This window comes from Lynx rufus, unplaced genomic scaffold (genome assembly GCF_022079265.1).
Source record: "Lynx rufus isolate CCGP_SWC_20201006 ecotype Redwood Valley unplaced genomic scaffold, mLynRuf1.p SCAF_5, whole genome shotgun sequence".
Lineage (NCBI taxonomy): Eukaryota > Metazoa > Chordata > Mammalia > Carnivora > Felidae > Lynx > Lynx rufus.
The window spans coordinates 78,054,137-78,108,697 of record NW_025814867.1 but is presented as its reverse complement, the minus strand read 5'-3'; the positions used below and the strand labels follow the sequence as shown (position 1 = coordinate 78,108,697).

Below are 54,561 nucleotides of genomic sequence, written 5' to 3'. Positions count from 1 at the left end.
AGCTAAGAAAAACAATAATCAGTGTGAAGTCTCAAAATGGTTAATATTTCTTTCAAAGAAAAAATAATATTTACCTGAGCATGCAATTTTTGCATGTTTCGTGACAAAGCTTGTTTCACGCTGAAAGAAAAAAAATCACTCAGAATGAAGCCAGTTTTAATTTACACACACACAAATTTAGGTAAGCAAGTATTAAAGGAATAAGGCCACCACACACATAAAGCACTGTATCTATTTATGTGTATATAAATGTTTGTTGTGATCTTTTTTTTCCTCTCATATATCCAGAAAATGTTTCTGTAGTTCTGACTCATTTGGCCCTGGCGTCCTCTCCCACTTACCCACCTACCATGCTATGTTCCCTGTGTGCCTTGATTCTGGGTCCACCCAGCTAGCTCTGTTCCTACGGAAGTAAGGAATGGCAGTGAGCCCACCATTCTCCATTCTTCCCCGTGTGCACCAAAAGAGAATGGAAATGAGCCCAAACTATAGAAGCTGGTGGGGAAACACACGTCTTGTTCAGGTGTTGTCCCAGCTACGAGAGTAACACCAGGTCTCGGCCTCCAGTGGCTCCCCACTGCCTGCACCTGCAGAAAAGCCCAACTCCTCAGCCTAATTTTTTTTTCAATGTATGAAGTTTATTGTCACATTGGTTTCCATACAACACCCAGTGCTCATCCCAAAAGGTGCCCTCCTCAATACCCATCACCCACCCTCCCCTCCCTCCCACCTGCCATCAATCCTCAGTTCTCAGTTTTTAAGAGTCTCTTATGCTTTGTCCTCAGCCTAATATTTGAGGATACCTCCCTCCTCCTCCTCATGTCCTTCCACTCCATCCATGAATCTTTCAAGCAGGGCTCCAAATCACCACTGAACTTGCTCATTTAGAGGCAGCTCAATGATTTTCAGAGGTTCCTGGGTCCACTCTTCATTCCCCATGCAGCTGGCACAGCTTACTCAGCTGCTGCAGTGGGCCTGTGGCCTTCACTTTCTGGCCTCATGCTCAGACTGTGTCAGAACTGGCTCCTTGCCTCCTATCCTGCACACCGTGCTGCCCCTACTAAGCTGTCTGCCGCCATAGCCCTTCCTTGGTGGGCCTAAGCTTTCCCCCAGTTTCTTGAGACCTCCCAAGTCGTAGGTGGTCAGGCCACAAGTGAAGAGTTATCCCAAACCACAGTGCCTGCCTCCTTCCTTGATTTGTCATGCTGCCGTGTCCCACCCATCAAGCTACACTGCGCTTCCCCACCCAAGCCCCATCTGCGTCCATAACTCCCTCTGGGCCCAAGGCGCCTTCCTCCTGGCTGTCTCCAGAGGCCCTGTCTCCACATCCCTCAGCGGCTGCCAGTGTCCTTGTCACTGGGTGTCCCTGTGTGCCTTGCCCAGAGTGTACAAAGTTACGCCCAGCAATCCCGGGGGTTAACAGTGGTATAGGAATGAACTGGGGTGATAATGTCCCATGTGTCAGAGCTTTCTAAAGTGCTAGGCAGACATAAGATCCTGGTATTCCTGATCCTGGAACCTCCCTCTCCGTCCCCCATTGCCTGATGCCCCTGAGTCTGCGTTCTGTCCAGGAGTCTCCTGTCCTCTCAGGGACCAGCCCACAGCCCAGCTCCCACTCCTGCACACAGTGCACCGAAGCCCCTCTGAGTTCCTAGAGCCCTCACTGTTGGCGTCATTCTCAGTGGCATTTCATCAGACCCTGTTTGGTGAGCCACACTCAGGACATCTGGCTCTACTGCGAAAGAGTTGGGTGAAACTGACCCCTTGTTTGCCAGACTGTAAAAGAAGGGGCCAGACAATACCTCTGGACCTGTCTTTCGGTTCTGATGTTTTATGTGTGTAGACTTTTTCCTTCTCTAAACTTTATGCTTTTAATCCCCATCACAACCTAGAGCACAGTGCCAGGCTCACAGACACCCTATAAATGTATTTCTGGGTTGGTAACTGAATAACGGGTTTGTCCTACTGATGAGTTTATTGTCAAATTTTCACTTTGTGCTTTTTCACTTTGTGCTTTTTTTTAATTAAAAAAATTTTAATTTCTTTACTGTTTTCATCATGATAACTGTAGTCGTTAATCCCTATCAACTATTTCACCCATCCCCCCACCAGCCTCCCCTCTGGTAAACCATAGGTTTGTTAAAGAATCTGTTTCTTGGGGTGCCTGGGTGGCACAGTCGGTTAAGCGTCCGACTTCAGCCAGGTCACGATCTCCCGGTCCGTGAGTTCGAGCCCCGCGTCAGGCTCTGGGCTGATGGCTCGGAGCCTGGAGCCTGTTTCCGATTCTGTGTCTCCCTCTCTCTCTGCCCCTCCCCCGTTCATGCTCTGTCTCTCTCTGTCCCAAAAAAAATAAATAAACGTTGAAAAAAAAATTAAAAAAAAAAAGAATCTGTTTCTTGGTTCTCTCTCTCTCTCTCTCTCTCTTTAATTTCTTAAATTCCACATATGAATGAGATCATATGGTATTTGTCTTTTTCTGACTTGCCTCACTTAGCATTATACTCTCTAGCTCTATCCATGTTGTCGTAAATGGCAAGATTTCATTCTTTTTTTAAAAAATGTTTATTTATTTTTGAGAGAGAGAGAGACAGAGCATGAGTGGGGGAGGGCAGAGAGAGAGGGAGACACAGAATCTGAAGCAGGCTCCAGGCTCCAAGCCGTCAGCACAGAGCCTGATGTGGGGTCAAACTCATGAACCTTGATCGTGACCTGAGCCAAAGTTGGATGCTTAACTGACTGAGCCACCCAGACGCCCCTAGATTTCATTCTTTTTTATAGCTGAATAATATTCCACTGTATACACATAAACCACCTCTTCTTTATCCATTCATCTATTGATGGACACTTGGACTGCTTCCATAGTTTGGCTATTTGTAAATAATGCTGCAAGAAATGTAGGGATGCACGTATCCCTTTGAATTAGCGATTTTGCATTTGGGGGGCAAATACCCAGCAGTGCAATCACTGGATTGTGGGGTCCTTCTATTTTTAATTTTTTGAGGAACTTCCATCCTGTTTTATATAGTGGCCACACCAGTTTGCATTCCCACCAACAGTGCACAAGGTTTCCTTTCTCTCCACGTCCTTGCCAACACTTGTTTCTTGTGTTTCTGATTTGAGCCATTCTGACAGATGTGAAGTGATCTCTCATTGTAGTTTTCATTTACTTTTCCCTAATGATGAGTGATGTTGGGCATCCTTTCCTATGTCCATTGGCCATCTGTATGTCTTCTGTGGAGAAACGTCTGTTAATGTCTTCTGCCCAGTTTTTTTATTGGATTATTTGTGTTCTGGGTGCTGAGTTGTATCAGTTCCATATATGTTTCACTTTGGACACCCCTAAGTTTATATTTTCTTTCCCCTTCCCGTAACTGGAATAAATGTAGTTAGAATATTGAAGTGTAGTCAAAGGCCAGTTAGAATATTGAAGTGTAGTCAAAGGCCATATTCTACAAATACAGATTCTTGGGCACCAAATTAGAGATTCTGACTCACTAGGTTGGGTGGAAATCTGCGCTTGCAACAAGCCCCTCAAGTGATTCTGAAGCTATAGCCTCTGAGAAATATTACTCTAAGAAGTAAGGATTTTTAGGACAATGCGAAGAGTAGAAATTTCTTCTTTTTGGTGGCAGCAAGTGATGTTTTCTTTCTTTGTGGGAAGAAGGTTGGGAAGTCGTCTTGAAAGATGGAGCCTCGAAGGGAGAGGAGTGCCCACCACTGGCCTGTCTGTGGCAGTTTGAACTTTCAGCAGTGTAGTAGCTTGAACAGCCCCTGTGGCCGCCATCTCTGCCACCATGGCTACTCTTTTCATGACTTTATTGTGCCAACACTAGAGCTGAGGGAAGAGGGTGGCTGAGGACAACTGGAAGAGTCATTCTGTTTGGTTGATTCGTGCCTGTCCTATGGGAGATGCTTTCTGCTGGGCATTAACGTAGGTTATGAAGATGTTCACATTCCATGCCCACTCCATGCTCTTGGTCCACTAACCACATGCCTCTTTCCCATGCACCTTCATCCCCAATCTTCCAATGTTTTCTCTTTTCAAGTCCCTGACCAACTGGCCAAGCTATTCACCATGACCCACAAGCCTCTGTGCATCCTTGCCTCAGGCCATTTCTCTCTCTTCACAAAGCAGATGCCTTGATGCACTGCCTGATACCAGCGTGAGGAGGGGATTTTCACTGCAGTCCCTGAGGTTCTCCTAAGTGAGGATGCATTACAGTAGCTGCCCATTTTTCTCTTGCACCCACATACCAACTGACCTGTCCATGAACCAAGCTTAGCCTTTTCCCTCCTCTGTCAGCTAGAAATAGGAGCCTTCCAGGTAGTCTGTAGAGGGCTGATGCTAAGATGGCCTCCAGGGGCTCACTGTCTTGGGTAATCCCCTTCCCTTCAGTGTAGGCAAGTCCAGTGACTTGCTTCTAATCAATGGGAATATGGCAAAGATGATGGGAAGTACATGAGCATGTGTACTTAATACACTGTAGAAGGTTGTAACACCCATCTTGCAAGGACACTCCCTGTGCCTTGTTTGCTGTGAAGAAGCAAGTGGTCATGTTATGAGCTGCCACATGGGAAGGAACATGTGACAGGGCGCTGAAGGGGGCCTCTGGGTAACAGCCAATTAGAAGCTAAACCCCTGAGTGTGGCAGTCTGCAAGGACTCTGACAATAACCATACGGGGTTGGAAGCGAATCTCTCCTCAGTTGGTGCTCAGGTAATGATCACAGCCCCAGATAATGCCTTGATTGCAGCTTTGTGAAAACCTGAAGAATAGGACCCAGGTAAGTCATGCCCCAAATGCTGACCCACAAAAACTGAAATAATAAATATGTATTGTCTTAAGCTGCTAAGTTTGTGGTAATACTGTTAACGCAGCAATAGAAAACTAATACACAGCCGGCAATGTGAGCTGAGAGGCACTGGTACAGAATGGTAGGTGACAAGGGAGCCTGGGTCACTTGCTCATGCAGGCTTCCTGTATTGTCTGGTGCCGCACATGGCTGTTCCCAGACTTAACCACTTCCAGCTTGTGATGGAACGCTGCTGGTTCCTCCCAACCTCGGTGAATTTGACAGAATGCAGCTCCTGATGGATAAATCTGGATACTTGGTCATTTCATGTCCCATGGTTAGGTGCTTAATCTATACCAGGGCTCACTAGTACATGGGAATCTCTTTTCCAAACGATTCTCTGCTGCAGATGGCGCAGGCTTGTATCAGGACCCTGGGCTTTACGTTGTCATTCTGCTCTTCTCCACATGACCTGTTTTCTCACCACAGATAATTCGGACACCACGGGGTCTATGTGGCTTATAGCCCACTGATTGTACTACCCCGGCGGCAGGGATGCTTGCACCTCAGCCTGGATCTGCTGCAAAACCCTTTCCTGCTGGCAAGTTTCCTTGTCACTGAGTAAATGAGAGCAGTTATTTCTAAATATGGAATATGCTGCCTCCAGAAGCCAAGAGGACTGCCAGGCATTGTGCTTTCTTTTTAGTTGCATGAGATGTGAGGTACTAATTTGTCCTAATTTGATGGGGATGGGAGAATATGGCCCAGCTTGCACCAAACCGCTGGGTCCCTAAGAACTTCGCCGACGGGGTGATACCCTGAATCTTCATTTAGCTTTTTTTTCTGTCCTCTGGCTTGCATAGGTCTTACCCCGTCCTCCAGTATATTGGCCACTTCTTGCTCATCTGATCATTAATATAATAGATGAATGTGGTCTTTGCAGAATGTCCAGGTGGTCCAGGTCCTTAAGGCTATATTATGCGAGAGGGCAGACTTAACATACATCAAAGGCAACACTGTGAATTTATACCATGTCCTGTGCCATGTGAATGTGAACTGCTCTGATCATCCTTCTTAATGAGGATTGAAAAGAATACATGTATGAGATTGATGGCTGTTTACTATGTATCCAAGGCCATTTAAATCTGATCTAGCAAAGATACCCTATCTGGCTCAAAGCTGCAATGGGAGGCTACTACTTGGTTGAGTTTATGGTAACCCACCGTTATCCTCCAGAATACATTTAGTGTTTGTGGGGGACATACTCATGAATGGAAAAGGCCTATGATAAGGACCATTCCTGCCTACTTCATGTATTTAAGGGTAGCACTAGTATTTGCTGTATCCCTTCATATGGTATGGGTTTTGATTTACTGTCTTGGCTGGGAAGGGTGCACTTGTCTCCTGGGGTTCTACTTGGCATTCTTCACTATGATAGCCCTTACATCACAGTCCAAGGAGCCAGTGTGGGTTCTGCCAATTCCTAAGCATGGCCATTCCATTGTTTGGGGAACCAGGGAAATTACCAGCAGATGAGTGTGTGGAGTGGGTGGACCTACCATGAACCAGACCTGGGTAAGAACTCCATTTATTATGCTACCCCTTATGCACCCTACTCCAACAGGGGAATTTCAAGGATGGTTTGGGTTCCTGGATCTCTCAACTCAAACCATGCATCCAGTAGACCTGAAAGGCTTTGTATTCCTATGTCTTTCAGGGTAGTTATATGAGTAAATGGGTTTGGAGAAGGGCTAAGGAAATCATTATATTTTTGCCATGGTGTTTGCAGGGTCCTCTTTTGTGAGCTTCTGTCAGTTAGTGGGATTTAGGTTGGAAAACTGGCCAGGTCTGGAAACAGAGAAAGTGACCAAGACTTTTGATGGTCATGACTGTGGTTCGCCTCCTGATCATACGTTGGATTTATTTTGGTTCTATAGGTTGAGCAATACTCTCATTTGCTATTCATCTATCACGTCTCTCAGGATGCTATGCTGTGTTAACCACCTCCCCAGCTCTCTGTGACTCAGACCTCTCTGACTGCCTCTGACATTGTCACTCATGATAACTTGCTTTTGAGAGTTAAGTATTGCCATCTGGCTTCTATTTTGGAATTCTGTTGTCCCCATTGCTATCAGAAAACCCCGTTCTGTCCCCACATTTCCTACCAGTGGTCTTGGCCTACAGGGGACAGTCCACCATCAAGCTTCTTAACAATACTGAAGCCCCCTCAATCAGCACATCCCTTGTCACTTTGAAGAACACTTTATCCTAAGAACAGAGGAGGCTAATCGCTTTTTGGCCTTACATAGTATATCCCAATCAAGTGTCTTGACTTCTTTCCCCACTGCTTGCCACTGCAGGCCAGCATTCCTACTTAGTGTGAGTGATTGCTTTTTCCAAGTTTCCAAGGGACAACCAAATGCTGTCACCTGGATTCTTTGCCTAGCTATTAAATACTATGCCACAGGTTTTTCTCCCTTTTCCATCCAGTGCAGCCCCATATATTCTCTCCTGCTTGCTCAGCTGGATTGTGTCACCCATCCAGCCAGCTTTTTCAGTAGGTAGTCCTTTTCTACCATTAGCTGGCCCAGCATTCTTCATCCTGGCTATAGCTCTGGTGGTCAGGAGTGGAGAGTGGGGTAGACCATTGAGGGGTAAGGGAAGATATGTGTTGTGTTACAAGGTAGAAACCTCTATCTCATCAAGCTTCAGCCTTTAACTGAAGAATGCGCTACCTCTGTTATCAACAGCATTCAAGGGAATATGGAAATTTAAGACTTTCAAATGCATCAACCCAGATGACCCCATTTCAAGTCTCAGCATCCCATTTTTTCCCAATCAGGACCTTGACCTTGATGTGGGAGACTAGATGGAGTTGGAAACTTAACCTCCTCTGGAACTCCTACTCCTATAATTTAGTTTTGGGGTCTGGCCCACAGAACTTTTGTGTGTGCGTGTGTGAGAGAGCCCAAGTGAGTGGGGGAGGGGCAGAGAGAGAGAATCCCCAGCAGGCTCTGCGTTGTAAGTATAGAGCCCAACTCAGGGTTCCACCTCACAAATCATGAGATCATGGCCTGAGCTGAAATCAAGATTCAGACACTTAACCCCTTAACCACCTGAGCCACCCAGATACCCCGCCACAGATTTTTAATTTTATTTTTTGCCCTCTGGCTGTAGGATATGTGATCACTTTATGTTGCGGATTAGACCCTCTGGCTTTCACACCTGGTCTGGTACTAGCAACGAATCACCCTCAGCCTTTGTCTTGTTTTAATTAATAAGCCCTCCCTTCCCCAAATGGCCATCCAATTCCAAAATTCATATAATTACTATTTCCTAAAATCCCTAAGATATTGCATCTGTCGGTGTACTCGTTTCCAAAGGCATCCCATTCCAGTTTGCCACCGGTGAAAGTTTTAACAATTGCCATAGCATTCCAGGGGCTATCGGTGCTCCATTATCACCAAGGATGGGTTCTCATTACCAGCAGGCTGGCAGGTGACCCAACTACAAAATTACATCTTAAGAGTTTTTTGTAGGACTACTTCTTATACGCGCCATCATGAGTTGAATTTATAGGAAACAGATTCTGAGATCTGAATGGAGGTTTTTTATTGGTTGGTACTCTTGGGACAATACCTGAGAGGGCTCAGGGAAGCAGGACTGGGCAAAAATACTGTGGTGCAAGTGCAATAGAGATCTGGAGCTGGGACAGCCCATGAGCTGTGCCACCCCAAGGCAAAGAGGTTAAGTTTCTCTCCTCCTCCTAGACTAGTCCCTGAAGGTGGGCTACCCCCAAGGAAATGTGATTTTGGCCGCAGTGGCTCTGGTGGCTGAGCACAATTTCTAGAAAGGACTCAGCCGAGAGCTGTCAGCTCTCGACAGTCCCAACAGCTGGGGAAGTGAGTGTCTCAGCCCTAAAAGGTAGCACACCAGAGCACCCACTACACCTACATTTCCTGTTTTCAAAATTGACATTGTCATTCACTATTTAATCCTTCCCACTCTTAACAGCAATCTTCTTTTATTTTCCACCCCAGTCATCTTTTTCTAGAGGGCCCATAAAACATAATCCTTGTCTGTTTCAAAAGGCAACACACTAAGTAGAGTTGTACTCAACTTTTAAAAGCCCTCTTTTGGGGAGCCTGAGTGGCTCAGTTGGTTGAGCCTCCGACTTTGGCTCAAGTCATGATCTCATGGCTCATTAGTTCGAGCCCCACGTTGGGCTCTGTGCTGACAGCTCAGAACCCGGAGCCCGCTTTGGATTCTGTGTCTCTCTCTGTCTCTCTCTGCCCTCCCCCGTTTGCACTGTCTATCTCAAACATAACTACACATTTTTTAAAAAGCCCTCTTTTAACATTAAAAACTTCACAAATCTCCACATAATACCATAATGGTAAATGAATGGCTATGTTTAAAAAAGCAAAAGCTATTATAAATTTATTAACTGGTTTAATCACATGAACACCCATGTATACTACAAACAAAGTAGTATGTAATTATATAAAGACTTTTCTTGTTCTAGTGACAGAGACTGTGCATGGCGGCCACATAAAATTATGAAATGCTAGGGACACCTGGGTGGCTCAGTCAGTTAAGCGTCTGACTCGGTTTTGGCTCAGGTCATGATTTCACAGTTGGTGGGTTCAAGCCCCATGTTGGACTCTGCACTGACAGTGTAGAGCCTGCTTGGGATTCTCTTTCTCCCCCTCCCTCTCTGCCCCTCCTGAACATACTCTCTCTAAATATAAATAAATAAATAAACTTGAAAAAATCCGTCTTTTTTTTTTTTCAACGTTTATTTATTTTTGGGACAGAGAGAGACAGAGCATGAACGGGGGAGGGGCAGAGAGAGAGGGAGACACAGAATCGGAAACGGGCTCCAGGCTCTGAGCCATCAGCCCAGAGCCTGACGCGGGGCTCGAACTCATGGACCGCGAGATCGTGACCTGGCTGAAGTTGGACGCTTAACCGACTGCGCCACCCAGGCGCCCCAAAATCCGTCTATTCTTAAAAAAAAAAAAAAAAAAAAAAGATTATGAAATACCTAGGTTAGGATGCTACCTATAGCTGTGTTCAGGAATGAAATGGTTGCTTAAGAAGGCAAGTGAGGTTGAAATCTGGCCCAGCCTCTAATCACCAAGTTTTTCACTCCATTAAGGGGCTGAATATACCAGAGGAATGTGGTACAGTTTTTAAAACCAGCTGCCCAAGCATGCTATCATTCAGGTCTCTTTTTTCTACTTATGATAATGGCATCTCTGTGCCAGCCCTGACCCTGCCCAGTAACTAATTATAAGTCTTAACTCTGGAGTCAGTCCTAGATGTGGATTCTGGCTTTCTTATTTGCTGTTAACCTTATCCGTCTAAGCCTTGGTTTTCTTATCTATAAAATGGGGGTATATCTCCCTCTGTGTGGTTGTGGTGTTTGTTCAGGTAGCAACTGAATACCACCTACCTTTAGAGATCTTTAGCAACTTTATTATAGAGGCATAATTTACATACAGTAAAATGCACATACATTAAGTATACATTTTCATGGGTCCTGACATTGTAAACCAGTGACCAGAGAGGTAACCTGTGTGTTTTTTATACTCTCCAGGAAGTGTACCAGGCCCTGTGAGAGTTAGAAAGTAGTATAAAGGATAGTTAATCTGGTTAGCCCCTTGATTAGGTTAGGCTTGGGATATATGTACTCAGAGCCCCATACTTCCTCTTCCTAACACACATCATACTGTCACCCTCCTAGGCTGTAAAGCTACTTGAAGGCAAAGACCTTCTACCTTGTTTCCTGATGTACCCCCACCACCTAGAAATGTCTAGGCACTTTGTAAGCACTAGTTAAAATACAAATGAATAAACGCGTAAAATTAACAATGAATATCATGTTGAGCTTGTATCAAACAAAATTTATACTCATTTATTTAGAGAAGACCCAGATCAACCTTATGAGTTAGGGGAAAGCCCTGCAGCAAAGGTTGCATTTAAAAGGGGTCAGATTTCAGTAAGATGTAGGAAAAATTCAGAGCTAAGAAATGAGTAAAGATAAAGACTTGCCTAGGGCCCATAGGGCATGTGTCATGGTAGGGTTAAACATTATTATCAATCTTCTGATTTTCATTGAGCATCTGCACCACCAGATTTCTGGGCAGGGCTCTGGGATTAGAAGATGACCACAGCAGCTGCATGGAAAAGCGCTCCCTCTCACCAACAGCCAGTTACTAATAGAGGTATAAGCCACATGCATTCAAAAGGGCAAAGACCTCGACTTCAGACTACTTATGTCTCTCCCTTTAATTTTTTTTTTCTTTTTAATGTTTATTTTTGAGAGAGAGAGAGAGACAGAGTGCAAGCTGGGAAGGGGCAGAGAGAGAGGGACACACGGAAACTGAAGCAGGCTCCAGGCTCTGAGCTGTCAGCATAGAGACCCACTCTGGGTCCGAACCCACGAATGGTGAGATCATGACCTGAATCTAAGTACATGCTTAACCGACTGAGCCACCCAGGCGCCCCTCTCCCTTTTTTTTTTTTTTTTTTAAGTTTATTTATTTTGAGAGAGAGAGCGCTCAAATAGGGGAGGAGCAGAGAGGGGAGAGAGAAAATCCCAAGCAGGCTACACACTCAGCTTGCAGCCCACTGTGGGGCTCCACAGTTCTCACGAACTGAGATCATGATTTGAGCTGAAACCAAGAGTCCCGGAGGCTTAACGGACTGAGCCGCCCAGGCGTCCCGCTGTCTCCCTTTTAAGCACAAAGTTTGCCAGGCAACCACCAAGGTGGAATTACAGGGCAGGATAATCAGGGTGCCCTCTTCTGGCCAGGGACCGACTCCACCCTCCCCAACCCCCCTCTTTCCTTGGGGTGAAGTAGGTTGCAGGCCAAATTGTGTCCAGGCAGAAACGTCAGTGAGACGCCCCAGGACTACCGATCAAGTCCACGGTGCGGTAGAGGAAAACGGGACTCCCGAGGCCCTCCGCGGACCGCAGGCTCCGGACAGACCCACGCCCCGTCCGGCCCCTCGTGGGAGCCGTCGCAGACCCCTCCCCGCCCACGTTCGCAGAGCATGCCGGGGCCGCCGTGCCCGCGGCTCCTCCCCCTGGGTCGCTGTGAGTGTCCCTTGCCCTGCAGCCTCCAGTCCGAGGAATGCACGGGGACGGCGTGGAACTTTACCTACACCTCTTTGTCACTCTTGCCCCAGTCTGTGCGACCCCCAAAGCTTGTCACCTGTGCAAATAAAACGGGGTAGAAGTTAAGGGGCCCGTGGGCGCGGAGCGCGCGCGGCGAGCCGGAAGTGACGCGCACCGTGCCCGCGTATTCCCGCCCTGCCCTTCGCCGGCCGTTCCGTGGCGGGAACCCGGGCGACCGTGCTGACGGCGGCTACTGTAAGTGTCACCCGGTCTGGCGGCTCCGGGCCTCCGAGGCCTGATGGTCTCACATTGGGGAACGGAGCTAGAATTTCGCGGCCACCTCGCCCCTTCCTATCCCCGGGAGCCCCGGGGATGACCCTGCGGCATCCTCCGGAGACGAGCGGCTGAGAGGCCCAGGCAGTGCCCAGGAGCAGGCGAGCCAGGGATAACGGGCGACCGGCCGGAGAAATTGCAAGGGTGGCCTTCGCTCTCCTCACCTCCTGCGCCCTTGATGCCCCTGTGATGTCTTCCCCCTTCGCTCCCGTTCGCAGAATGGTAGCTCAGTACAGCATCTTTCAGAGCCCTGCTTTGGCTTGTAGTACAGTTTAGTAATTGCTGCAACCTGTGGCAGGGATGGAGGGAATAATCCAGTAACGCTAAAAAGCTAGGCTGTTTACAGGTTTCAACCATTTTTTACCGAGTATTTACTCATATGCCAAGCATAGAGGTATGTGTACACAGAAGTATGCTTTTTCTGTGTATTTCTTTAAAAAAAAAAAAAGATTAAATTGACATACGATATTAGTTTCAGGTGTACCACAGTGCTTAAACGTTTGTATACATTGCGAAACTATTGACTACATTCCCTGTGCTGTAGGTTACATCCCGTGGTTCAATTTATTTTATAACTGGAAGTTTGTGCTTCTTAATCCCCTTCATTCATTCTGCCCTCTCCCTTCTGACAAGCACCAGTCTGTTCGCTGAGTCTGGGTTTTGTTTTGTTTTGTTTAGATTCCTCATGTAAGTGAAATCATGCAGTATTTGGCTTTCTTTTGTCTTTGATTAGTGGAACATCCGCAAGGTCTGTCCGTGTTGCCACAAATGGCAAGATTTTTTTTCTTGTTTATGGCTGAGTAACATCATGTGTGTGTATCACATCATCTTTATCCATTTATCCACTGATGAACACTTGAATTGTTTCCATATCTTGGCTGTTAGAAATAATGCTGCATTGAACATAGGGGCGCATAGATCTTTTTGAATACCCAATAGTGGAATTGCTGGATCATATGATACCTCTGTTTTCTTTTTTTTTTTTTTTTTTAATGTTTATTTATTTTGGGGACAGAGAGAGACACAGCATGAATGGGGGAGGGGCAGAGAGAGAGGGAGACACAGAATCGGAAGCAGGCTCCAGGCTCTGAGCCATCAGCCCAGAGCCTGACGCGGGGCTCGAACTCACGGACCGCGAGATCGTGACCTGGCTGAAGTCGGACGCTTAACCGACTGCGCCACCCAGGCGCCCCGATACCTCTGTTTTCTAATACTTTGAGGAAACCCCATACTGGTTTTCATAGTGTCTGCACCAATTTAATTCCCGCCAACAGGGCATGAGGGCTGGCACAATTCTTTTATTTACCTTTTATTCTATTATTGACTGCCTTATGGAGTCGGCCTTAGCTCCTTTTACAGAAGGGGAAGCTGAGTCTCATAAATGGTAATTCAGTCACCAAATACTATGGAGCATCTATCATGTACTAGTTACTGCTCTAGGCCCTGAGCGAGAGCAGTGAAAAAAACAGAATTTTCGGGCAAGCTAACAATGCTCTCTTAACCCTAAAACAGCCTTCTGCTGCCTGTAAGAAAGTATATCTGAATGTTAATAGTGGTTATCTTCTGGGTGAGATTTTTGCATGACTTTTTAGAACAATTCATGCTTTCCCACTTTGTTTTGATTTCTTCAGATGAGCATGTTACTAAGCAAAAGAACTGTTTCCATTTTAACAACAAATTCCCAGACCCGACCCTCCCCACAAAACAGCCTCTTCAGAGTCAGCGGTAGTCGTTGGCTCTGCCACTAAAACAGACCTTTGAGTAGAGCTCTAGGCGCAAGAAAAGAAATGAAAGTTCTCATTTGTGGTCCCAACTCCTCATTGCTAAGTCTGTCCCTGGGTCTGAGCTAAAGCTAGGCCCCTGACTGAAATGGAAGAGACTGTAGAGGCCCATGCATAGTTTGGCCATTAATGACATCATATTTGTCAAAAAGTGTGGAATTCAGAATTTTTCATTCATAAATTTATCTTTGTTCTGTAACTCTCTCAGTATAAATAAATTCTAAGTGTCCTAAGCACTTCGGCCGGTTTTATGGTCCCTTTAGTTCTCAGCACAGTACATTTAGAGGATGCTAGGTCATGAGGTGATGTCCTTTATTTGGTAAGTAATTATTGGAATATTTTGCACAAGGTTAAGCGTGCTTTCACGCCGTATGTCCTCCTAATGATTTCAAAAGAGCTTTTCCTTTTCTGTCTTGCACCTGGTCAGGGTGAAGTAACCATGCAGGCTTTTCTAAAAGGCACATCTGTCAGTACTAAACCACCACTGAAGGATCGAGTAGCTGCCACAGCTGGAAGCAGTGGAGAGAACAAGAAAGCCAAACCTGTTCCGTGGGTGGAAAAATAGTAAGAATGCTTGTGGTTTTGTTGAAATAGTTAATATATTACGTCTCTAACCAGTTTTGATCACTTTTTATTTTTTTTTAACTTACGGGGAGAGGGATGATTTGCTTTGTTTAGATGTCCTTAAGAATCACCCAGTTAGGTAAGTCATAGAGCCTTGCAGTTGAAACTACTGTAGAATGATCTAGTTTAATTACTTTATAGATGAACTAAGGTCTTGTGTATAACTCAGGTCTGTGGTTTAGGGATTGAGATACAGCAGAAGAAAACAGTTTCTAGAAGGTGACCATAAGGTCTTGTCAGGAGTTCCATTTAAATCCAAATAATCTGTTCCCCCTTTCATTGCTGATAGGTGGACATTGTTGAGTTTTTGCTTATGCATTTTGGCAAAAACGCTTGAGGTGGCGCTTAAATTTAAATCAGCTAAGCGATATTATGACAAGTTGTTATAACCCTTGGTGTTATAATAATATAGCCTCAATTATTACCAAAAGTTTGTGGATTACTTATAGGTCAAATAAGATCCTCCCGTGTTTTATTTGCTACCAACGATGGTTTTTAAAATGGGAGATTTCACATTCGAATCTAGATTTTTAATTTAAAAAATATACCGGAGGGGGGGAAGCCTAGGTTTTCAGCTTCTCAGGGGATTAGACAGCACTAGATGCAGATTCTCACTTGACACCATGAGACCTGAGTACTGCTTCTCGTTCTGGCAAGGTCATATGTTCTTCAATTCGCCATCGTTCTTCTGTTTTCTCTTGCCTTACACTCTGCCTTCTTTACTCTTGCTTTCTCCCTGGCCCCTGCAGGTATTTGCATATGAAACCCTGGTGTATAACATACACTGGTTTCCCTAGAAAGCATTATCTGACATAAAATTCCCACCCAGCATTGACCTGATTAATTAGAAATGTATAAATCAAGGAAGAGCTTTTAGCCAACTAACTAAGTACAGTACCTAATCTTAGGGTTAGGAGTATAACTTTGTTCCAGTTTCTCTTAAAATCACTACTGATGTAAGATGAAAATTATATGTTGTTATACTTCATTTTGGTTAAACTTGTTATTTTGTTAGCCCTCAGTCAAGTGAATAGGTATGTATTTTCTGCACAGTTAGGTGATGGATGAAATTGGTATTAACCAATTAACTATGTTAACTGTGTATTAACTATATTAACCAAAATAGTTGCTTATTCTGGGTTGCTAAGTAGGTCTTTCTTTTCAGCTTAAGTGCATGATCTTATCAAAATACATTATGTTCTAGGCCATTGTTTACTTTAAATTTTTAACCAGTGGACATTTGTGGTGTAATAAAGCAAAATATTTTTACTTAATTGTTGTAAGTACTCTAGATGAAAGCAATGCATGTAAAAGGAAAAGTGATTTCACTCCTTCAGTATATATTAGCTTAAGGTAAATATAAATGGGGCTTCCACCTACTTCCAATTATGAAAGTTTCCCATTTTATCACCAATATATAAGAATTATCATTGGTATTTTAGCAAAAGGAACACTTAAGACATTACTGTGGCTATTATACTAAATAATCTCTGGGGTTTTTTTCCAGTCGCCCAAAATGTGTGGATGAAGTCGCTTTCCAGGAAGAAGTGGTTGCAGTACTGAAAAAGTCTTTAGAAGGAGCTGATGTGAGTAGCAAATGATGTGTCACGTCATTGGGAGATTGAAGATTTAATTTACTTACCCTCTTCCTTCCTTTTATAATTGCCTGCTCCCCTAAAATACTAGCTGTACATACAGTATGCCCTTGATAACTATTTGTACAGTGGATGATTGGTTCAAATATTGATTGAGCATCTCCCATTCTGTCCTGTGGCATTGTTATGTAATACTCAAGTGGAGACCATTGAATGAGACACGCTAGGTTCTTTGGCTCATGAGCTTTTATTTTGGTGGAGAGTGACAGAGAATAAATCTGCAAGCCAAATAAATAAGAGAATTATAGATAATTGTGCTCTGAAGAAGAGTTAGAGATACTTTGAAACTCTAATTGCTCACCTAATGTTAGGATTTGGTTTGAACTACAACATAAAAAACATGAGTATTTCTGCTTATAGCATTGTGTCTCCTGCTGTGATATGTGAGATTTAAAAAAACTCTTTATGGATGTGAGGGTGATCTGGCTGTAACATCTGTCACCCCATTGATGGCCAGGGTTGATTCGGCTGATCTGGCTGGCTAGGCGGGTGTCCCCTTCCTCCCTTACCGCTCCATGTGTGTCCCTCCCGAAGCTGCACGCTCGGTTGAAGAGGACAACCTTCCCCGATAGAGGAGGACCGTTCTTTGGTCAAGGGTGTACGAGTAGCTGCGCTCCCCTGCCGAAACCTCCAAACAAGCTCTCAAGGTCCATTTGTAGGAGAATATAGGGTAGTCAAGTTTCCAAGACTCCAGACACATCCAAATGAGGTGCTGCATGTGGCAGTCTGCCTTTCTTAAAAAACAAAAAAACCCAAAAAACCTTTGAATGACTTGCATCTTAGGTTATTCAGGGGCAAGATAACTCCATAAGAAGAATTAGCAGTTTAAAGTTGTATTATGAAGTGCTTTAAGAACTCAGTAAAAGAAGGGGAAAAGTTGCAGATGAAAGTGGGATGTGGTTTTTACTTTTTTTCCCGAGGAAGAGTTGCTTCCTTCCTCTCTGCCTGACTACTTTGGATTAGAGGTTCTTTTGGCTTTTGCTGCCATTATTCTCTTCCTGGAATTATACTAGAGTAGTACATATTTTGAAAGAAGTTCTATTTCTCAAACTATTTAAAATCTTTGCCAGTTTTTGTTTTGATTTGATCTTGACACAAATGTCTTTACCTTTTAATTTTGGTGTATACAGTTTCTTTTTAATTAAAAAAAATTTTTTTAATGTTTATTCATTTTTGAGAGACAGAGCGTGAGTGGGGGAGGGGCAGAGAGAGAGGGAGACACAGAATCCAAAGCAGGTCCCAGGCTCTGGGCTTGAACCTGCAACTGTGAGATCATGGCCTGAGCTGAAGTCGGATGCTGAACTGACTAAGCCACTCAGATGCCCCTGGTGTATACAATTTTAATTGTATAGTAATAACTACACAGACTGCAGGACAAGATATATTTTAATTGGTAGTATTCTCAACTCTTTAGGCATATGTAGTGGGATTATGATCCAGTTCTTGACTTTATACCATCTATCTTATAAGGCTGAATTGAGAAGTTTCTTTTTTAAACCCTTGTTTAATATTTTATGTTTGTTTTCAGACCAAATTTTAGAAAATATAAAGATGAAATATTTTTTTAATAAATGCTTTTATGTTTATTTATTTTTGAGAGAGAGTGCAAGTGGGAAGGGAAAGAGAGGGAGATACGGAATTCGAAGCAGTCTCCAGACTGAGCTATCAGCACAAGCCCAATGTGGGGCTCGAACTCATGGACCATGAGATTATGACCTGAACTCAAGCCAGACACTTAACACTGAACCACCCAGGTGTCCCAAGATGAAATAATTTTTAAATTCTATAGAGTAAAGAAAAAATCCATACCTTCATTTACTTTAGTGTATGTGCTGCTGAAGTGAGTACTCATTCCTTCATTTAGATTAAAAGTTATTAAAGTAGAAATATAATAGATGTTTTTCAGACTTTTTTTTTTTCAGTTTATGTATTTATTTTGAGAAAGAGTACGCAGGAGAGGGGCAGAGAGATAGAGGGAGAGAGATAATCACAAGCAGGATCCACACCGTTAGCACAGAGCCCCATGTAAAGCTCAGACTCAGAAACTGTGAGATCGTGACCTGAGCCGAAATCAAGAGTCAGTTGCTTAACCGACTATGCCGCCCAGGCACCTCCAGAAATCAATTTTAAGCCCTAATATTCCACATACAGTTCTTGAACGCACCATATATATCACTGTTATGTAATGTAAGGCTTAATAACTTTGCCATGTTTCAAAGAATTTAAGTTATTGTATGTGATAGTTACATGGATGAATTACTATAAATATTGAAGCATGCATGAATCAAAATAATAGTAATGACCTTAAAGGGGCACCTGAGTGGCTCAATTGGTTGAGCATCCAACTCTTGATTTCTGCTCAGGTCATGATCTCATGGTTCATAGGATTGAGTCTTGTGTCAGGCTCTGCACTGACAGCACGGAGTCTGCTTGAGATTCTCTTGCATGAGCGCATGCACTCTCTCTCAAAAATAAGCATTTTAAAAAATAGTTATAATCTTAAAGACGAAGCCCAGGAATATTTTTTTAATAAAATTGACCTACCCAAGTTGACTAGCCCAGAGCTACTAGAAGGAACGCAATAATAAGGATTAGAGTGGAAATAAGTAAAATAGAGACTAAAACAAACAAAAACAGTAGAAAAGATCAGTGAAACCAAGAGCTGGTTCTTTGAAAAGATAAACAAAATTGATAGACCTTTAGCCAGACTCCTCAAGAAAAAGACAAGACTCAAAATCAGAAATGAAAGAATAGAGATACCAAATGACACCACAGAAATACAAAGAATTATAAGAGAACATGATGGAAAAGTATATACCAACAGATTGGACAACCTAGAAGAAATAGATAAATTCTAAAAACATATAATCTTCCAAAACTGAATCAGGAAGAAATAGAAAATCTGAATAAACCAGTTACTAGTAATGAAGTTGAATTGGTAATCCCAAAACTCCCAGCAGACAAAAGTCCAGGACCAGATGACTTCATAGGTGAATTCAACTAAACATTTAAAGAAGAGGTAATACCTATTCTTCTCAAACTAATCAAAAAAGTAGAAGAGGAAGGAAAACTACCAGATTTGTTCTATGAGGCTAGTATTTTCCTGATTCCAAAACCGGTTAAAATGCTTAGAAGGTTTTTGGTGTTTGCGGGGCGCCTGGGTGGCGCAGTCGGTCCGACTTCAGCCAGGTCACGATCTCGCGGTCCGTGAGTTCGAGCCCCGCGTCAGGCTCTGGGCTGATGGCTCAGAGCCTGGAGTCTGTTTCCGATTCTGTGTCTCCCTCTCTCTCTGACCCTCCCCCATTCATGCTCTGTCTCTCTCTGTCCCAAAAATAAATAAACGTTGAAAAAAAAAATTTAAAAAAAAGGTTTTTGGTGTTTGTTTTTAAGTAGTGAAACTCATAGCTTGTGTCTTAAGCTATGTTACTAACATGACAGTAGCACTCTTCAGTCTATACATTTGTACATCGGTTTATTTATTTGACACATGTTGAGTACAGTACAAGATGCTGAGAACACAGATATGAAGAGAACAAATAAAGTTCTTGACCTTCTTACGCTTACCATCTAGTGAGGTAGACCGGTATTTTACAATCAAACCCAATCACTAAGTAACAACTGTAAGTTACTGTATATAAATAAATAATTACAAAGTGTGTTAAGTGCAAAGACTGATGAGAGAGTAACACAAGAGTTCCACTTTAGACTGGGTGGTCAGGGAAGGCTTCTGACTTGTAATGCAGTAAGAGTTGGCTAAACAGAAAAAAACAGACCCTACCTAGCTCATGGGGGAAACGTAGGCCATAAAGTGCTTAGTTGTTAGAATTCACTGTAAGTTGGAGCCTAGAAGGTGAGAGAGTTGGTGAGCAGATCATGGATGTCCTTGTAGGTATAGGTTGATTTTTGTTTGTCTGGTTTTGTTTTTCTAAGTAGAGTGTGAAGTCAGTGAATAGTTTTCAAGTGGCAAGCAGAGTGGCATCTGATTTGGGTGAAGAATGGATGGGAAGGCCGAGGGTTAGACAAGAGTGGAAACACATGAACTGTGCTGCCTAGTTTCCTATGTGCAGTGATTTCTGTATGTGAAAGGACGTACTGAAGAATGCAGTTTTGTAACAGCTCATTAGATTTTTGTAGATTTATCAGTCTGTACCACAGATTGTGTGCTTGATATGAGCCAAGATAATGAGATTTAAGGTATACAAAAAGATAGTGATTTAGTTTAATCCTTTCTTCCTCTAATTAATTCTCCGTGATATATTGGGCATCCCTACACAGTATATAATCGTGGTATAGAGTACTACCTAGCACTTAATAAATGGTTTGTTTTTTTTTTTCTTCTCCTACTCTTGGAACATTATCGAGAGTCCTGATGAGTCTTTTTCATTCCTTTTTCCTCAGTATTAGCCAAATCCAGGTTCTCCTTTGGTCCGTTTCCTCTTTGAAGCAACTGACATGTTTATAAAATATAAAATCTTGCCCAGTCCTGAGCAAAGGGTGGGATAGGGCACTGAAAGAAGCCTGAGATTCCAGTTTTGGGGTGCCTAGCTGGCTCGGTTGGTGGAGTGTGAGACTCTTGATCTCAGGGTTGGTTGTGAGTTTAAGCCCCACGCTGAGTGTAGAGATTACTTAAGAAATTTAATCTTTAAAAAAAAAAAAAAAGTTCCTAATTCCAGCTTTGAAAGCTTCACTTAAGTATATTGGGAATAGAGCAGTCATAAATATGGATTCAGCTTAAGATATTAGACATTTTGGAAGAAAGTACAGTATTACCTGAAAAAAGAAAAAGCAGGATTTACAACTGCTAATACTGTGATATTGGTTATATGAAGAAATATTTGTATTCAGATATGTGCACTATTAGGGAAGTCATAGCACTGTTCCATAGACATTTTCAGTCATCATTTTCATCTGTTTGTGCCAGAATACAGTTTTTAAAAAATAAAATTTAACTTCTACAGCTCCCTAATCTCTTGTTTTATGGGCCACCTGGAACTGGAAAAACATCCACTATTCTGGCAGCAGCTAGAGAGCTTTTTGGGTAAGTTCAAATCTCTCTCTTTGAAAAGGCCTAGACACCAAAAATCTCTGCTTTTCTTTCTCTAAAAGTTTATATTTGGTTTCTCTGCATGGTTATTGGCTTTGTTTTTGTTTCTGTATTTTTTATTAATTCAGCGGGCCCATTTCAAGTTCTTCCCCTCCAATAAATAAGCTTGGCTACATCTTTTGTAATCTTCATTTTGAACCTTATTCAGATGCTGGAATGTACTACAACACAGTAGCGTCATGATTTTTCATCACTTGAACTTTTTCGTTATGATTTTTGGAGCCCAGAGGACCTATCCTATCTTTCTTCAATCATGCCAATACTCACCTCAGTCTGTTAATGGTGTGTTCGCATCTATGTCCTTGTGTGATAGAATCTGCTGTGTCTGATGCTACTGACCCACACCAGCCCTTCCAGAGTTTCTTCTGGCTCGGGCCTTTCCAGCGTTGCCTCTGGAGTAACTAGGCCAGCTCCTTGCCCTCAAGTATCTTGAGTGAGCACAGTATGTGGTAGTTGATGCAGTAGGAGTCCAGGAACACCAGAAAATCTGTGAGCCAGTTTCTTAGATTCTTCTTTCTGGATTGACTGTCTTGGCTTAGCCAACCATTTTAGAGCAGCCCTTGGATTTCTCCACAATTTTTGTATCAAGCATAAGGTCAAAGGGTACATCTGAAATCCTACACGTAAAAATAATCAGATGCCTCTGAAAGCACCAAATATGTAGAGATAATTAGTTCTATGTGAACTAATGTGAAGGAACTATGTGAAATGTGAAGGAAGAAAAATGGGGAAGCTGCTGTGAACCTAATATTTTATTTATTTGACAGCAACTTTTGTTTCTCAAGGAAATTATAAAAGTTCTTTGGATTATTCCACAACTCCAGTCCAAACTGAACCGGCCTTAGCAATGTAGTCATAATGAACTTAAGTACTTTATTAGTTTTTTGAGAGGTCAATCCAAATTATATAACTTTTAAAATATCCTCTTAAAAATAATGTCCTTATAGAACTAAAAGAACTTTAATTATGAATTCCACATTTCATAGTATATGTAGTTTTAAAATAGAAAATATATACACAGAGCTTTGTGTGTTTATGCCCAAAGAAAAATGCCTAGGATCTCATGCTGTTTAGGAAAAATAAAGAGAAGACTAAATCCCAACTCTTTTTTAATTAAAAAATATGTGTATAATGAAAAAGGGGAACCCATTTTCAAAACACTGGTGTGGCAGGGTGTTTTAATTGTTCTTTTAATTTTCTTCTGATTTCTCAGATGGTCCTATGGTGAGCTACTTTTTTTTTAATATTTATTTTCGAGAGAGAGAATTTGAGAGCGAGCACACGTGAGCAGGGGAGGGGCAGGGGACAGAGGATCTGAAGTGCACTTCTGTGCTGACAGCAGAAGCCCAATGCGGGGCTCAAACTCACGAACCAAACCATGAGATCATGACCTGAGCTGAAGTTGGACACTTAACCGACTAAGTCACCCAGGCACCCCTGGTGAACTACCTTTAAGAATTTTTTTAAAAACTTCATGTATTAATTCAGTAATAGCCCTGATAGAAAGCCACCTTATGGAAATAATCAATAATATGCTCTATTGCAGCAGTATTTAAAATTGAACATATTTAAAACTATCTAGATGTCCAACAATAAGCAAATGGTACAGTCATAGGATAGAACATCATAAAGCTTTTAAAATGGTATTTATGGGGCGCCTGGGTGGCTCAGTCAGTTAAGCGTCCGACTTCCTCAGGTCATGATCTTGTGGTCAGTTAGTTCGAGCCCCACGTTGGGCTCTGTGCTGAGAGCTCAGAGCCTGGAGCCTGCTTTGAATTCTATCTCCCTCTCTCTCTGCCCCTCCCCAGCTCACGCTCTATTCTCTGTCTCAAAAGATGAATAAACATTAAAAAAAAATTTTTTTAATGATATTTACGGTGGTTCTGATGACATGGCAAGACGTTCATGATATAATCCTAAGTGAAAAATTGATTTAAAATGTTATAAATTATGTGATACCATCTTTTTTTTTTTTCCCATCTGCTTTTTAAACTGCATGGAAAAAAACCTATGTCTATGCAAAAGAAAAAATACAAAAGTGATTGTGTGCCTTCTATCTATAGTGTTTACTGGGTGGATTTTAAACTACTTCAAAATGTGCCATTTTTAAAATGTAGTTTAGGGGCGCCTGGGTGGCGCAGTCGGTTAAGCGTCCGACTTCAGCCAGGTCACGATCTCGTGGTCCGTGAGTTCGAGCCCCGCGTCAGGCTCTGGGCTGATGGCTCAGAGCCTGGAGCCTGTTTCCGATTCTGTGTCTCCCTCTCTCTGCCCCTCCCCCGTTCACGCTCTGTCTCTCTCTGTCCCAAAAATAAATAAACGTTGAAAAAAAAAAAATTAAAAAAAAAAATGTAGTTTAAACCTTGGTTATTTATATGCTGTATGATGTTTCATATTTGTTTCATTTTGACATAGGCCTGAGTTGTTTCGATTGAGAGTTCTTGAATTAAATGCATCTGATGAACGTGGAATACAGGTTGTTAGAGAAAAAGTGAAGAATTTTGCTCAATTAACTGTGTCAGGAAGTCGTTCAGAGTAAGTAAGCTCACTTTCCCTTCTTCATCCCATGTCATTGCATGTAAAATACTTCTCTGCCAAATGTCCAACTCCTTTTTCTTTTTTAATTTTTTAAAAAATTTTTCTTATGTTTATTTTTGAGACAGAACATGAAAGGGGAGGGTCAGAGAGAGGGAGACACAGAATCTAAAGCAGGCACCAGGCTCCGAGCTGTCAGCACAGAGCCCGACACGGGGCTGGAACTCACGGACCGTGAGATCATGACCTGAGCTGAAGTCGGATGCCTAACCGACTGAGCCACCCAGGTGCCCCTTCTTTTTTAATTTTTTTTAATGTTTATTTTTGAGAGAGAGCACAAGTGGGGGAGGGGCAGAGAGAGAAGGAGACACAAACCCGAAGTAGGCTCCAGGCTCTGAGCTGTCAGCACAAAGCCCAATGTGGGGCTCCAACTCAAGGACCGTGAGATCATGACCTGAGCTGAAGTCGGAAGCTTAACCGACTGAGCCACCCAGGCACCCCTGTCCAACTCCTTGGATCATATCTCTTTTTAAGATTTTATTTTTTTGGGGCGCCTGGGTGGCGCAGTCGGTTAAGCGTCCGACTTCAGCCAGGTCACGATCTCGCGGTCCGTGAGTTCGAGCCCCGCGTCGGGCTCTGGGCTGATGGCTCAGAGCCTGGAGCCTGTTTCCCATTCTGTGTCTCCCTCTCTCTCTGGCCCTCCCCCGTTCATGCTCTGTCTCTCTCTCTGTCCCAAAAGTAAATAAACGTTGAAAAAAAAAAAAAGAAAAAAAAATTAAAAAAAAAAAATTTTTATTTTTTTAAGTAATCTCTACACCCTGTAGGGCTCGAACTTGTAACTCCAAGATTGAGTTATATTCTCTGCTGACTGAGCCAGCCAGGTGCCCAATTATCTAAATTATTTAAACCCCCAAGTGACCTTTCTATTATAATAACTAATTTTAAATTGTTTACTGTCAAGAGTTTTTAACTGATGTTTTGTCTAAGGAGTATTAATCAAATTTGATAGTTTGGTGGTACACTCATAATAAAAAATCCAGATTTTTGTTATTGTGTTATTTGAAAAAAATTTCAGGTATCTTAAGCTTCAGTGTATATTTCATACTTAGGGTGACCATATAAGTTCTTGTCCAAACTCAGACACTTTTAGACTAAAAGAGGAGGTATTATTAGTAATTTAAATAGGACTTCCCTGAGTTAAACAGTGATGTTTAGTCAGCTACTTATACTGCTTAGATGGCAAAGTACCAAGATAAAATTTTTGGAAGCTGGCATATATTTAAATTTGTATCTGAGCATATTTAAGAATTTGTAGAAAGTGATTTTTGATATCTACCTTGGCCTGACAATGCATATAAATCCTGTATTTGATAAGGGACTTAGATCAAAAATATATAAAGAACTCTTACATTTTAATGATAAAAAGAAAACCCAGTTTAAAAGGCAAAGGAACTGAATAGACCTTACACTAAAGAAGATACAGTAGTTCTCCCCCCGCGCCCCCCATTATATATTGTTTCTGTGGTTTCAGTTGCCTGCACTCAGCTGAAGTACAGAAACAAATGATCTACCTTCTGACATAATCCTCAGAAGGTCATTAGTAGCCTGACATCACTTCATCTCATCACATAGGCATTTTACCATCTCACATGATCACAGGAAGGGTTAGTACAGTCTCATAAGATATTCTGAGACCATGTTCACATAAATTTTATTACACTATAGTTGTAATTGTTCTATTTCATTATTAATTACATTATTGTTCATCTTTTCCTATGCCTGATTTATAAATTGAACTTTTTCATAGGTAAGTATATAGGGGGTATGTGTGAATAGGAAAATACATGGTATATATATTTGTATGCCGTTTGGTGTACTATCCCGGGCTTCAGGCATCCAGCGGGGTCTTGGAATGTACTCCCTGTGGATAAGGGGGGACTACTATACAAATGGCCAGTAAGCATGTGGAAACATGCTCATCAACATCATTAGCCACAGAGAAATGCAAATGGAAACCATGATGAGATACCACTTTACACATACTTGCATGGTTGTTATCAAAAAGAAAATAATTCATATTGGTAAGAATGTTAAGAAATTGGAACCCTTATACTTTGCTGACTATAATGTAAAATGGTACAAACATTTTGAAAGTACTTTGGCGGGTCCTTTAAAAGTTAAACACAGAGTTACCAGATGACCCAGCAATTCCAATCCTAGGTATATACCCACAAGAAATGAAAAAATAGGTCTGTTCAAAACATGTACAAAAATGTTCATAGCGGTATTATTTATAATAGTCAAAACATGGAAAAATCCAAATATCCATTAACTTATGAATGACCAAATAAACTGTGGTATATCCCTTTGCCATATTATTTAGCCATAAAAAGGAATGAAGTAATGACGCAACAAAATGAATGAACCTTGAAAGCATGCTAAGTGAAAGAAGCCAATCACAAAAGACAACATATTATTCCATTTATATGAAATGTCTAGAATATGCACATCTGTGGAGAAAGTAGAGATCCATGATTGCCTATGGCTGGGAGAGTTGGGAGAAGTGACTCCTAGTGGGCATGGGGTTTTTTTGGGGGACCATGAGAATATTCTAAAAGTAGATTGTGGTGGTGATATGTGAATTATAACTCCTGTTTCTCTGAATCAGTGGGAAGCCATGTCCACCTTTTAAGATTGTGATTCTGGATGAAGCAGATTCTATGACCTCGGCTGCTCAGGCAGCTTTACGACGTACTATGGAGAAGGAGTCTAAAACCACCCGATTCTGTCTCATCTGTAATTATGTCAGTCGGTATGTGTATTGCCCTGAAGATAGATGCTAGGCAGCCTTATTTTGATAACTCCAATTAGGGAGAAAAAAACTTTAAATGTTTCAAGGCTACAGTAATTTCTCCTCTATCACATCTTGATTTGTTCTTGATAAAAAGGTCTTTGGGGGGAAATTCTTTAGATACTGACTTTCTTTTCCCCAATATTTTACAGAATAATTGAACCTCTGACCTCTAGATGTTCTAAATTCCGCTTCAAACCACTGTCAGATAAAATTCAACAGCAGCGATTACTAGACATTGCTGATAAAGAACATGTCAAAATTAGCAATGAGGTAATTCCTAATTATTGCAATTACTAATTCCTTTGATGAATTCATGTAAAGAGGTCCTGAAAGCATCAAATGTGTTGCTTTAATTTTTGATACCTTTAGGCAAAGTTAAGCTAAAAGAGTGACAGTTGGAATGTCGAGGAATTATATAGCTTCAGCATTCTTGTTACTATTAGAAGTTTATTATATTTCAGAGACCCAGAACTGGGGCAGATTTCATACACCTGATACAAATTCTGCAAAAAATCTCTGCATAATGACAAGATTTTAGTGTCCTACCTAATGTTTCACTTCAGGAGAAATTTGGTGATGAAATTCAGGTACAGAAAGAGACTATAAAGGCCTAATTCATTTTAACAGAATTTAACCATAATTTGAATCGTTTTTGCTTCATGTATTAAATAGAAAGTAGGATTCAAAGTGTGGAACATCTCTGTCTCTGCAAATTTCTTTCAGAGGCAAAAGATCTATATCCTTTTATTGGACTGATGCTGTCTTCATGAATTCTGCCATTTTATAGGACTGATAATATTCCCCTAAAAATGAAAATACATTTTTCCCCATTAACTCTAGGCTAAAATAAAGTGTTTTTCCACTTTCCTTTATTAAAGCCAAAAGTCATAATTGGCTGTCCATCACTGGTTAAAAAAAAAAAAAAAAAAAAAATTTTTTTTTTCCTAGGGAATAGTTTATCTTGTTAAAGTGTCAGAAGGAGACTTAAGAAAAGCTATTACATTTCTTCAAAGTGCTACTCGATTAACAGGTGGAAAGGAGATCACAGAGAAGGTGATCACAGACATTGCTGGGGTAAGATTGAAATTTTTAGTTGGCTTTGTGGCTTTTAGAAAATTTTCGTCAAATATATACAGAATGCTTAATATGTGCTGGTTTATTCCATTTGGGCAGCTTTAACAAAATACCATAGGCTGAGTGGCTTATAAACAGAATTTCACAATTCTGGAGGGAGGCTGGGCAGTCTGAGGTCAAATGTATTGAGTATCTGGTGAGAACTAACTTCTTAGTGCCTAGACTCTAGTTTGTGGACTAGACTCACTGCATCCTCCCCTGGCAGAAAGGTCTTTTATAAGGGCACTAATCCCATTCATGGGGGTTTCACCCTCAGGACCTAATCAACCTCCCAACAGCCTCCTACCTTCTTAACATCACAATAGGGATTTTTAATAGGAGTCTTGGGGTTATTAGGTTATAGCATGTGCCAAGTACTGTGCTAGAAACCGTGTAATAAGGGAACAACCTGGAAGCATCACAACAGTTCAGGGATGTGGCATTAAAATAGATTTAACAACTGTCCCTGTTCTGACAAATCTCTTCTGGCCAAAAGGTCATACATATATAAAGGGGCAATATCCTACTTACAGAAATCATTTGTCAGGGTTCATCTCTATTAGGGTTACTACTGCTACTACTTTTAAAACTTAAGTTCCCAAAGGTATTTTTCAGTGCCGTAATGAAATTGATGGCATTAGTCGCCTTTAATTTTCTGGGTACTTTGGGCCTTCTGAGAGCAGTCTCTTCTTAGTGGCATCTTTGTTTGGAAAGGGGCGGGGGGCACTCTCCTTTAAAGTCCCTTTTTTAAAGTACTTGGCTCATTTGAGCCACTGGGGTATGACAGCAGCCAGTAGGGACAATTTTTAGCTGTTCACCCACTGCCCAGATCAGCTATTCTTGTTTCATCATGGGCTCAAACTTGAAGCTCTCAGGAGCAAAGGAAAGCAAAATGCATCTCCCTGGATATAGAATAGTGACTGGACTAATTTAAGGTGCTCCAACACAGGGTAAAAGGCCAGGGCCATATGGAAAACTCAGCTCCCTAGCTTTCTGGATCATATGTCTGGAGTTCAGGATAGAAGCCATAAAGGGGCTTTCCAGCTCTGCATGGGTTTAGTTAGGGTTAACAGCTCTACATCCCATGCCACAGGACGTCTTTTTGCATACAATGAACTACCCTACCCAGGCTGAGAGAAAAGTGGGTTCAGGCATGTTCAGACCCAGAAACCAAACCTTACAATCTTTTTAGGTAATACCAGCTGAGACCATCGATGGACTATTTGCTGCATGTCAGAGTGGCTCTTTTGACAAACTAGAAGGTGTGGTAAAAGTAAGTCATCACTTCACAGTAACTATGGGGAAGGGAAAACTTAAAAGAATCACCCCAAATGCTGTACTTTCCTGTTGCAGAATTTAATAGATGAGGGCCATGCAGCCACTCAGCTTGTAAATCAACTTCATGATGTGGTTGTAGAAAATGATAACCTTTCCGACAAACAGAAATCCATCATCACAGAAAAACTTGCTGTAAGTAAGCACCTGTTTGCACACTTCAGCAAAATGTAGAACTCCAAGGGAAATTTTACTAACCTTTAATTTTCTTGTAGGAAGTAGACAAGTGCTTAGCGGATGGTGCTGATGAACATCTACAACTGATCAGCCTCTGTGCTACTGTGATGCAGCAGTTAACTCAGAATTGCTGAAATGTTCGTAAGATGTTTAAAACTTAAATAAAATAACCAAAACACCTTTAAAGTGAATATACAATTTATTTAACATTCAAACTTCATTAAGACATGTGCAATATGGCAATTTTAATTACTGGGGGTTTAACCCTACCTAGGATATGATTGCTTGCTGGGGCTTAGCAACAGGGTCCAGTTCACACTTAGCACTAATTAAATACTTTATTGAATAAATACAATACCAAACAAAATGCATTCAAATGCTTTCTAAAAAAAAAAAAATCAATTTTAAAGGCCTTTCTATTCAGGCTAATGACAAACACAATAAAGGCAGATATGCTAGTTTAACATAATTGGCTGATTTTATACAGCACTTATATCTTTTAGTCCACAAGTATATTATTAAATGATAGAGAACATCTAATACAACCATTTCTACAGAACTAGGAAATAAATTTCTAAGAAAGAAAGATTTTACAGACCCCATCTTTTATACCCAACCCCAACAGTCTAACTCTAAAGAGGATAAAGCCAATGCCTTTCTCCTCACAAGAGCTCACGACTAAAGTCGCTTTGCTATCAAAATCTGTATTTCTGATCCGTTATGAGCATTGAGACAAGATTCAAATATTCCCAAAGAAAGAAGCACAATGCACGTTGTGATCGCCTATTCAGCAACAGCGAGCACTGCATTCAAAACTATCTCATCCCAGGAATTAAATAAGGTCAGCCACATTCATTGGCATTTCCTCCACTGTAGTATTGTAGAAAGTCTCAATGTCACGAAGAATCCTCTTGTCTTCTTCAGTAACAAAGTTTATAGCCACACCTTTCCTCCCAAATCGACCCCCTCTGCCAATTCTGTGTAAGAAAAAAAAAAATCAGCAATTAGAATGTTTCTTCTCAAATTCAAATGAACTACTGAACATGATGATCCACTTGTTAACCATCAGCTGCTGTTTACTTAACAAGGTTATAGTTCGTGCTTCTAATTGGAGCACTAGCTGCTAATCAATATCTAGAGAAAAAAATCTTCCTTTGCAGTTAGTGCCAAAAGGATTCAAGGCTTGTCTGGCTGCAAAATGAGATTTTATCAGGTGTCTTGAGCACTACTTTTAAAGCAGATGACAGTATTGTGTTTGGGGTAGTGAAATTAAAGCCCATACCAAAGTGGGCCAGCCAAGAGCAGATGTCAGCCTGGGACAGATGTAAACACCAGGGATAAAACAAAAAGAACAGTTATGTAATCCATTTCGACGCACATCTGGAACTGTAAACTGTAAATACAAATGCTGCAAGGTTAACTACTGCCTAAAACTCACAACTTTTTCCAGTGGGAAAACAAGTATTTGGTATGGTAACCCAAACTTATCACTGCTTTTTTGCTCAGTTTCACACGTTGTAACTCAAATTACTCAAAACGTGTTTACCTCCAAAACAGCTTTCTACCTTCCTGTTAGAAACCAGACAACACAAACCACCTACTAGACTAACATACAAAATGCCTTGGCTGGAGCAACTTAAAATATCAAATAATCATGACAAAAGAAAAACAAATATAAATACCGACTCGCTCTTTATTCAAACAGTGTGCTGTTTCGCTTATGATTCCACGTCCTAAATTACGTCAACGCCGTTTCTGAGCGCCATCTCGTCATCAACTGCTGCTATCGACTCCTGTATTTTTTAAAAAGTCTTTTTTTACATCATATAACAAAGTACAGTTCAATTTACTTAGGGATAAAGCCACTATAACTAAACCAGGGACTGCTCAAATTGCTACCAGACAACACCAAGAAACTCCCAACTACAGAGGAATCATCGAGAAAGCACATGGACACAGGAACTTCACTAAAAACTCAAAAATAAGCTAAGACCAACAGATCTAAACAACCAGATTTGTATGTATTAAGTCCACAATTTGGGCAACATTTACAACTGTTTTCCCACTGTAAGATGACCAATCTTCCCAAGTACAATTTTAGTTACACCTTACCAAGTTACTAAGTCTTTTTACTTCCCTGATTTGAAGTTACCTTTCAAATAAATCAGTCAGTAGAAAAGCCATACATGAATTCCTTTTCCCAATGCAGTCAAGATGCCACCTACTCACCTGTGAATATAGTTTTCACGATTGGTAGGTAGATCATAGTTTATAACCAATGACACTTGTTGCACATCAATCCCACGAGCCTGAAATACAGTAATATAATGTTCAACTCCAAAAAAAAACCCCACACAGCTATGTAATGTAGGCCACAAAATAGTAGTGAACTATGTTAAGTGGTATAGCCCACTGTGGAGTGTGGTCTGTTCTTTATTCTCCCAAAGAGCCCAAGTTGGTAAAGGTTATTAAAAAACCTTCCCCCCAAAACAAACTTTTGGTAGATTAAACAGAACAGTAAGAGACTTACCAACAAGTCAGTAGTGATCAGAACGCGGCTTGACCCTGATCGAAATTCCCTCATGATAACATCTCTTTCCTTCTGGTCCATGTCACCATGCTGCAAATTAACAAACCTTAATTCAAGAATCACCAGTCAAACCAATATTTAACTTTACTGACATGTATGAGACCAAGCGTCCCTGGCTGCTACAGGAGTATAGCAGACAGGTATAGTTAAGAAACAACTTTATTTTGAGCAGGGGGAACGACAACACAGCACTTAACAGCTATATTGTAGTCTAAATCCTGCTTTAATGAAAATACAACACTGTAATTACCACTGCTAGGTTACAACACCTCTTACCAGAGCAGAAACTGTGAAGTCCCTGGCGTGCATTTTCTCAGTGAGCCAGTCCACCTTGCGCCTTGTATTAAGAAAAATAACAGCCTGAGTAATCGTCAGGGTCTCGTACAAGTCACAAAGTGTATCCAACTTCCATTCCTACAATATTTCAAAGTTAACAGTTATTAAAATCTAGTTTCCAACTCCCATGAGAAATTCATTGTTAGGCCTAATACATATAGCACCAAATCTTAAGACAAAGGACACTGGACATTAAGAAAGAGGTCCACCCCAGTCTTGACAATCTAGTGCAGTTATTTTTCTTCTTGTGTGTACTCTGCTAGCATTACTACAGAAACTAAGACAATCTTAGGTTCTGTAATTTTAGCACAGTGCTTATACAAGAAGGTTAAAAAAAAAAGCTACATCTTAATGTCTAGTAATTAGATACATTACCTCTCTTTCAACATTAATATAAAACTGTTTGATTCCTTCAAGGGTCAATTCTTCCTTTTTCACCAGAATTCGAATTGGATCTCTCATGAATTTTTTGGTCACTTCCAACACATCAGTTGGCATTGTGGCAGAAAGCAACACAACCTTAAAAAGACCATGCTTATGTTACTGCACAAATAACACACTTTCACAATACTCAAAAAACAGACCAGCCTCACTATGAAACCGCATTACAGTTCTGCACCAATTGCTTTAAGGGAAAAAACCAACATTTCAGTTGTACTGCAACCTGCATTAACCAAAGTCCCAACTACTATAGGAGAGGGAGTAAAATTAAAGCTCACCTGAATACTCGTATTTAATTTTTGGAAAATCTCATAGATTTGATCCTTAAACCCTCGGCTCAACATTTCATCTGCCTCATCCAAAACAAACATTTTGATCCATTTTGGAGCTGACAAAGACAAAGCCATACATATTATCAGCTCTAGATCGGTAAGAATAGGATTGCAAATTTTAATTTGTAATAGCAAAAACAAATTATATTCAATCAACAATACTTACAAAGGTATCTTCTGTTTAACATATCAAACACTCTTCCTGGTGTACCAACAACAATGTGTGGTGCTTCAGCCTGCAGTTTTTGCATTTCATTCCGAACATTGGTTCCACCAATGCAGGCATGACAAGTTGCTCCCATATAGTCTCCAAGGGCCAGAATTACCTTTTGGATCTAGAAGCCAATACCCTTAGTTATTATGCAGCAGAACTATAGGCTGTGACTAAAATTCCAAAGCACAATGGCAAATATCTGGTCTGCAAATAGCTTCTATGCATGCACAGCACTTAACTACTTCCAAGCTTAAAATGCAGACTGATCTAACAGCTTCCTGATAAAATTCCCTTAAGGTGTCTTCCTTATGCCTTGTCAAACTTGGAATCTTGTTGCCCCAGATACCAGCTATGTTAATTAAAAGATCTGAGTTCAATCATTTCCTACATTGCTCTTCATTGTGTAGGAAGGGGTAAATGGTGGAACAGTGGAATGATCTCTGCAATTACATCTAGGACAACATGTGGATACTTAAGTTTTCCCCGAGTACTGGAATTTGTCATTTTGACCTTAATAAAGCCTAGTTTTATTAGCAAGGTTTTACTTCAAAGCCAATATAGCAGTGAGCTTTGAAAACATAGCATGCAACAGATGCATCACAAACTACTGAGACAGTCAAAGAACATGTCACTGCAGTTTTCATGTTGCACAACTGCATTCAAACTTCAAAATGGGAACAGACCTAGTCCACCCTGAAAAGAACACTTTGGTTTCTCAAACCTCTTACACAACCTTGCAAACCATACCTGCACACCCAGTTCCTATGTTGAACTTTCAACAACTCCCTGCATGCATGGACAATTAAAAGGAGGGCTCTAATAGGACCGATTTACACTAAGTTTTAAATTCTTCACAGTTGTGAAACCTGAAACCTATGCAACACGCAAGCAGTTTTTTTGAACTACACTATCAATACCTGTTGAGCCAGTTCTCTGGTGGGGGCCAATACTAGTGCTTGGGTCTCCTTGAACTCAATCTCCAACTGTTGCAGGATGGAAATAGCAAATGTGGCTGTCTTGCCAGTACCTGACTGAGCTTGAGCAATCACATCATACCCTAAAAAAAGTAGGATACATATTTACCGATCCCACATCAAACCGCCACTTCTAGTTCACACCATGTATTCCGTTTGGAACATTAATTATGCCCAAATCATCAAGTGATCAGCAATGAGCATTCTCTTCATTTCAGGTCAGTCCCGAAAGATGATTGCCATCATTTCACTTTAAGGAATACAAACAGGTGCTAGTCCCCCAGAAGTTATTTTCCCTTTTATGGTCCAGGTCTATGTAGAACAGTTAATTCATTTCTATCAAGTGCTAACTAGTTCTTTTACCTTTAATACAAGGAATAATAGCTCTCTGCTGAATAGCTGAAGGCTTCTCAAAACCGTAAGCATAGATGCCCCGAAGAAGAGACTCCTTTAAATTCATATCGTCAAAGTTATCAACAATCTCATTCCAGTTGCTCTGTAAGTTACATATAAAAAAGACCGAGTAAGTGGGATGAACAAGCTCACCTTTCCACCGTTTCAAAATCCACACACATTCCTTACCTCGATGACACCATCGGGGTCCATTCCCTCTGGGCCTCCATGTTCTCTGCCGACGAGAATACTGCAGTTAGAGAACTTCCCTTTCCCACGTCTTCTCAGGGGCACACCAAGGGACAGCCCTATTCTCGGCGGCCTCCTCGGGCTACCCTCCCCTGCACGTGTACACTCTTTAAAGCACAAGAAGGCCCGTGCGCGCCTGTCCGGAGGCCGAGAATAGGGGACGCCCGGAAAGGCCCCACGGACGGCGGCCCTTCCCCCCCAGGCCCGACCGCCGGGCGCTGCCGTCTCGGCGGCAGACCGTCTCGCGAGAGCTCCACGCGCTGAGCTCCGCCCCTTACACTGCGCAAGCCGGGGTGATTGACGCGGGCCGAGGCCTGGCAAGAGCTGTGCCAACGGTTCGCAGGGACCCCGTTGCCGGCGCGGTCCCAGCCGCCTTGTGGTGGTGACGAGCGGGCGCCGCTGCCACCCTTCCCCCCACCCCACCCAAAGTCGAGCACTACAACTCGCGCCATCCGCCGCCAATAAAGCTTTCGGCCCGTTACAGTGTACCGACTGCGGACTGCGCCAACCCCTTTAAACGTGGCCCCGTGGCAGGGAAACCGGCCGCGGTTTCAAAGCGTCTTCGGGGGGAGAGAGGACACCCTCCAACACCACTCCGTTTTTGTACCCTAGTCACCCCACAACCCAGGCCCTACCCATCATGGAAGCTTCTCGAAGGGCAGGGGGTACTGCACCCCAAGGAAACGCCCATGAACCCAGAGCTCCCTGCCCCACGCCGTCCATTACACTGTCCGCTCGCGTCATATGACCTTCACCACAAACTACCACCACCGAGAAAGCGCCATACCTGTTATAATCCGCAGAGCCACCAGACATGATCCGAAGAAACACTCAGCGCCCGACTGGAAAGACAGCGGTACCGCGCCACCCGTTTTTTATAGGCTCGCGGCCGGAACCCGTTTTCTGCGGAGGAATTTTCTTGTCGCTCTTCGGTCATCCACCAAATTGTGATCCTGGGGTCCTTACCTCAGAAAATATCCTAAGCAAGTGGGTGGGAAAATCCAAAATTAGTGATTTCTGGATCTTACAGGGCCGCTGGAAATCCCAGGACCTTGGGGGAAGGTCGGGACTCTTTGCCTTGCGGCGGAAGAATATTGCAGCAAGGGGTGGCCAAACCAAGCTCCCGGCCCGCCCCGCTCCTACGGGGTTTCCGCGTCCCTGAAGCAGAGACGGCCGGGGGAGCCGAGCGGGACCGGGAGGCGGAAGCCTGGGGCGGTTGCGTGCTGGGCAGCCGGCGTTTCCCCGCGGGCCAGTGGGGCCGAGCTCGCCGTCCGCCGCCGGCGCTCGGGGCCCGCGACTGGGGCACTGCCCCGCTCTGCACCTGGCGGGGGGGGAGGAGGGGTTCGGGTTCTTCCGCCGCCTCCCGCCGCTGTTCAACTCGACCGTGAAGAGCTTTCTGGCCGCTAGCTGAGCGCTGAACATCTATTCAGATCTTAAAAGTGTGAAACTTCCTGCGAGGGAAGATGTCGGCCACCCAGCTCGTCCCAGAAAACCCGGTGCACCGGAGTACATTGTGCCAAGCGGGAAAAAACTGTTTAGTGTCATTTACAAATGTCTCTGGAGTAGGCAACTCTGTTCTCAAGTTGCCTCTAGTCTTCTCTCGTTCTCTTTTTAAAATAACAGTAATTTTAACGTGTGAGGAATGCCCGATAAAATCACTGAACTTTTGCAAATGCTTAACAGCTAAGGAACGAGTAATTTTCCTGTGATGCAGGAATGTAAATGGACGCTTCCGGCAGCTACAGCTCCGTGCCCCTTGGGGACTAGATAGATTTTTGATTCTAGTCTATGTTGGTCTTTTTGTTTTTGTTTTTTCAAAAGGCTTTGAACTCTAGTTGTTTAATACCTAATGCATGTTGATTTAATGGAAAGTGAGAGCAGTACAACCCTTGCTGCTTAAATAAACTGCTTGATTCTTTAAGCCCCAGAGATTTTCAACCGTAGCCCTAACCCAGGCCTGTTGAAAAAAAAAAAAAATCAATGTATTTAGTCATTTAACTTTAAAATGCTACCCACACTGCAAAATATTGTCAAGGGAAACATTTCCTCATTAATTCAGACAACCACCTAAAGTCAGCTAACCAGAAAAACTGACTCTTAATTTTATATGTATATGATAGTTAATTCTAAATATATTTTTTTCCAAAAAATTTATTTGAAAAATCCTGGCGTGCCAGAAACTGACTAAAGCTAATACCAAGATGACAAAGTAGACTTGGGCCCCAGTTTAGGGCTGCTGCTCCTTACCCATCCCCCTGTAATACTGATCAAATTCAGATTTGAGGTAATGCCAGACATTTTCTGAGAATGGGTCAAAGATCCTTACTGTCTCATCTAAAACCTACTAAAACTCTCCGGGGATATAAGAAACCCAAGGAAATACTAAATCAGAAAAATGACCAACCATTTAGTCTCACTTGAGTCCTTAGGGTGAAACCAATGAATCACAGGGTGAAATCAATCAACAGTTAACACCTAATTGTTGAGTGTTTACTTTAGATTTAGCGCTACTGTTACATGCTGTGGAGGATTTCCAGAATCTCTTTTTTAAAAATAAATAAATAAAGGTTAGATTCTGGTTTAGATCACAAGTGCTAAAGAGGTTTCAAGGTGAAAAAAAAAAAAAGGGGGGGTGGGGAAAGCATCCCAATCAAAAATCCAGTAAAAATCCACAGTCAAAAGCCAAAGCCACAGTGCCTGCGGCGTTACAATGTATTTCTAATAAATGCTGTGCTTACGGAACATTTGCATGTGGTTACCAAATACCACCAAGTAATAAGTGAGTTAAAGATCCAAAATATACATATTAACAAAGTTTGTATACCAACAGAGAGCATATTCTTTTATGGTTATGATAAACTTTCTACTTACCTGAGATCTAAAATTAGATAGCCTTCTCAAAGTCAACTGCATCTGCTTATTTGCTACCCCGGATCATGTGAGGCCATGTATACTCTTCAGTAGCCTCAACTGACCATTCTAAATCCAGCTAGCAGTTGTAAGCCACTGTTCACCAGAGGAAATCCAAGAATTAGTACGAATTTGTCAGTACAACAGAACCTTCGAAACAGTAGGCTTTCTGTTGATTGATGGTGATGGCTCCTTACAGAAAGTACCAGGTATTCTTTTGAGGTTCCCACATTATTTCAAGTCCATCTGTTGATCTTAGGTGATAGTTACGCATTTAAAGCAGTGTCCTGACAAGCTATTGATATGCGTAAGTTTGTTAAGGCACGTGCTTTGGATCTTTCACCAGTTTATTACTTGTGAATGTCATTTATTATTTGGTAAACACACCACATAATACGTGCTGTGCCTACATCGGTCATTTAAGTGTTGAAGAAGAATTGCCTTGAGCTGGATAGGGACAGTGGTGCTACTTACCTCTTTATTATTCAGTTGCTGGAGGAAATAAGAGGCTAGATTCTACCTGAATATAGACGGTGTCCACTGCAGCAATTTAGAGGGCAGCACTCACTGACACAATCTTCACAATAACTTTGAAAACACTGTGCATAAAGATAAGTAAAGATTAAGAGAGTTGAAGGAGATGGAGAAAATTAAGAGGACCACAGAAGGGAATGTGGAAAAAGACTGGGTTTAAATCTGTTAACCCAACATCCTTAAATTCTATTGTGTAACCAAGATATGGAGGGTTGGGTTTTTTTGTTTGTTGTTTTTTTTTAGCTCTACCTTCATAAAGACTAAAATAAAAACACATTATTGTACTTCAAATCAGTACATCTAAAACTGCAGTATACATAAAAATCAATGGGAAGATCTACTTGAAATGCAGATACAAATGGGTGCTGCCCTCCCACCAAGATTCAGATCTGATCTGAGGTAGGGCCAGCTTTTTATTTTGAAAATCTTGAAAACTAAAGAAGAGTTGCAAGATTACAGTAATGAACACCAAATGTTTCTCGCACTTAGCAACTGTTAACCGTTTACTATATCTGTTGTCTTTTGAGTTTTTTCTGAACTTTCTGAAGTTTTAGGCATAGTAGTGACACCTGACTCCTAATACTTCAGCACTACATCCTAAAAATATATTCTTCTTCTATAAAACTACAGAAATATTATATCCCCCAAGTTTGCTATTACAATAACACCTACGAAGCTATCAATATTCATCATTTCTCAAATGTCCCCATAATGTACTTTATAGCCTTAAAAATAAAATCTAGGACTCGATCAAGGGTTAACCATTATATTTAGTGACCCAGTCTCTTTAGTCTGTTTTCATCTAGAACAGTACCCCCCTTTGGAGAAGGGATTTTCTCGTCAGAAATTCTACCACAGGGGTGCCTGGGTGACTCAGTCGGTTAAGCATCTGACGCTTAATTTCGGCTCAGGTTATGATCTCGCGGTTCGTGAGTTCGAGCCCCAAGTCAGGCTCTGTGCTGACTGCATGGAGCCTGGATATTCTCTCTCTTTCTCTCTCTCTCTCTCTGCCCCTCCCCCGCTCTTGCACACCTGCACATGCACACACTTGAATACGTGCTGCCTCCCTTTTGAAATAAATAAACCTAAAAAAAGAAATTCTAATATATATTATATTATTATATTATATATTTTTATTATATATATAATATATTATTATATATTATTATATATATTATTATTATATATTATTATTATATATATTATATACATATACCATATATATATATATATGGTATATGTGTATGTGGATTGGCTTGCATTTCTTGTGACCTCATTAATCTAGTGTGGCTGTGTTTCCTGTCTTCTAGCACATTCAGTTTTTGAAGATTCCAGACCTGTTTGGTTTTGTTTCTTTGTTTTAGAATGTCTCACACTTTGAATGTGTCTGATTGTTCCCTCCTTACTAGATTCAGTGTCACCATTTTTTGGCAAGAATATTACATCTAGGTGGCAAAGCATCCTCTTGAGTCCATCGTAACAGGAGATGTGTGGTGTTAGGGTTCCCGTTACCCCCAAGTGATTCTGATTCAGGTTCATCTACAGACACTTTGAAAAACACCTGCTTGTAAAACCTGTTGAAATTTTGTGTGTTATTTGAAGTCATGAGACTTGGCCAGAATTCTGTATGACCAGCTCTAATCCTTTATTGGAAGTGCTAAAACTATTAACAGATAACTATTATGGTATGTAGCCTGGGGCCAGGTCCTTGCAGACAACAAGAAAATGAAAAAGGCACCCTTCTCACTTTGAGTCCTACCGAGAAAGGAAAATAAGCACACAAAAACAGCTTAAGAGAACATTTCTCAATCAGGTGATCAAAGATCAGAAAATTTGACAATACTCAATAGAAAAACACATACTCTTCTGTTGGTGGGAGTTTAGTGAAACATTTTTTGAGGATATTTTGACAATATGGTGAATTAAAATGCACATGTCCCAGGGGCGCCTGGGTGGCGCAGTCGGTTAAGCGTCCGACTTCAGCCAGGTCACGATCTCGCGGTCCGTGAGTTCGAGCCCCGCGTCGGACTCTGGGCTGACGGCTCAGAGCCTGGAGCCTGTTTCCGATTCTGTGTCTCCCTCTCTCTCTGCCCCTCCCCCGTTCATGCTCTGTCTCTCTCTGTCCCCAAAATAAATAAATGTTGAAAAAAAAATTAAAAAAAAATGCACATGTCCCTTGACCCAACAATTCCCGTTGGGAATTTTAGCCTCTGCGTATAACAGCACAAGAACCCAGAATCTGCCCTGCCCTCTCCCCATTTCCCGCTCCCCCCCCCCCCCCCCCCGCTGCAAAGAAGAACATCTATTCCTTTCGTCATTATTTTAATAGCAAAAAACCTAGGAACGGTCTAAATGTCTATCAAAAGGAGACTGGTTAATGAGTTGCAGGCCATGCACATTACTTAGCCATTGAAAACCAATGAGGTCCACTTTTCTCTTCTAAGAAGATGCAGTGGACACACTTTTCCCTATTTCTCCAGCAAAGCACAACTAAAACCCCGGACGTTGTGGATAGAGCAGACACAAGAAGGCTGAGAGGGGCAGAAGAGGGCAGGCTGGCTGGAAACCTTGAGACGGACATGTGAGTTCCCTGCCTGGGTTTTTGCTCTTGCCTCCCATGTCTGGGTGGTCTGAAAGCGGCGGTGCGTGGTGTCAGGCGGTGGCCGGATGAGACCGGTCTCGCCCTGCGGGACGTGCTGCTCACGTGCTCTGAGCTGCTCGCCAGCACTGTGGGTGGGCTGCGTGGGCCTTGAGTCGGGTGCGGGACAAGCGCTCCCATAGGCACTGCCCGGGCTGCGGAATTGCCCGTGGCTCTGGGGTCCCTACAAAAGCAGCCGCTGAGCCCACGCGGCTCTGGGTGGTAAGTACTTGGGGTCCCAACACCTGTTTGGCGGTCGTCTGCCCTGAGGGCGCCTGGCTGGCTGTGTCTTCCCAGGCTGAGGAGGTGAGTTCTGGCCTGACCGTCCGGCTCTGCTCGTACACACCTGATGTAGTGGTCAGGGTGCTCTGCTCCCCGGGCCTCCCTGTTTCTCCCTCGTGGGAAAATTCCTTTTTCTTGAGCTGCAGAAAAAGCTGGTGCTTCTCTTCCTGGGGGGGGGGGGGCGCAAAGCTTCTCTGGCAACTTCAGAATCTGTTCCTGGGTCTCCTCGGGTGACATTCTCCCCTCCAGCTCCTTTTTTTCTTCCTTTTCTCCTTTTCTTCCTCCGTCTTCTGCCCCACCATCCTGCCCACCTCTTCCATTTCATGCTCCATGTGCTCCCACTGAAAGCCAGACCCGGGATGGGGCTGCAGGGAGGCAGGTGTTCAGGAAGGACCGTCCCTGGCCCAGGTGGAAGCCCGACCCCCCAGCTACTGGTCCCCGGTGCCCGGTAGACGGGCAGCCCAGTCTCGACCTCATGCAAGGAAAAAAAACCTTTGCTCCCTGAAATACTCTGTTAAAGGGATGAAAAGACAAGCTACAGCATGGGAGAAAATATTTGGAAACCACATATCTGACAAAGTACGGTTGACCCTTGAGCAACACGTGTCTGAACTGTCCGGATCCACTTACACACAGATATTTTTCAATAAATGCAGTACCATTCTGTACAATGTATTTTGACTTTCTTTTTTTTTAATTTTATTTTTTAGGTTTTAAAATGTACATCCAAATTAGTTGGCATATAGTGCAACAATAAGTTCAGGAGTAGATTCCTTAGTGCCCCTTCCCCATGTAGCCCCTCCCCCTCCCCCAGCCCCTCCAGTAACCCTCAGTTTGTTCTCCATATTTTTGAGTCTCTTCTGTTTTGTCCCCCTCCCTGCTTTTGTATTATTTTTGTTTCCCTTCCCTTAGGCTCATCTGTTTCGTCTCTTAAAGTCTTCACATGAGTGAAGTCATATGATTTTTGTCTTTCCCTGATTAATTTCACTTAGCATAATACCCTGCAGTTCCATCCATGTAGTTGCAAATGGCAAGATTTCATTCATTTTGATTGCCGAGTAATACTCCATTGTATGTATATATTCCACATCTTCTTTATCCATTCATCCATCGATGGACATTTGGGCTCTTTCCATACTTTGGCTACTGTTGATGGTGCTGCTATAAACACGGGGGTGCATGTGTCCCTTCGAAACAGCACACCTGTATCCCGAGGAGAAATGCCTAGTAGTGCAATTGCTGGGTCGTAGGGTAGTTCTATTTTTAGTTTTTTGAGGAACCTCCATACTGTTTTCCAGAGTGGCTGCACCAGCTTGCATTGCCACCAGCCATGCAAAAGAGATCCTCTTTCTCTGCATCCTCGCCAACATCTGTTGTTGCCTGAGTTGTTAATGTTAGCCATTCTGACAGGTGTAATAAGGTGGTATCTCATTGTGGTTTTGATTTGTATCTCCCTGATGATGAGTGATGTTGAGCATTTTTTCATGTGTCGGTTGGCCATCTGGATGTCTTCTTTGGAGAAGTGTCTATTCTTGTCTTTTGCCCATTTCTTCACTGGATTATTTGTTTTTCGGGTGTGGTGTTTGATGAGTTCTTTGTAGATTTTGGATACTAACCCTTTACCTGATATGTCATTTGCAAATATCTTCTCCCATTCTGTCGGTTGCCTTTTAGTTTTGCTGATTGTTTCCTTCGCTGCGCAGAAGCTTTTTATTTTGATGAGGTCCCAGTAGTTCATTTTTGCTACCATTTGACTTTCTTAATAACATTTTTTCTAGCCTACCTTATAAGAGCACAGTATATTATATATATAACATACAAAATATGTGTTAATTGACTATTTTTAAAAATTTCTTTTTTAGTGAACTCTACACCTAATGTGGGGGTCAAACTCATGACCCTGAGATCAGAAGTCACATGCTCTTCCCACTGAGCCACCCAGTTAACTGACTATGTCCATATTGGTAAGGCTTCTGGTCAACACTAGTAATTAAGTTTTCGGGGGGGGGGGGGGAGTCAAAAGTTATGTATGGATTTTTGACTGCATGGGGGATCAGTGTCCCTAACTCCTGCATTGTTCAAGGGCCTACTGTACTAGTGTCTAGATATAGTAAAACTCAAAAACTCAGGGCGCCTGGGTGACTCAGTCAATTAAGTGTCTGACTTCCATTCAGGTCATGATCTTGCGGTTCGTGGGTTCGAGTCCCGCATAGGGCTCTGTGCTGACAGCTCAGAGCCTAGAGCCTGCTTCGGATTCTGTGTCTCCCTCTCTCTCTCTGTTCCTCCCTAGCCCCCCCCCCCAAATAAATAAACATTTTAAAAAACCTCAAAAACTCAACAGCAAAAAAATCAAACAATCCTATTGAAACATGAGAAATAGACACGAAAAGCCGTTACACGGAAGGGGATGTATAGATGGCAAATAAACACGTGCAAAGATGGTAAACATGATTAGCCATTTCAAAAATGCAAATAGAAACCACAATGACTTACCGCTATACATCTAATAGAATTGGCTAAAATAAAAACAGTGACAACACCAAATTCTGACAAGGATGCAGAGAAACCGTGTCTCTCATACATTGCTGGTGGGAACGTAAAATGGTACAGCTACTCTGGAAAACAATTTGGCAGTTTCCTACAAAACTAAAAGAGCATCTATCATATGACACAGCAAATGTTACTCCTAGACATTTACCAGAGAGAAATGAAGACTTATGTTCACACAAAGACTTGTACATGAATGATCGTAGCAACTTTATTTACAATAGTCAAAAGCTGGAAACAATTCAGGTATCTTTCAGCTGGTGAACAGTTAAGCTATACTACATCTAGCCATGGAATACTACTTAGTAGTAGAAAGGAAGAACTATTCATTGATACACACACAACCTGGATGAATCTCTAGACTATTAGACGGAGTAAAAAAACCCAACGTAAAAGGTTACCTACTGTATGATTCCATGTATATCACATTCTCGAAAAGACAAAATTATAGAAAGGGAGAGCAAGTTAGTAGTTGCCAGGGTTAAGGAAGGGGCAGGAGAGAAGTGGGTGTGGCGATGAGAGATCCACAAGAGAGATCCTTGTGGTGACAGAAGTGTTCATGTCTTGTCTGTATCACTGTCAATATCCTGGTTGTAATAATGTTGTGTAGTTTTCCAAGATGTTACTTACCATCGGAGGAAACTGAGGAAAGAGTACATGTGTTATTTCTTGCAACTACATGTGAATCTACCATTACCTCAAAACAAAATTAAAACTAAAAAATAAAGAGAATCATCACTAAAGGTATCGTGGTATTCCAGGTTGGATACTGGAATAATAAAACGACAGTGGAAAATAACAACAATGAGGTCACTAGATCTGTACCGGTATGGAAAGATTGTCAATATATGTTGTAAACGGAAAAAGTTTGTTGAAGAACATTACGTTTAGCAAGATCCCATTTGTGTTTAAAAATGGATAGATATACGCATAGTTTTATGCAGAGAACGATGCTATCTTAGTCTGTTTGGGCTGCCATAACCAAGCACCATAGCCTGGTGGCTTAGACAACAAATTTATTTCTCACCGTTCTAGAGTCTAGAAGCCAAGATCAAGGTGCCAGCAAGGTCTGTGTCTAGTGAGAGTTCTCTCCTTGGGTGGCAGAGGGCAGCCTCCTCACTGTGTCTTCACATGGCCTTTCTTAAGTACATTTGGGCAGAGAAAGAGAGGGGAAGCAAGTTCTCCGGTGTCTTAGCTATAATTATTTCAATCAGACTTTTCCAGAAGGAAACTGATTTCCTCTAGAGGCAATGAGAGAGAAGAAAATTTTTTATTTTCTACTTGACATACTGTTGTTTGGTTTATATTTTTTGTACCATTGGTGTATCTCACATCTATAATTTTTAAAACAATAATTCTGTATGATACGGACTGAACTGTGTTCCCCTAAGTTCATAGAAAGGAGCCCAAACCCCTGGTGTGACTAGATTAGGAGATAGGGCCTTTCAAGGGTGATCAAGTTTAAGTGAGGTCATAAAGGTGGCGGTTCTAATCCAAAAGAACTGGTAAAGAACGGGTGGCTTTGTAGGTGGCTTTTTAAGAAGAGGAAGACACCAAGGGTGTGCACGCGCACAGGAAAGGCCACGTGCACACACAGTGAGAAGGGTATCTGTCTGCAAGGCCAGGTGAGAGGTATCAGGAGAAAAACCGAACGTGGGGACACCTTGATCTTGTACGTCCAGCCTCCTGAACCGTGAGAAAATAAATTTCTGTTGTTGAAGCCATTCCGTCTGTGGCATCCTGTCATGGCAGCCCTAGAAGACCGATGGAAGTCATTCTTCAGGTTCAAAGATCCGACCACATCTGGTGTAACCTATGGGGCGCCTGGGTGGTGCAGTCGGTTAAGCGTCCAACTTCATTCCAGCTCATGATCGTGCAGTTCGTGGGTCTGAGCCTCACGTCAGGCTGTCTGCCGTCAGCACGGAGTCCACAGCCTGTTTCAGACCCTCTGTCCCTCCCCTCTCACACATGCTCACTGTCAAGAATCAATAAACAGCTTTTTAAAAAAAGATGTGTTAGGGCATGATTTTGTTTTTTAACACAGCAGTGTTTCCTTTATCAAAGGACTAACAATAGATTTAAAAAATAATTTATTATGTGATTTAATTTGTAAGAGTTATGCCACTTTCTCCATCCTTTTTATCTCTCTCTTTTTTTTTTTTGTTTCTTTATTTTTAAGAGAAAGAGAGACAGAGCATGAGTTGGGGGAGGGACAGGGAGAGAGGGAGATACAGAATCTGAAGCAGGATCCAGGCTCTGAGCTGTCAGCACGGAGCCCGACACGGGGCTCAAACCCACAAACCACGAGATCCTGACCTGCGCCAAGGTCGGATGCTTAACTGACTGAGCCACCCAGGTGCTCCCTTTCCTTTTATCTCTTAAAATTTACTCATCCTCTTAGGGTCAGCCCAAAAGCCTTTTCTTCCACCACGCCCTTCCAAAATACCCTAAAAAAGAAGCGATTTCCTTCCTTGGACTCCCATAGCCGTTCTGTGGTACCTCTTTTACGATAGTCATCATGTTCTAGCTTAATAGTTTAGCTTAGGCATCTCATCTGTTCTAAACTATAAATAAGCATCTTGAGAGGAGGGTTTCATCTTTGCATCTCCCACAACATGAGGCCCAATGCTTTGATGCTTACATTAGTTTCTATTGCGGTTGTCACTCATTACACAAACTTAATGGCTTAAAACAAAACAAAACGAAAAGCATCAGCTTTTAATTCTAGAGCTCAGAAAACTGCAATGTATCTTACGAGGTTAAAATCAAGAGGTCAGCAGAGCTGTGCTCCTCTTGACACTCTAGGGAAGAATCTGTTTCTTGTCTTTTCCAGCCCCTGGAGGCTGCCCACATTCCTTGGCCTCTGGCCACATCACTCTGGTTTGGGGGATTAGGATGTGGACATCTTTGTGGGGCGGGGGGGGGCATTATTTTGCCTATAACAACGACCAATCAACATGTTGAATAGTGTTTACAATAAATATTGAGGGGAGACAGTAAACAAACCATTAGAATAGAATAGAGGTGATCCAGAAGAGCTTCTAAGAAGTTGTGAATTTTGGTCCAAAAATGGCAAAATGACTTTTTTGCTTCTTCGATTTGTAGGTCAAAGGAACTGATTAGGAGAAGAATTTTTCATTGCTGGCAGTAATTCCTTACACATATAGTAAGCACTCAACTATTTTTTGAATGAATGAGTGAATAACTAGAAGAATGAATAGTAGGACTCACAGACGGAGGAACAGTATCTATTCTACACTATCTACAGTCATTTGCAATGTTGATACTCTGTTTAATTTCTTTTAGAGAATCCACATTCAAAAAGGACACATCCTCATGTTCCCTCCAGCTTCTATGCCAATTTCTATCCCCTGGAGTGGTGATAATTTACATAAACTTTTTTTTTTAATGTTTGTTTATTTTTGAGAGACAGAGAGAGAGAGAGAGAGAGAGAGCAGGGAAGGGCAGAGAGAGAGAGGGAGACACAGAATCCAAAGCAGTCTCCAGAGCCCCAAGCGGAGCTCAAACTCATGAACCAGGAGATCATGACTTGAGCCAAAGTCAGACGCTTAACCAGCGGAGTACCCAGGGGCCCCAACAAGGAGCTATTTAAAACTGTCTGGGCTGTGAAACAAATTGTAATTCTACTTGCAATTTCTTAATCTTACTTTTTTAATGGTACAGATAATACTTTTTTTTTTAAGTTTATTTATTTGTTTGGAGGGGGGGGTTGCAGAGAGAGAGGGAGAGAGTGATAATCCCAAGGAGGCTCTGTGCTGTCAGTGCAGAGACCGACCCGGGCTTGAACTCACCAACCGTGAGACCATGACCTGAGCTGAAATCGAGTCGGTTGCTTAACCGACCGAGCCACCCAGGCGCTCCAGTCCAGGCAATACCTTAAAAACAATAAAGGACATTTAAAAGGGGAAGTTTTTCCTAACCCTACTGCATGAAGAAACAAAGCTCAGTGCAGCAGAACATTTCCTCTTGTTCGCTGCCCCATTAGTTGCCTTGGTATTGTCACTTCTGCCAATGTTATTTGTGAATTCTGTAAGGGGAATCTGCCCAAAGTGCAGGCTGGATCTGAAGCACGGGCTGCTGGTGGTGGTCCTTAGATCCAGTCTTTACATCGGAATCCGTGGTGCAGTGGACATAGAAGTGAGGCAGGAGTTTACAGACCTTGTTGCCTTGGTACAAATCCGGCCATTCGATTCTTCAGGCTTCATGACTGTTGCCATGCTTGAGCACGATCTGAGCACCATTATTTACCTGATATTTTTACAAGTTGACTTGTATTTACTCCACTTGAGTGAATCATAGGTTTAATTTGTTGTATTTTTCTAATGCTGATCAAAGTAATGACATAGCTGTCAAAATAAATACTGTATGTCAATATACTCCATCTGAAAATTCCTGACTCCTTGGGGATACACTGGAACAGACTGGGGGCCTCCCGAAATCCAGCCAGACTATGGCAGAGGCCAATTAGATCTTGGTTTCCAGTGCTGAATTCTGAATGAGAAGCCTGCTGAAGTCTGTGATTAGCCCGATAAACATTAATTGTCAGTTGTTTTTGGTGAAAACTAGTTTCTATTTTATCAATAGAACTTGGGCAAAAAAAAAAAAAAAAAAAAAAAAGGAAAACAAAACCAAAACCTCCTAGAACTGCCATTCTGCTATCTTCCTGACCCCCGTTGAAAGGCTGAGGCGAAACATAACTTACTGGTGCTCTCTGAGACTGTTTCTGTTTAAGAAGGTTTCCTTTTTTCTTTAGGTAATCTCTACACCCAACATGGGGCTTAAACTCACAACTCTGAGATCAAGAGCCTCGTGCTCCACCAACTGAGCCAGCCAGGGACCCCTTAGGAAGGTCTTCTAGTCTTCCCTGAAGAGAGAAGAGTCAGGGGGTAGCGTCCCCTTGCTGGAGGCTTTTATTTTTATTTTCCTTTAAAATTCTTTTGAGGGGCGCCTGGGTGGCGCAGTCGGTCCGACTTCAGCCAGGTCACGATCTCGTGGTCCGTGAGTTTGAGCCCCGCGTCAGGCTCTGGGCTGATGGCTTGGAGCCTGGAGCCTGTTTCCAATTCTGTGTCTCCCTCTCTCTCTGCCCCTCCCCCGTTCATGCTCTGTCTCTCTCTGTCCCAAAAATAAATAAACGTTGAAAAAAAAATTAAAAAAAAATAAAATAAAATAAAATTCTTTTGAAAAGTAACTTTAAAATTTTACACTTACACTCGATCTCAATAAAAATACATTATATGGGTTCTAATGTCATTTAATGAACTTTGGGGCAGGGCACCTGGCTGGCTCAGTCAGAAGAGTGTGCAACTCTTGATCTCAGGGCTGTGAGTTTGAGCCCTACATAGGGTGTAGAGATTACTTAAATAAATAAAAAAAACTTAAAAAGAATAAGCTTTGGGGCAAGCAACCTATTATGACCACAACCTGTTATGTCAAGTACTTGAAATTTTCAAAGTGCTAGGCTTATTATCCTCCACAGTAAATTAAGAAACTAGGGATCAAGAATATGTATAGAGGCGACTGGGTGGCTCAGTCCATTAAGCATCCAGATCTTAATTTTGGCTCAGGTCATGATCTCACAGTTTGTAGGTTCGAGCCCTGCCTCAGAAAACACACATGTGGGGGCGCCTGGGTGGCGCAGTCAGTTAAGCGTCCGACTTCAGCCAGGTCACGATCTCGCGGTCCGGGAGTTCGAGCCCCGCGTCGGGCTCTGGGCTGATGGCTCAGAGCCTGGAGCCTGTTTCCGATTCTGTGTCTCTCTCTCTCTCTCTGCCCCTCCCCCGTTCATGCTCTGTCTCTCTCTGTCCCAAAAATAAATAAATAAACGTTGAAAAAAAATTAAAAAAAAATAAATAAAATAAAATTCTTTTGAAAAGTAACTTTAAAATTTTACACTTACACTCGATCTCAATAAAAATACATTATATGGGTTCTAATGTCATTTAATGAACTTTGGGGCAGGGCACCTGGCTGGCTCAGTCGGAAGAGTGTGCAACTCTTGATCTCAGGGCTGTGAGTTCGAGCCCTACATAGGGTGTAGAGATTACTTAAATAAATAAAAAAAACTTAAAAAGAATAAGCTTTGGGGCAAGCAACCTATTATGACCACAACCTGTTATGTCAAGTACTTGAAATTTTCAAAGTGCTAGGCTTATTATCCTCCACAGTAAATTAAGAAACTAGGGATCAAGAATATGTATAGAGGCGACTGGGTGGCTCAGTCCATTAAGCATCCAGATCTTAATTTTGGCTCAGGTCATGATCTCACAGTTTGTAGGTTCGAGCCCTGCCTCAGAAAACACACATGTGGGGGCGCCTGGGTGGCGCAGTCGGTTAAGCGCCCGACTTCAGCCAGGTCACGATCTCGCGGTCCGTGAGTTCGAGCCCCGCGTCGGGCTCTGGGCTGATGGCTCAGAGCCTGGAGCCTGTTTCCGATTCTGTGTCTCCCTCTCTCTCTGCCCCTCCCCCGTTCATGCTCTGTCTCTCTCTGTCCCAAAAATAAATAAACGTTGAAAAAAAAAATTAAAAAAAAAAAAAAAGAAAACACACATGTGCTTTCTCGAAAATAAATAAACATGAAAAAAAAATTAAAGTGTATGTACCATCTGGTAATCTCAGGAATAGGGGATCAGATAGGTGGAGAAAAGGACTTACTTAATTGTAATTTACAAGGCTCTATCTCTTGTGGTCAATAAAAAATACTAAAAATTTTCCTGAGATGTCCACTGCTATTCACTTGTGTTTCCTTCATTCATTCATCATTTCATCTCCCTACTATCGCAAAGCAAATACAACTTTGCCGTGTTTCTTTAATCTACAGGATATGTTTGCAGTAGAAAATGGAATGTATTCACTTAAATTGGCGTTGAATTTTGATAGCCTTGATTTAATATGACCGATCTTTCTACATAACCTGACGTCTCTTGTGTTAGTTGATTAGGAAACCTCAGACCCCTGTGTCTAGCTGTCTTATGCTGGCTGTGCAAGTAAAATTAAATGTTGATTCTAATAAGCGTACATCTAAACACACCCTAAAACCTGGGCGCTTGGAGATGGGGCTGCGGTAAGCTCAGCTGGCAAACTGCCTCCAGAAGGCAAAGAAGACCCTCCAGACAGAACTCCCTGACAATCCAGAGGAAGTGATCCTCTGTAGAGAGGGTGCCTGGGTGGCTCAGTCGGTTGAGCGTCAGACATCAGCTTAGGTCATGACCTCGTGGTTTGTGAGTTCAAGCCCTGCATTGGGCTCTGTGCTGACAGCTCAAAGACTGGAGCCTGCTTTAGATTCTGTGTCTCCCTCTCTCTCTTACCCTACCCCCACTCCCACTCTGTCTATCTCTCTAAAAAATATATAAACGTTAAAAAAAATTTTTTTAAGTAGATCCAGGGAGTGCCTTTCTGTATGAGTTTAGATTAATCAGATCAAAGGCTGTCTGATAAGACAGAAGGATGCTTGTGGGACAGTGGGAGTCCCTGAGGACAGACTCTCAGAGGGGTACAGATTGAGGCATAATAACTAAATTTTCTTTTGGGGTGCCTCTTTTTCCAATTTGAGAGACCTTCCTTCTTTGCGGGGACCCTGGTTCCTAGAGGTAAAACTGTGGAGGGGGGTTGGATTGTACAGAGATTAAATGATTTATCTCAAAATGCTCGCATCTGAATGCTTTGATTGAGTGGAGAGAGATAAGAATTCCCATGGACAATCCCTTAGGCTAACAAGCATGAAGTGAGGTTTCGAAGCTTCCCAGGGAACTCTGAATAATTCAGTTTGTGGATCTGGGTAGATTCTTTAGGCCCCCAGGGGCATTAACAGCCCCACCTTTGTTCCATCCTGACCTCCTCCTTTAAGAGGAACTTTTAAAAAAATTATTTTAATGTTAATTTTTGAGAGAGAGAGAGGCCAAGGGGAGGGGCAGAGAGAGAGAGAGGGAGACACAGAATCTGAAGCAGGCTCCAGGCTCTGAGCTGTCAGCACCGAGCCCAATGCAGGGCTCAAACCGTGAGACCATGACCTGAGCTGAAGGTGGATGCTTAACCGACTGAGTCACCCATACGCCCCTTTAAGAACTTTTTGTCTCCATATATTAAAGTCTTGCTTTTGGGTTCAAGGAAGATGATAAGAGCTAATGAAAATAATGGTAAAAAGTCTGGCTAAAAACAATTAAACACTCAAGAAAATTGGAACGGAGACAACAGCCCACAAGGCTTCTTAAATTGGAAAGCGAAAGGGGAAATGATGACAAAATTAGCAGATGAGAGAAAGCTTGGTCCTCAATGAGGTGTGGGGAAAGCCAATGGACAGCTCATTTATATTGTAGAACAACCAAAAGACTCAGAAATTGGAAGCTTCCTTTGGACATGGGATGCGAGACTAAAACATGAACACAAGTTGAAAATCCTTTGAAAAGGCAGAAACCCCCAGAACAGAGAGGAGCAAGCCCATTTCTGCACCAGAGCACCTCCAGACTCTGCTGAAATGCAACAGGGCCCAATAAGTGCCAGCTCTCTGCCAGCCCTGGATTAGAACCCTGTGGCTGCAGAGAAAACTCAGGAATAAAAATGGACCAAGTTGCACATCAGGCTGAAATCACCAGAAACTTCTAGGAAGTAAAGTAGGAAAAAGAAGCCCAAGGACCAGAAAATCCCATGGGCCCATTAATTAAACCTTAGAGTGACTAGGAAATCCAGAGTTTCCTACAAGAACGAGATCTCCTTGAATGTGAACGAGCGAGGAAGAAGAACCACATATGGTCAAAAGCATTTGGCCAGGGTCTCGGGGACAGGGGCCTAAAGAAAAATGGCAACAATGTCTCCAGATGCTCATAAATTTGCAGGACTTACTCTCTACCATTTACGAGACCAACCAGAGGCTGAGGAGTGAACCTGGCCCTCTCTTTATGAAAAGGCCCTTCACAGCATCCTGGGGGTACAGATCAGAGGACAGTGGCTTCCCAGGTCCTTCCTTTGCACATGTGGTTGACCTCCCACCTCCCAAGACCAGCCCTAGGCTCAGGCCATCCATATTCTACATGGTGATCTATCTGGAGGGTCCTCAGGAACCTGAATGGGAGCCCTGGGACCTGCGACTTTCAAAATCAAGTACATTCCTGTTTCCCGCCTTTCTCCCAACAGCCGTCAGCCTCCTCTGACTCTGATTCAGATCCTGAACTTAAAAGAAAATTAGAACCTGGATCCCAGTTCTGTCCGAAAGACAATGGAACAGAACAATTCTACGTGCTCACAACTCTTCCCCTTCCCAATGCAACGAGAACTCATTGAGTGAGGACAAAGGAAAAAAGAAAAAGCAGATTTCAGGAATTCCTTCCCTACTCCACGTAGTTGGGCAACTTTCCCTCCTTCATGCTGGCTAATTTAGAGGTTTGACTTCAAATATAATGAAGTCGTAGGTTTCTGAACCGAGGGTCCTCCTGAAGGTACACTAGAAATTTGGGGGTTAATGCAGAGAACCGTGGTTTTACGGTCTTACACTGTTAGGCTTGGGGAAGGGCCACGTTCACACTCAGAGGTCTACCTACTACCTGACAGACAGGGTTTTGCTGTGCCATAGGGGTTAATTTTTCAGTTCTCTTTGCTGCCACATGACTAGGCCTGGCCCAGGCCTACCACAGGCATATGGTGGATGACCTATTCTGTGACTGTTGGCACCAAACCCAGAGTTCTGTCTGACATTCAAGTAGGGATGCTGGCTAGGCAGTTGCATCGTATACGTGAGTCTGGGGGGACCCAGGGGTGGGCGCACAAGAAATCAGGTCGGAAGATCTCAGTGTGAGAGTCACTGGCATATGTATGGCATTTAAAATCATTGAACTGAATAGAATCACCTAGGGAATGAGGTAAAATGATGAGAGACTGGGTGGCAGACTGAGTCCAGAGGCACTCAAGACTTAAGGTCGGCCAAGGAGCCAGAGTCCGGCAAGCAGTCTGAGGAGGCGCCGGCGAAGGAGGAGAAAAAAAGAGAGTGTGACAAACCAAGGCAACAGAGGGTTTCAAGGAAGTCACGTACAACGGTTCAGACGCTGATGGAAGATGGAGTTCATGACTGAGAATCAACCACTTGTTTGCCAGATGGAACGCTGCTGGTAAGATTGACCAGAGCAGTTTCAGGGGTAGGGATAAAAGCTTGACGTGTGTGGATTAAAGAGAAACTAGGGAGTTAAGATTCCACACGTAGTGAGCTGATAGGGTCTCAATATCCACCTACGACAACTCCCAGAAATGCTAGATAAATGAAAGCAAAGATTATTTTGAGTTTAGAGCCGAGGGGCGCCTGGGTGGCTCAGTTGGTCGAGTGTTTGGCTCTTGATTTTGGCGCAGGTGATCTCGCGGTTCATGGGCTCGAGCCCCACATCTGTGTCATCTGTGCTGACGACACAGAGCCTGCTTGGGATTCTCTTTTCCTTTCTCTCTGCCCCATCCTTGCTCGTGCTCTCTCTCTCTCTCAAAATAAATAAATACACTTAAAAAAATAAATTCATAGCTGAACTTGGAAGGATAAAAGAATATTGCAGATACCCAAAAGGAAGAAGGAGGTAAAAATGGGACCAGAAAGCATACAAGCTGACTCTACAGCTACCTAAGTGTTTACCTGGGGGCTTCATTGTTTAAAAACTAACTTTTTAGGGGCACCCGGGTGGCCCAGTAAGTGTCTGACTTTCGGT

The 54,561-nt window shown here is 42.5% G+C and overlaps 2 protein-coding genes, 4 non-coding genes and 1 pseudogene across 9 annotated transcripts; 1 reads left to right on the top strand and 6 right to left on the bottom strand.

Annotated features, from left to right (window-relative positions):
* Positions 1 to 12,135: 12,135 nt before the first annotated feature.
* On the top strand, positions 12,136 to 29,613 carry RFC4 (replication factor C subunit 4). Of its 2 annotated transcripts, none has more exons than XM_047099231.1 (11): positions 12,136 to 12,174; positions 14,461 to 14,597; positions 16,165 to 16,243; positions 21,271 to 21,350; positions 23,829 to 23,948; positions 26,617 to 26,760; positions 26,952 to 27,072; positions 27,751 to 27,876; positions 29,108 to 29,188; positions 29,269 to 29,385; positions 29,466 to 29,613. In XM_047099231.1, exons 2-11 carry the CDS (start codon positions 14,473 to 14,475, stop codon positions 29,559 to 29,561), a joined length of 1,089 nt encoding a protein of 362 aa, XP_046955187.1. In that variant the 5' UTR covers positions 12,136 to 12,174; positions 14,461 to 14,472; the 3' UTR covers positions 29,562 to 29,613. The 2 variants fall into 2 exon arrangements, with proteins under 2 accessions (XP_046955187.1, XP_046955186.1); XM_047099230.1 differs by lacking the exon at positions 12,136 to 12,174 and adding an exon at positions 12,568 to 12,646.
* EIF4A2 (eukaryotic translation initiation factor 4A2) lies at positions 29,608 to 35,846 on the bottom strand. 3 transcript variants are annotated; one of them, XR_006965641.1, is made up of 12 exons: positions 35,744 to 35,846; positions 34,897 to 34,942; positions 34,678 to 34,810; positions 34,258 to 34,397; positions 33,293 to 33,461; positions 33,073 to 33,182; positions 32,729 to 32,872; positions 32,294 to 32,431; positions 31,958 to 32,047; positions 31,657 to 31,736; positions 31,110 to 31,220; positions 30,303 to 30,404 (listed from the first exon to the last, which is right to left on the bottom strand). XR_006965641.1 is itself a non-coding variant. In XM_047099229.1 (11 exons), the coding sequence occupies exons 1-11, from the start codon at positions 35,770 to 35,772 to the stop codon at positions 30,260 to 30,262; spliced, it is 1,224 nt and encodes a 407-aa protein (XP_046955185.1). In that variant the 5' UTR covers positions 35,773 to 35,845; the 3' UTR covers positions 29,608 to 30,259. The 3 variants fall into 3 exon arrangements, 1 of the variants encoding a protein (XP_046955185.1); XR_006965642.1 differs by having other exon boundaries at positions 31,114 to 31,220; XM_047099229.1 differs by lacking the exon at positions 31,110 to 31,220 and having other exon boundaries at positions 29,608 to 30,404; positions 35,744 to 35,845.
* On the bottom strand, positions 31,792 to 31,931 carry LOC124527424 (small nucleolar RNA SNORA4). The gene has a single exon (XR_006965874.1). It is a non-coding gene; the product is annotated as a small nucleolar RNA SNORA4 (small nucleolar RNA).
* Positions 32,110 to 32,241, bottom strand: LOC124527415 (small nucleolar RNA SNORA63). The gene has a single exon (XR_006965866.1). It is a non-coding gene; the product is annotated as a small nucleolar RNA SNORA63 (small nucleolar RNA).
* LOC124527444 (small nucleolar RNA SNORA81) lies at positions 32,507 to 32,682 on the bottom strand. Its single transcript, XR_006965893.1, has one exon. It is a non-coding gene; the product is annotated as a small nucleolar RNA SNORA81 (small nucleolar RNA).
* Positions 34,499 to 34,567, bottom strand: LOC124527449 (small nucleolar RNA SNORD2). The gene has a single exon (XR_006965898.1). It is a non-coding gene; the product is annotated as a small nucleolar RNA SNORD2 (small nucleolar RNA).
* Positions 35,847 to 40,868: 5,022 nt separating the features above from the next.
* LOC124527204 (G protein pathway suppressor 2-like) lies at positions 40,869 to 41,652 on the bottom strand (annotated as a pseudogene).
* Between the last annotated feature and the right edge of the window lie 12,909 nt (positions 41,653 to 54,561).

Bases quoted from the DNA above. Each gene is read 5' to 3' on its own strand.
- RFC4 (XM_047099230.1), top strand. The intron at 14,598-16,164 runs GTAAGAATGCTT...GTTTTTTTCCAG, and splicing joins GTTCCGTGGGTGGAAAAATA to TCGCCCAAAATGTGTGGATG. The intron at 21,351-23,828 runs GTAAGTTCAAAT...ATTTTGACATAG, and splicing joins GCAGCTAGAGAGCTTTTTGG to GCCTGAGTTGTTTCGATTGA.
- EIF4A2 (XM_047099229.1), bottom strand. From the start codon at position 35,772: ATGTCTGGTGGCTCTGCGGATTATAACAG. The intron at 32,873-33,072 runs GTGAGCTTTAAT...GGTCTTTTTAAG, and splicing joins AATTAAATACGAGTATTCAG to GTTGTGTTGCTTTCTGCCAC. The intron at 32,432-32,728 runs GTAATGTATCTA...GAAATATTGTAG, and splicing joins ATATTAATGTTGAAAGAGAG to GAATGGAAGTTGGATACACT.